The sequence below is a fragment of the Thermobia domestica genome, chromosome 9 (genome assembly GCF_964235325.1).
Source record: "Thermobia domestica chromosome 9, izTheDome1.hap1.1, whole genome shotgun sequence".
Classification (NCBI taxonomy): Eukaryota; Metazoa; Arthropoda; class Insecta; order Zygentoma; family Lepismatidae; genus Thermobia; species Thermobia domestica.
Window position 1 is genome coordinate 169,730,719 of NC_137462.1, and position 52,343 is coordinate 169,783,061.

Here is a 52,343-nt window from a genome sequence, read left to right on the forward strand (position 1 = left end):
TCTTTTCCTATTTCAACTTTCTAAGACTTTGTATCCGAAGAAAACGCCCATTTAAACAGCATGGGAATTTCTTCATCCCCCTTTAGACACCTAAAAAATTAAAAATATTCACTTTTGGCAATTTTTCTGTGGGTTAGTCCTGGAAGGCTAGAATCATGCCAAATTTCATCATTCTAATCTGCAGGAAGTACATAAACATTTTCGGGTGTACAAGACGTCCCATATAAATAACATGGGAAAGATTTTTCAGTTCCCACAAAACCACTCTACGATTGGAAATTTTTATTTCTGATGATCACTTAGGTAAGGCTAACGAAAACGCACAAGCATACCGAAGTTTTTTTTTTTCAATTCTAAGTACCTAAAATATGAGATTCTAGGTCCAAAAAAGGCCCATTTAAATAACATGGGAAAGATTTTTCAGTTCCCTATAAAACCACTCAAGTTCGATTTTTTTTTTTTTTTTTTTTTTTTTTTTTTTTTTTTTTTTTTTTTACTGATTTACTTAGGTAGTGCTAACGAAAACGTACAAGCATACCGAATTTCAAGTTTTTATTCCAAGTACCTAAAACATGAGATTACAGGTAAAAAAAAAAAATAAATAAAAAATAAAAATAAAATTTAAAAAAAAAATAAATATAAAATAAACATGGGGAAATTCTTCATCCTCTCTTTGGACCCCGTAAAAATTAAAAATATTCACTTTTGGTAATTTTCCGGTCGGTTGGTTCCGGAAAGCTATAATCATGCCAAATTTAATCATTTTAGCCCTACTGGAAGTGCTCAATAATTTATGTCAGCTCATGTAGTTTTATATATAGTTAGGATTATACTGAATATCTATGTAATAACACAAAAAAAAATTATTTCATAAAAAAGTATTTTTATTATCGAACAAGTAATGGATTCATAATCAATAATTAATGATTAATACTGCTGCTACAGCTTAAATACAGGAAAAATATAATAGAACTACTAATTTACAGGTATCATTCTGCAGAGAAAATACATCGAATGGTGTTTAGAACACACTTTGTACTTCAAACACTGTCCAGGTAACGCAGCATCCGACTTTATACAAAACAATGAAAACGGAGCAGTTACTCTCAACACAGAGAAGACATTCAGTACATAGCAATATTTATTGGTTTAAAAATTTACGTAAAAAAATAAAAAAGCAGGATCAAAATACCTGTGATTATCATCTGATACCAAAGCATTTAATAAAAAATATTAATGTTTCATCAATGTTTGCTTTGATTTTCATGGAATGATAATACAAGAAACTCTACACTAGTACTCACATTATCCTAAAATTAAGTACAATAATATATGTGTATATTAAGATCAATAAATAAAAGAAAAATACTCAAACAGCAACAAATTCATTTGTTGCTTCTCCAATTATCATATTAATAAATACAGCTACTGACACCAAACAATTTCCAATGAACAATAATTGTGTTCATAAAACTGTCAATCTTCGAACCCACTTTTGGCTATCACTCAGCCATCTTCAACTGCCAATATAGTATAACAGAACAATTTTTGTTTCCAAACGACAACAACAATTTCCAAACATAACAGCTTCATTTCAGCTCAGGAACGCATATAATACGGCACATTGTAGCATCATTGGTATGCCATCAACAAGAAACAATGAAATCACATGGTAAGAACCTCATTACTGAAGATGTTAACTTTGAATGAATAATCAAAAACAAACATGAAAATCGTTTACTAGGAAACGTTATTACGAAATTTGCTTAATTCAGTTAAGAACTTTTATTTAGGTAGATTAAACATCTGCGTGAAAACAGATTTCTCAAAAATGAACGATTTTACAGTTATGCGAGTGGCTTCATAAGAACAATAACACAAAATGGACTCTGTACTTTGTTGTTTAGCAAATTACGATAAATATTTCCTTACTCAGTCAAAAAACATGTTTTGAAGTGTCCAGATACGTCATTTTTAAATGTATGACATATGGTACTTGCAAGATGAATTCCGAACTGAGTCACGTTCTTAGCTCAAAGAATTGAAAACTTTCAATTTGGAGGAGAGAGATTTTTCAGTTCAATATATCATTTTATTTTAAGCATATGATATTTTAAAAACAACGGCATTTGAGGATAATAAGGAAGACGACGTAATCACTGAAACATTAAGTGCATAAATAAATACTAATGCTAAGACTGCTAAGAAATAATGTTTTCATTATTTTACTCTAAAGTATATTCCATTTCATTATTGCTATTTAACTTTTTCGTTGTCATAACTTATGCGCTTAGCAAACATTCTGTTTCCATTACACACATCTATCAAAATATTTATTTTTTTTTACATAAAAATTTTGTGTTAAATATTGTGATAACATGTAGTTATCAGACGTACTTTATTTTTAAGCTGAATTAAATTCATATAAATGTTAATAGAAATTGAAATATGACACGTGTGAAGACAAATCTACTTTTATAAAAAGAAATGCCAAAAGATGTCCACAGTTTTGCATAGAATTAAGCAATGTACTGAATAATACCCTGCCAGTTTTGTCCTACCTAAAGACCTATTTTTCAACATTTGTCAGAGTATCAACATACTCAATCTGTATCCAATGCTAAGTTTGAGAACTTTATTCAGACAACACTCACATTTAACAGAAGCAAAGTACCAGGTACTTCTCACAAGAACAATGAACTGAAATATATATTTAAAAGAAAAAAATGTAGTTCTAAATCACAAAAATAAGTGATAAAAATCAATTACGAAACAATGCTAAAGACACAAGATACAATGGAATGAAAGAAAACAGACTCACAACCAGGGTCTTAAAATGAGAATTTCCTTTCATAACAGGATTTATACCCTCCACATTATGAAAAGAATATAAAATAAGGAAATTATTCTCCTCTGCAGTGTTTTATATAAACACACTTTCACTTTATAGCAATTGTCATGGGTATATTTTCTTCAAACGGAAAATTGAATGTCTTTGCGTTGCGTTGAAATAAGAGTAACATTATCGTAACTGTAAATGATGAAAATTCTCCACTAAATGACGTCATAACTTCTTTTTCATAGAGATCAACTGTTTTAGACATGGGACAATGTCCTCACTGTCCGCCTTGCAGCTTTCCAACCTATAACGAAAACAAAGAGTTACTTTCTTTTTCTTTCAGAACAAATAAGCACATCAAGAGATACAAATCTATTTTGTATTAATATGGAGTTTTATACCTGCAAATATAAGGTTATATCAAATAAGAAAAATATAGTCACTGTACTGGCGGAACTCAAGCTTCTTGCGCGGAATCGAAATTTTCAATATTTGGCGGCAGATGGTTATTTAGTCAGTTTTAGAAATAAACCAATAAAATAACGTCATGTTGTTAGTAGCTGAATTCAAAGAATCTGCCCTACAAGGAGAACGTAATTCTTAGTCCCAGTCAATTGCCAAGTTAACAAAGCCGCCGTAGGTGGTTTTCTCGAGTTAATGTTTCATAGTTGTTCAACATAGTTTCAATTTTAAAACTATTTTGAGCTACGAATACTTGGAAATGTCAAAATCTATTTTGATTCTCTTCTCGAATTACGGTTTTCGGTTTTGTGAACAGAACGGACATGTCGAAATGTATTATTTCGGTTCCCTTCCTCAAGTATACCGAATTAGGGGTTTGCGATTTTGTAAACAGAATCGATGTGCCGAAATGTATTATCCTTCTCTTCCCAAAGCACACTCAGGTAAAACGTTCATTTAAGTTCAGGGACCAGAATTCAAACATTCTCGGTTCTGCTATCATTAACAACCCTAATAATGGTGTTTGGTACCAATATGCTAACCACGATCAACCAGTTGGGCTGTTGCGCCTGGGTGTCTTTTAGTTAAAGCGGCATACTACTATTTGACATTAGAAAGAAAAAAAGAATATCAGAAACTGGGAAACCTGCATTATAATAAAACTACAAATCGTTTTCAGGTCTTATTTTTTTTTTAAAAAATAAAAGAAATTTTAAATACAATTGATGCGCAAATAACATTTTTAACCTCTTTCTTTTCTTTCTTTCTTCGAACTTGTGTGTTACTAATTTCAATTTGCCGAAAGCTTTCAATACTCACCAGTGCCTTGCTAGGATTTTTTCTTTTTCTTTAGGATAGGTAACATGCTACACTAATAATTTTACCAGATAATATTTGCAGGAGTAACGCTTTCTCTTGCAACTTTTAATTCTTGATTTCTCCCACCATGTGAACCAGTACATCACTCGGCGAGAAACTACGGAACTACTAAAGGACATGTTCTCACAAACGTAGAAAATTTAAATTCTTCGAACTGAAATGAAGATATAAAACAGAAAATAAATAAATAAAAATAACATTCTTTCGATTTGAACATGAATATGTGAAAATCTGAACTTACTTTTCTTCAATTTCACTCAGTTCATCTTGGTTCCAAGTTCCTTTCTTCAGTGCTACCATACAATGAGAAGCCAACGCTTTAAAACACTGTCTGCGAGCTGCATTATGAGGTGGGTTGTCCCACAATGGAGTACCTCGAACATACGCCCACGCCAAGAACACATAGTCAATTACAGACACCCACTGCTGGCTTTCAACCAATTGCTTTCCTTGGTCGATTACACATTTCTGTAAACAAATAAGACAGAAAAAGTTTTTTTTTTTTTTAATTCATTTCCTAAAATCTTAGTCTCTACATCCAGAAAGTAATGATGAATAATTTGCTATAGACTAACTTGTCATTATTTCTGTATAACTTGCAATTTCACATTAAGATATGCATTATTATTAATTACTCGAGGCCCTGTTTATTTTGAATTCCATTGGAGAGTAGCAACGTAATCTCTAGCTCGTAACTACATATCTTGACTGGTAAAAAAGGTATTATACTGTACGTATTCACTAGCAACTGAAAAAGCCATATTAACACTGAGATGAGCATGTAATTTACATGTTCAAGGGAATTCCCAACCCGACCTTATGATCAAGGATTAATGACCTGGAAGATAGATCATCAATCCGAAGCCGAAGTTTAATTACTTTTAACGTTTGTTGTCAGCATACGTACACAAACAATGAATTTCGTTTCACAGTGTGAAACTACGGCGGACTTCCAAACTATGAGAATTGAATACTGAAACTCGAAGTAGTACATCTCTGGTTGCAATAGAGGGTTAGGTCAAAGAGAATCTGTTTCTCGGACATTGAATCCATATCAAAAAGCCATTACTCACTATCTCTTATTGTTTTTGCTCTACAGAGATTAGTACTGAAAGTGGTAGATGTCCATCAATTCCGGTTACAATAGAAAAATAAAAATCAGGGAAAAACTCTGAATCCATACCAAACACTGTTTGCTACTATCTATTTCAGTTTTGCCACTATTGCGACTAGTGTTGAAACTGTGAATCCAAGATTTCCACCAGCTCTGGTTCGAATACAGCGACAAAAGTCTAGACAAAACTCAGTCTTGTATCAAAAAGACGTTTATTGTTATCTCCTACCATTCTTTCTCTATGGAAATCAATATTGAAACCGGAAGTAGTAATAAATTTCTAGCACTTTCCGTTTTATTGGAAATGGAAATGGAATCCATTCTCGGAACCAAACATCGATTTCTAAAAGCCGCTCGCTATCTATTGCCACTTAACTTCTAGACGAATAATGAAGCTGAAAACTGAAAATGGCTGACTTCTACCATTTCCGGTTTGAATCAAGGTTAACGGAAGGAATGGACCCTCTTCTAACGACGCTGAATAGATTCCAAGAACTGCTTCTCAATATCTTAATGCTGTTGCTGATATTTGTTAACAGACAGATGGGCATAGCTGATCTAAAAGATTTCGGATACGCATACATAGCATAATTTGGAAATCTAATATTGGAGTCTGATCTGAGGACTGTACCTATTGATTCTCTGCATACCCAAAAATTTTACCCAATGGCAGCACAAACGGCACCTTCACAGGTACCCCTGTGTTTCTTAAATAACGGCATTGTTCTGGATTCAATTCCTGCCGGGAGAACAGAATTTACGGTGTTGAGCGGACTATACACTAGAAAGTATTTTTGTTTCGACAAATTCTTGCATTGGACCACTAGCAGACAGCTCCAAGCTCATGTAGTTGCCATTGATGGAAGACATGAAAGCGTGAATACCTTATCTTCCGAGTGGCTAAGATTTGAGTTTACCAATAATAAGAGACTCCAATTGCACTATCTGCCTACACGAATAGTCATGAAATTTTCCAGTAAGAAGTAAGGACACTGAAAACCAGTAAAAACAAGTGGTCAATATAGGAAGCTTTCATTGTACTTTATTTATTTATTTTTTAAAGGCTGTTAGAAAAAATACGTCAGAGTTTAGACAAAGGCAGCACAATATGCACTTCTCCCCTCAAATCCCCATAAAAATAAGTAAATCTGATGATAACATCAATATTCATCATAATTTCAATGCAAAATATAGTCATTTAAAATGAGAACCCAATGCTCCACCACACTAGCCCAGATAACTAATGTACATGACAAGATTTAGAACAGTCAGGTCTAACGTATTGCAGTCGATAAATCATAAAAGTTTTGCGAGTAGCAGCTCTCCGTTTGGTTTACTTCTTAAGATATTAAGTTAGGTTAAGAAATAGATTTCTGGGTTTTCGGCATTTATGACCATGTTAGCCTATCACGTATGAGGGGATGGCGTTCCTCGGCGAACACATTGCCCGGGAACTTAGATAGGAAAAATGGAAATGACCTGGGGCCATTATGTGAGGTACTATCCGGCATTTGCTTGGTGTGAATGAGGAAAACCCATGGAAACCTCACTCAAGGTGTTGGCCTGAATCTTTTACACTTTTTCGACTGAGTCTGTCAACCAGAAATCGAACCCGGGACCACTAGCACCAAAGGCGAGAGCGTTAGCGACTACGGAACGCAGGGCAACTCTTAAGATACTTTAATATTCACATATGAGGCACATGTCAAAGAAGAGGGTTGATATTTTTAAAACATAAGAAAATGTTACATTGATATACTGTCATTGATATACATGCACATACCTTGGCTGTTGTCACCATGAACCTCCAGACATTTCTGGTAGCGTGGCACATGCACCCGCATACCTTCTGTGTAAAAATTTGCCGTCTGAGAGTGCAGCCAATCCAGAACTGATGTTTTGAGCACTTCACTGTCGTTGAAACGCTTCGATGCAAGCCACTTTTTCAGGCAAGAAAAGAAATCACTGAGCCAAAGTCGAGGTAAGGGAGAATCTCTGAATTGTTGCAACAGTATGAGCAGCTGTGTGGATGACCGTGGTCATGGATTAGGAAAATTCCGGGCCGTAGCATTTCTCTCCGCCGATTTTGGATGGAACGTCGTAAGTTATTTAGTGCTTGGCGATACAATCTGCTGTAATTGTTTGTCTCGGTTCCAAAGATTCTACAAGAATCAGACTCTTTAGGTCCCAACACAATGTTGCCATGATTTTGTGAACTGATTGTATTTGTTTGAATTTCTTTGCTCTAGGAGAACCAGAGTGCGGCCACTGCATTGACTGCTGCTTCGACTTCTCAGTCGCGTACGATAGGCTTTCATCCCCAGTCACTATGTGAGAAAAGAGGCCATCCCCATCCTTCCCCCAGTGGGTCAAAAAATCACATGCACCTGTCCTCCTTTGCTTCGTTAGTGTCTACCAGCATTTCTGGCACCCATCTTGCACAAAGTTTGTGATCATCCAGCTTTTCAGTCATAATTCAATGGCCTCTTTTTGCAGACACTTCTGTAAACACTATGATGAGTTCAGTTCTTGTGAACCGACAATTGGATCGCACTTCTTAGTTAACGCGTTCCACCAGATCGACCACCTAAACACTATGAACATTTGAACTCCCTCCCCGAAACACTTTGCACCGTTGCCTGAGCTTCCCTTCACTCATTACTGTCGGTTCGTAACGGCACACCATTCCCGGTATGTCAGCTGTATTCTGTCCTTTGGCGTTCAAAAATCGTATGACAGATCTCACTTCACATTTGACGGGATTTTGTATTACGGCAGTAATTTCACCTTACGACTACTCGCATGTACGCAACTGTACTGGGACGATTCTATCTCTATTTCAACCACAGAATGCTAAACTTAATGTGTTGCCAACCAAGCTTTAAAAAAAAGCGCCTCGTATAATGCACAAGCAGTCATACATGCTACCATGCCAATTTCAACGAATGATATCTAGTTATACTATCCGTGGAGCAAACTTTTAATTTGATTCAAAGCTGTTGCGTTCTAAGACGTAATGTTTAGCTTCGGAGCCTCAAGGAGTGCAGAAGATTTATTGCCCAGCAGTGACTCAACACCCTTGATTTAGAACTAATATGAAACTGAATTACGTAACTGATTTTATTGTGCCTATGTATTTATCCAGGCGAATTCAAGAGTCGCTCCTGCATCCTTCGTCAGTACCACGATGAACATCAAAATCCCAACTATATTTCATATTGTGACTTGTGCTATAACACAGTGGACGATATGTAAGTTCTTGGATGTGTTCATCGTTTATTTAAGAACTGGTGAAAGGAGATAAAATGGCTCTTGAAAAAAAAAAAAAAATAGTTTGGATAAATACATGGGCCGCAATAGGTCATAAGAATTATGACAAAGGCTTTCTCTATTACATTTTAATATGAAACACGACTTACTATGTTTCACGGGCAGGCGAATATATTAGTCTCTTTCGCATGTGGTGGTATACATTTAAACAAATAATTACAGAATTTGACTGATGTAATGATACTGTTATAATGAAGCTTAACACTTATGTGAGTAGAATCAAAAAGACTAAAGAATAAAATAAGTAATTATATAGAAACAAGCTGATTCATTCTATAAAAAGACGACTGCGTAGAAATCATTTACTTTTTCTTAAAGGAAGATTTACTCATTTTACTTATTTGAAAACAATAAAACTCATACGAAAAATATACATTTTTTGAAATCCTCTCGAAGTCTTTTTATTTAACATCACATCAAAATGTTTTCACTGAAACCTAATTTTTTGCATTAACAAAATAAGTATTAATGTCCGCTGTACGGAATATTACCACTATATGCATCTTCATTTTTGAAATAAAATTCTGTCCAGCCGCTTAAGTTGGCATATATTCGCTTAAATTCTGCATCACTTCTGAGATTATAACTAATCTATTGACACCACATTAATCAAATTCTACAGTCTTTTAGGTTTACATGGGAATTAATAAACATACATATACACATAGTGAAAAAATATAAATAAATTAACATTACAGAGAGGTAGCTCAGATGGTAGAGTTAATATTCGATATCTACACCTACATTCAAATTAATTTTTGAAACTCATAAATTCTTATTAGAGAAACAATCGTTTGGACGAATAAGATATAATGCTATTAAAACTTAAAGCACAGTATAGTTCATCTTGAAGATTGATCTAACTACGACTTTAAACTAATAACTCACTATATTAATAAATGGAAGAAACAACAGATTTTTAACACATTAATTCATCTATAGGTGCGAATTCAATGATGAACAGTAACAAACGCACGACTAGACGTGTATCAATGATCACGCACTAGTTTGGGATACTTAAATTATCTTCTTTATTGATACACAAAAAGTGAATGAATTGAATGACGTGTGGATATGAGTCTGGAAACTTACAGCCTACTAAGATGGTTTTCAGCGTGTTGATCCGTCTATGTTTTCTTTTGAATTCCTCTGTCCAGTTTGATATGTATCCTATATGATCCCCAACGACCAGAACATATTTTTGTCTGCTGATGAATTTGATGTAACACTCACAGATTTGCTAAGAATGATAACATCTCTCCGACTCATCAGTAGTTACATAAGCCTAGATGTCACTAACTCTGTTAGCATAACCAAGATTATATACCTGTCTACATATTGTCGACGCTAACATAAAATTCCAAATCTCTCGTATATCCTAATTTCAACTCCAAATTATTCTGTGTCGTGTTCCACTCACGGTCTTCAGCTAACCTCCTCATCTTCATGTACGATTTTTCTATTGATACTGTCCATTAATTGCAGCCTCCTCCATCCCCTCCCTCTCTTTCCTGCCACCATTCCCTCTACTCTAAAAGAATTTATAAAAATCAATTTCACTTTCGGTGTTCCTTTAGGATTGGTCACAATATAGATATACAAGTGACACGTAATGTGTGTGTCATGTTCTTTACTGCAGTCGAATAATAAACTTGAAAAAACGCGTTCTCGAAAAAACTACTTTTAAACATGTTCATGAGAATTTCAAAATGTTCTCATATTCAAAGAATAACAGACCCAAGTTCGAGTTTTGGTGGGTGCTCACGTAGCTCGAATCCCATGTTAAGCTGTTACATACCCATGATACTGGAAGGACGCTAAACTCCAAATCAACTACTAATCAAATTAATACTACCACTTTCTCTACTTAATTTTCTAGAATTTAAAGTATCCTGAAACAGTAAAGCGTTTAGATATTTACTGTTAATTTGCACTCGTCAGATCATAGTAAGTCATGTCTATTGCGTACATCTCGTCTCGGTGCCATATTTCACCAATTACGCAGGTGGCCAACCTACAGAGGAGACCACGTCACCATGTTTCACTGTATTACATTTCCACTATTATCAGAGAATACATTCGAACTCAGTGTACCGTTTTCAGCTTCGTAATTTTTATTATTTTTTAATTCTTTTTTACCTTAAATGCCAATACGTGAGTCGCAGCTCTGCTATACGCTGGAGAATCCGTTTTAGAAGTCAGTCTTGAATTTGGCAATGATTTGAAGATGTTCTTTTTCAAGTAGTTCAGTCTTTCCTCGAAGGGTCGGAGATCGGGAGCTGGAAGAGATTCCATAATTTCCTACGCCAAAAAGAAAAAAACAAAATCATTAGAAAAAGTTTAATTCCTTAAAATGTCAAACAAACAGAACTAATTACAATATCATTTTCGAAGCACATTGAAATTTATGAATTTTGTGCGAATAATTATTTGATACATTCTCCACACTGGTTTTTATATGGTTTTCTTCTAACTCAGTCGTTCCCAACCAGTGTGTCGCGCAGTTCCATAGGGTGTCACAAAATTTTAAAACTTAATAATCATGAAGCATTTAATAAGTTACAATTTTGAGAGATTGTACTAGTCAACGCCTCCAGTGGCAGCAACAAAATTCAATACTACGTAGAGTCACTATTTTATAGAAACTTATTGTCTTACACTATTATAATGTATATTATTATGAATTAAACTTTTTACCAAGTGGGGTGAAAGCACACCCCACTTGATAAACCATGTTACTTTTGCAATATGCATTGTTTTCCTCAACGACCACTAGGTGATAGCTCATTTTAGATTGCTTTTCATAGTTAATTTTTCCTGTACAATATTCATGCACAAATATGGAAATATAGTGATAAATGATTATTATACCTTTCGTCTCTGCCTTGTGCTCTATTTAGCAGGTAAATGAGTCTTAGGTATTAAACGAACGTTACTTCTCTCGAATGTTAGTGATAATGACTTTTTAGTATTTTCGGATGCATAGCGAAGTTTCGCATTACTCTGAAGATGTGTAAGGTGATATTTTGTGATATTGTTATCTTGTTCGGCTAGGGCACAGTAGAACCATGTACAAATTGCTCTCGCTCCAGAGACAGAAAGGATTGAAGAAAATGTGACGTTTGTGGCAGTTTTATTTGCAAAGATCACTCCACCAAGAAGATTGTATGCGAAGACTGTTAGTGTTTGCAATGATAGAAATATTCTTACATGTTTTTTTTTTTTTTTTTTTTATTTAATATATAATAGATAAGTAATTTTGTAACAATATTGGAATCTTATTTGCTTGCAGAGAAATATTAACATACTGTATTTTACACAACTATACTGTATTTGTGAAAAGATATACGAATATATTACATTATTTCGTATGTCGAAACTAAAAATGAAATGAAATCTTTGAGTTTTACGTCCCACGGTTATGCCGGTTAGGCTAAAGGAGACGGTGATGATGAGAGATGAGTGAAATGGTGGAATGAAGAAAGTGGGAGGAAACGGGAGAACCCCGAGAAAACCCACGAGCACGGCGTTTGTCCACCACAAAGTTCACTTGGCGGGGGCTGGGATCGAACCCGGGATGTCGAAACTAAATATGCAATAAAAGTCTCATTTCAACATTTATGTATTATAATAATTAAATGTGTTTATTAAAAACAGTGATTTGTGTGGGGTGCATTTGCAATCCAGTCGGTAAATAACGTAAAACCTGTTAAGTTGGTTAAAAAAAAAAAAAAAGTTAAAAATCCAACAAGTGTGTTGTGATCGTTTAGTAAAGTATGTCGCCAGCACCCCCTCCCCCCCCCAAAAAAAATGTTCTAACTGTTCAGTAGTCACAGCCATCATGTTAATCACTGGCGCTGCAATTGTAATACACATATTTAACTGATTCCTCCAAGAGCAGTGGGTTCGCTTGTTTACTTGGCGCCCTTCGTGTCCGTTCGTTGGTCCTACGTGCATTCAGTCTGACCCTTTCAGTGATTTAGATGTAGCATTCAATTCTCAAATCTTCAAAACAATACTACTATTAACTAGTGATGCTGAGCATTATTAAAGCGAGCGATCCTCCGTCTTGCTAATTCTAACCCTAATATTCAGGAAAATATGTTATAAAAAATTAGGGAGTACGAGCCATCTTATTATTGGTCAGTTTCAACTGCAAGCAATTGAGACGATTGGAAATTCTCAGAAAAGATTAGACCGTATTCGACGAAATATCTTGCAATAGTCATCATATAATGTTTATTTACATCTTAGACAGGGGAAACGGGGATCAACTGGAAATTACACGAAAACTACAATGAACACATGACCATATTTACTAATAAAACTCCGATTGGCCAAAGTAGTATATATATATATATATATATATATATATATATATATATATATATATATATATATATATAATGCTTTTGTCAGTTTTATTAGTAATCTTGAATTTCCCAAAGCTACAATGAATAATTTACAAATTGAATCACCATATTGTATGAATAACAAATATTTACAAAACTTATCACCCGGGATGGAAGGGGGGAAGAGGTTCACTCTCTCGTTGTCGACTATTTTTAAATTCAAGCAGTGAGAATGATTGGGAAGTCTAAAAAGTATACACCGTATTACATGATAATTTAATATTTTTACAACATAGCGTATATATATATATCTTGGATCATACTTTTTAATCGGAGGGGAAAGAGTAATCCATACCTCATCCATAATTTACCGCTCATTCTTAACTGATTTTAATCCTAAATACTGAGAATTACGGAAAAGAGTCAAAGAAAAAAATATATATATATATCATATTGTATCAAAACCGAATGAATTTTCGTGAAACTTTAAAATATCGAAGGGGGGTATACTACTATTTTATTCCTTACTGATTTAAGCACACCATGCAGAAAGAATAATTAGGAAACCTTACGAGAAATATTATACCCAAGTCGAACATCTTAACGAAAATTATTATGGAACATTTTATGTCGGGGCAAATAATCCAACCTACATGAGGAGACTGAATTTATCGTCCATTCTTGACTGATTTTATTCCCAAGCACTGAGCATTACAGAAAAAGAATTCCAAGAAAACTACATTATGTTGTATCAAAACCCAATGTATTTTAGAAAATTTATCGTGAAATTCTAAAAGAAATCTCGTGGGAGATAGGGTGGAAAAGCGTAATATGAGGGTAGACTCACTACTTTCTTCTTTACTGATTTTTATTTTCTGCAGAGGGGATGGTTGAGAAACCTCAAAGGAAATGTTCAACATATTACACCAAAATCGATCACTTTTTCACGAAAATTATCATGAAGAGGGGGTGGAGATGGGGGTGTGAATTTACCTTTCATTCTTGGCAGATTTTAACCCCAAGCTGTAGAAGTATTCCCAATGCCACAAAAAAGTTGTCATAATATTTTTAATTGAATAATGTTTACTTGCTGTATGTTCGAAAATAGTCTTGTATGTGCAAACTTTAAACATGGGGTTGATTTTACTCCCTTTAGCACCTTATACATGATGGATTGTAACGCCAAACAATAGGATTATTTTTGCATGCTGAAGAAAGGTACATTCCAAATTTCGTTACCATAGAGTAAATATACGTGGAACAGACACACACAAATGCCAATCGAGTGGAATGGTAGAAGCTTCGCTAACGCTCGCTTTAATAATAATAATAATGTTCTCACCAATCTGTATTTCTAGCAAGAATTGCACATACCCTTGCAGTGCAATATTAATTACCAGCTCTATTTTTAATAAACTATAGTTCGTAATAATTACTTCGCGTATGCATGTCCGGTATTTAACGCCTCTTTGTTACAGCATTCGTAATATTTGTAATTACGAATGTAGTTAATTTGTCAGTAGTTCGTATCCTTGCCACGCCCTCACTCTCTGGTGTCCATGGGTTCTCCCATTTCCTTCCACATTATCATTATACCAATTCTTTCATAATCATGAACTTCCATTATTCATTCGCCTCCTTCAGCCTAAAGGGCACGACCGTGAGACACTAATGTAAAGAGTTCTCTTAGTTTAATTTTTCGAATGTAACAGAGCTTCCTCATGGCTATATGATTAACATTCGACACGACAAATTATATTTCATTCCCGGGGAAGTTTATGCTGTTTGAATCAAACGTCCGAGTCTCAAATAGCCTTGGTGCTTTAAAGAGGCATTCAACTTCAAACCAACCACAACCACCCAATCGAAAGAAATAGCTACCAGAATTTAAAACAGCAGCACTTATACACTAAACTTTTAATACCATGGCGTAGTATCGTGTTTGAAAGCTTATTTAGGTTCTATAACAGGTATTTATGCAGTATTTTTAAAAAAAAATTTTTTTTTATTGGTTAAGTCAAGGATGGACCAAAGAACACCCCAAATGCGTTTTGGAACCGGATGGTCAACTTGGCAGCGCCAAGTGAGTGCGTGACTTTTTTCTTAAGGCAAATTTCAAAAATTTGTCACGCCTTTAGTTTTCAAAATATCACATTGAAACTTTGCACACGAACTGTATGCACCTTTGGGTATTTTTTTTCTTTTTTTTGATCCCTACGTGAACCGGGGGCCGGGACCGAAGGGCGCAAGTGTTCCGAAGGGGGTGATTTTTCAGAAAAAATTCCGTTTTTCCATATTTTTCCGGTTTAGGTGTATGATACTGACATGTGAGTGATACTGTTGGAAAGGGCTCGTTTACTGAAGAAAATGGTGTTTGAACCATGACTAGGTCAAATAGTAATGGCGCAATATATATATACAGGGTGTTTAATAAGTAATGGTCATAAATTAAACCGTCGATAGTACACGCCAAAACTAACAAAAAAGTCTTAGTAAACATGTGTCCGCAAACGCTTCGTAACAGAGATAGGGGCTGTCGAAAGTGTGCGGAAATAAACTTTGAAGACGAATATCTCAAAAAGTATGAATCGGACAGAGGGCGGTCCAATGAATGACTATCGAAGTCAGACCTGAGCTATGCAGAAATGCATGGTTGATAACTCTGCAATGCGCGCGCAAGGGATTCCCCAAAGAAACGGAGGGATTCCCGGAAAATTGTCCAAGGAAACGGGACTCGAGATGAACATCGAGGGCGAGTCTATCCACCAGTAATTCATAAGTCGTGGTACCAGGTCGAAAGCTCGATTACATACAAAATGGCTGACAATGTTTACGTGCCGTGGGGGTTGCATAACCAGCAGGAAATGAGAGAGGCAATCGAAGTGTGGTGATGTACGTTGTAAATGACTCCAGGAAGAATCCGACAACTAATGTATACGTACAAGTGTGGCAGCTTAGGTAAATCAAACGGTATGCAAGGCACTGATGAAGCATTATGTGCTAAGCAGTTAACGTAACGAATATCCGCAAACTGGACTGCAATGGGAAAAGCATGACAACATTCGAGTATGTGGGAGGCGAATCTGAAACATTACGCATGTTGAACGTGTAAGTGTATTACAACAAGCAAAAAATGATGGACATGTCGTGTTTGTCCATATCAACAAACAGAAATCGTCATGTTGGTAATGTGTACAGTATTAATTATAAGGTAAACAGTAAATACCCAGATGTGTAACCACAGAAGAGATGCATGAGAAGTTAACTTACCTCTATCATTAAAGTAAATATTGGAAGTGTCGTCCATTCATGCGAATGCATGCTCGTACCCGTTTTCGCAAAGATCCACATACTCGTGATAACATGTCGGCATCCTGTTGAATATGTCCACCCTTTCTCGAAAGCCTTGTGATGTTGCAACAGGGATAGAATAAATTTGCGATTTCACATGGCCTCAGAGAAAGAAATCTAAACGATTTAAGTCTGGGGAGCGCGGTGGCCAAGCAATAGGACCCTCACGTCCTATCCACTTTCGTCCGAATCGGGCATGTAAATATTCTCTCACACGATTAAAGAAACGTGCTGGTGCTCCATCATGCATAAACCACAGTCGCTGACGCTATCGGGAGGTATATCTTCGAGTAGAAGCGGCAAATCGTGCTGGAGAAATCGCAAATATGAGATCCCAGTTATTGCATTAGAAGGAAAGAATGTTCCTACGAGCTGATCACCTAAGAGTCCTACCGACACATTTAAGGAAAACCTACGCTGATGTCCTAGCTCCACTATTGCAAGTGGATTCTCAGGGTCCAGACATGAGAATTGGGAAAATTTACAATGCCATCCCGGGTGAATTGTGCTTCATCAGTTAATAGGACGTCATCAGTGAAATGAGGATTGCCAGTCATTTCTCTGCAAAGTCACTGACAAAACTGCATTCTCGACGGAAAGTCTGTGGGGGTCAGAGGTTGGACACGTTGCAGATGGTATGGGTACAACTGCTGTTCATGGAAAATGTGCTATACGAGAGCATTGGATACGCGTTCTGCAAGTCCCACACGTCTTGTGCTCGTTCCTGGGTTTTCGTCCACTGCCTGAAGCACGCGTTCTTCTAATTCAGGGGTACTTACTGTCCTTGGCTTTCCCGGCCTGGAACAATGTGTAAAGCTCCCATGTTCTCGTAGCCGCTGATGTATTCTGATGAATGTTCTTCGGCCTGTTTGCTGTGTCGTAGGGAAAGTCTCGTGATATAACCTCTACCGCATTCCCGTTTGCTTTGCCGTACATAAAGTGCATGTCGGCATACTCAATATTACTATACATTGTATCAATGGCAAGGTAAACAATAATTTAGCACTACACTAATAGCACTAATTAACACTGCACAATAGTATCCCCGTGGCTTTGCAACACTACTGAAACTATTGCACTGTTCCCCGCAATACGGTGAAGTAAGTACATCCACAACACTGCAAAGGCACGCGCATTTGACACCTCTTCAACACACAGAACTACTACATTCACTGTAGGCGAGAAAGACAAGTGAAGACAACGAACCTCTACACTCTGAATCATTCTCCCAAGCGACTACTTCGGTACGACGAAAGCATGTAGACTGTAGCAGAAACCTTCAGCCAACATAATAAACAAACGTGGAAAGTCAAGCGTGTTTCCAATTCACGTCTGTAATCGAAACAATGTAGTGTTCTTCCATTCCATATTTCCTGGCTTACCAGCTGATTGACAAGAACTGCGTGCAGTTTTTTTTCTTTACGTATACGTACAGGGGATGAACCAAATAATGAGCAACCTACAGGCGCTCGATTGATTGAGTTACTGTTGCTTTAAACGAGCTTCGGAGCTTCGAAGGACGGGACCTACGATTTGGAAAATCTGGGATCAGAACTACTGCATTCAGTGGGCACTTCAGCGGATTTGAACCCGCAACATCATGCACCCAAGGTGAGCTCAACGTCTGTTGTAACACCGATTCAATATTTACAGCTGGCTTGCATGTTCTACCAATGTTCCTTTCGGCCATTCCATTCATTTTCGCGCATCGTTTATTTTACCTTCGTATCGGTATAGTAAAGGACTACTCTGCACATGTGCATTCGTCTTAGGAATGTGCTTTGAAGTAGTTCACAAGATGCACCATCACCTTTCTTCGATTGCCTCTCTCATTTCCTGCTGGTTATGCAACCCCACACGGCACGTAAACATTGTCAGCCATTTTGTATGTAATCGAGCTTTCGACCTGGTACCACGACTTATGAATTACTGGTGGATAGACTCGCCCTCGATGTTCATCTCGAGTCCCGTTTCCTTGGACAATTTTCCGGGAATCCCTCCATTTCTTTGGGGAATCTCTTGCGCGCGCATTCCAGAGTTATCAACCATGCATTTCTGCATAGCGCATGTCTGACTTCGATAGTCATTCATTGGACCGCTCTCTGTCCGATTCATACTTTTTGAGATATTCGTCTTCAAAGTTTATTTTCGCACACTTTCGACAGCCCCTATCTCTGTTACGAAGCGTTTGGGGAAACATGTTTACTAAGACTTTTTTGTTAGTTTTGGCGTGTACTATCTACGGTTTAATTTATGACCATTACTTATTAAACACCCTGTATATATATATACCAGGTGTGTTAGTTGAAATTTGCCGGTTTTACCGTTAGATGTCTCTAGCAATATGTATACATTTCTATGATGCGGCATGTACGTCATTTGTTTCTGTAAACATTAACCTTCAAAAATACACAAGTCACATTCGGCCAACAGAATAGCGTCAGAGTAGTTTACCTCAGTGAATATGGTGAGTTTCGTTCCAAGTAAATCGCATTTGCGGCATGCATTGCTGTTCTTATTTCATCAAAAGAAAAAAGCAGCTGAAGCTCATCGGGTGCTGGTAGAAACCTACGGTGAACATGCTCCAGTGATTAGAACATGCGAGACATGGTTTCGTCAATTTAAAAGTGGAGATTTCGATTTGACAGACAAGGAACATCCCGGTGCAGCGAAAATGTTCAAAGACGAGGAATTGCAGGCGTTATTAGATGAAGACCCAACCCAATCGCAAGCAGCATTAGCACAAACACTAAATGTGACTCGAGGAGCAATTTCCCAACGTTTAAAAGCCATGGGAAAGATCCAGAAGTATGGAAAATGGGTGCCACACCAACTGACGGATAGATAAATGGAAAAGCGAAAAACCGTGTGTGAAATCCTGCTTCAACGGTTCGAAAGGAAATCATTTTTGCATCGAATTGTCACGGAGGACGAAAAATTGATTTATTTTGAGAACCCGAAGCGAAAAAAATCATGGCTTGCACCTGGTGAAGCCGGCCCATCGACGGCAAGGCCAAATCGCTTTGGCCGTAAGACAATGCTCTGTGTTTGGTGGGACCACTGTGGTGTGGTGTACTACGAGTTATTAAGACCTGGTGGAACAGTGAATACGGATCGCTACAGACAACAAATTATTAATTTGAATCATGTGTTGATCGAAAAACGACCGGAATGGGCCCGAAGACATGGCAAGGTTATCATGCAACATGACAACGTGCCGTCTCATACCGCTAAACTGGTGCAGGACACATTAAAAACACTTAATTGAGAAATATTACCGTACCCGCAGTACTCTCCAGACCTTGCCCCGTCGGACTATCACCTTTTCGCCTCGATGGGACACTCACTTGCAGAGCAGTGCTTCGCTAATTTTGAAGATATCGAAAAATGGCTCATCAAATGGTTTGGCTCGAAAGAGAAAAAGTTTTTTGGGGATGGTATCCATGATTTGCCTAAAAGATGGGCAAAGTGTGTAGAATCCAATGGTCATTATTTTGAGTAAAGAAATTGTGAGATTCCCTGAATATTAAGTGTTTTCTTTCTCGAAAAAACCGGCAAATTTCAACTAACACACCTGGTATATCTTTTCTGTGCGGATAGCGGATAATGTTTCCTACATTTTCTACCTAAAAAAATGCTGTGAATTTTCTGATAATGGTGGAAAGAGCACTAGAAGAGTTCGTTTTGAATTAAAAGTTTTAAAACCAGTTGAAAAATACTAAAATCAAAATACAAGTGTGTTTGAAGCTTGTGACTCAGTGACAGCAAAAGGACAAAAAATGACAGTTGTCCTTTTATTGCTGTTTTCAATATTTTTAGCAGTCGTTTTGTACGTGAATGACATCTCTGACCTAAACAGAAAGAAACGACAGGTCCCATCCCTACTCCTCAAGTACCGCTATTTGCTGTAAAAAAAGAAAAAATAATTGCCGCCAAAACCCCCCTGATAAAGCTGAAAATTTTCCGACCATTCGCCTTGAAGAGGAAGAAATGTCTTCAAATAAAGTTCTTCTACCCTGAGAGGTCAGGAACCAAAACCCTAATTTAAAACACCGCATCCCCTTCCATAAACTGAAGACTGGTCAGCAGAATTATCTTTGCCTTTTGTGACAAACTGGAGAAACGCGTAGGTCACCGAAATAGTAAACAAGTCACATCATACGCTCATCTTTCTCTCTCCACTCTCTCTTAAAAAAAAAAAAAAAAAAAAAAAAAAAAAAAAAAACCTTCACTGTTTCCTTTGAAGTACAGCAGATACTAAATGCACATTTGCGACCCCACAGATTTCTCTTTTCGGAGAGGTGCACGGACCTCAATGAACTTTCCGAGGGATTGGAGTTTTATAACAGCAATTGTTTCTCTCTTTCTTCTTGTGTGTATGTGTATATGTATGTATGTTCTGGGCCTCTGGAAAAGAAAGAAAGAACAACCAATGCGTTGTTTCTCCTACCCTAAATGTGTCCAACAATGAGTGGGGGGCTGCAAGGAAAAGCAGTAAATTCTAAACTATCCTCTATTGCCTCTTCCCGAAATTGACGGCATAGACTTCCTATTTGTATTCGAAGTTATTTTCACTTCTAGTTTCAGTAAAAGCGTAGCCGTGAAAGCTTAAGTGGATTTTGAGTTTAACGTCGCATTTAGCAGCAAGGCTATATGAGACTGGACCTACTGATTAAGGTGGAATCCGAAACACACGAGCTCCCGCCGGGAATTGAACCCGGGTATCCCACGCCAAAGGCGCGTACGCTAACCGCTTAGCCACGAAGGAGCTTGGTCGTGAAAGAATGCATTGTATTGCGTTGTTAGTTTCGTCACTTTTTTTAAAATTTAGTGCAATTACCGGTGCTAGTGTCAGTTCGGGATATTTGGATGTGTTTGCGGTCCTGTGATTAATTTTTATTTCTTAATAACGATGATTTCTATTTTGCCTTTGTGTTTAGAACAAATGCTCCCCTTTTTTTTTTATGAGTAATGATGAAGTTTAAAAACTTAGTGACGTGCTCTAAAATTAGTCGATTGAGGGGATGTTACCTACGTGGCATTATTTTGGTCCAATATCTGCATTTGAAGATCTTGGGTAAGTACATAAATCGTTCATTAATTTCTAATTTGTATCTGCACGGTTTATATTGCATTTTATTTATCGTAGTTGGTATTTGATCACGAGGAAACTGATATAATATATTGTTTCGTTTGATTCAGAAAACTACGTGTATTATAGAATATGTAAGTTGTATATATTTGCTACCTCATTATCTGCGGATGCGGGTGCGGATAGAGATGTTGCGGATGCGGTATTTTGTATCCGCGCAGACCTATATATATATATATATATATATATATATATATATGATGGTTTCCCTTCAGACTCAAAAAAATTTGGTGCACAACATTCGCAGTCAAACTCTAGAACTACGCATTTGTTTACCTGAGGTGCAGAAGCATGAAAGGACTAATATACTTTACAATGCGAAAAGATCAAACTAAATTAAGTTTTCTAACTAATCTGAAAATGATTTCAAGTCATATTTGCAAAATTATTATTGTTTAGTAAGATAGAATCTGATAATATTCTATACTTCAAGCTTCCTTTTATAATAATTGCATCTATTACTACGAGAAAAATACTTACAGATTCCAAACTTGGATTCTTGTCGATCATTTTCTGGATGACATCTATCAACTGTTCCTGACTCAAGCCTTTTAACGCCAAATTCAATGGACCATTAATTTGGCTTGACTTTTCTACTCGGTTCTTCTTGAAAGTTGGTGACGCCTAGAACGAATACATAAAATAATTATTATCAAAGCTATAATTTTACATAGGGAAGGACTTTCTTCTAACACTATCTTGATAAGTATGTAAAATTCGCAAGAGTTAAACAGCTTCAAATCTTTTGTCATCTTGCTCAAAACTACCTTTCATTTAAAGCTCTCTACCAATAGCTTTTAAATTGTTAATGCCTATGCACTTAACGTCGAACACACGTAATTGAATACACAACTCCATTTGCAGAGAACAGAAAATAATGTTAAAACAATAAAAATATTTATTTTCCGCAATAACCGTAATCTTAGTTCTACAAGACACTTATACATGATTATCCGATTACCAACCGTTAGCAAATATACGAATACAAATGCAAAAAACAGAAAATATATCAGTTTCTCCTACTTTTTAATACAATATTCATCTAAAAATAAATAAATAAATAAACTAAACAAATAATTTCCTTCAATTCTGAAGTCACAATAAGAAAGTGCGTTCCAAAATTACGTGTCATTCTCCCATATCTTTCAACACTTATTTTCCGAATGATATATTTCTATCAGTTTTTCAATTACCATTTAATTACTCACTGATATGATGAGATACATATCTACTAACAGTAAATAAAATTTATGAACTAACTTTTTACTACTGTTCTGTAGAATTCAAATTTGTTCTTTCAAAATCCACTCTTACTTTCACTCTTGATATTGCAGAAAGATGAACAACTGAAGACAAGACTGCGGTAGGTTATATCATAACCAGATTCCCCTTTTCTACTCATTCACAAACAATATCTCAAGTGTATATATATCACAACTCCCAACACTATATCGAATCCGGAAGTGGTTGAATTTACTAGTATTTCTGGTTTCAGATTTTCATAGAGCGAAAACTACGATATATCAGAAAGTGTTTGTTTACAATCGATTCAGCGTCTCAAAAATAGGTTCTATCTCCTCCTTTAACCCTCTATTCAATCCGAAAGTGGTAGAAATAAAAGTATTTTTGGTTCCAACCTATATCGCCATAGAACAAAAACAGTAAGTTATAGCGAGTAATGGCTTTTTAATATAGGTTCAGGTTCTATGTTTGATTTTATTCCTCCACTGCAACCAGTACTTATTGATGCACTACTTTAAGTTTAAAGTATTGAATTCGCAAAGTTTAGAAGTTTTAGTTTTACACTGTGAAACGATACTCACTTGTTTAAATTTTAACTGTAAATAATTATTACGATTTAAACTTCTCGTACTTGGAATACAATAAAAACTAGTACCAAGCAATAATCATATGCTAAGGATAGCTTTAATACCTTGGCAATCTGAAAACATTCATAAACGAGTAAACCTATTATAATTTTGATTATTATCTACAACCAACAAACCTAACAAAAAAGTGAAGTTCTTTCTAGTTAATAAGCAACTGGAAGCTCTATCTCAAGTTTAACGAAAACTCTTGGCAATAATCAGATTAGAAGCCAATTGAATCATTTATTTGTACTAGAACTATGAGCGTAACATGAAATTATTACTACAGAAGATATGTAAAGTCAACTTACTGCTCGCTGAATATTCAGTTTTTGTTATAAATACTGTTGTTACAGGAAAAAGTAAAACAAAAATGTTTAACTTGTGAAGTATAGCAAATTTCCGTGACTCTCTCACATTTTGAAGGATTTCCTACACTCTTTTTATTTTCCCTGACTTTTAAGGTCGGTGTGAACCCTGCTACAATACTAAAGAAAGAAGAAAACAGCATACCTTTTTGTTCTTCTCCGGTGTAGTGAGCATTTCTTTTGGATCATTTAAAAGCAGTCGCTTTCTTGGGGTGCTGCGAAGAACAATGGAACTTTTCTTGGGGCTTGGCTTCACGGGAGTACATTCTCTTCTATCAAAATCCCGGTCCCTGTAGTTGATATCTGGACTCCAAGTGACAGGAATCTTTCGGCGCCCTCGCTGCTGTATTATCATCTCGTCTGGTGATGGAGATGGTGTAAGATACGAGGACGGAATGTTGAAGCTTATGTCCCATAATCGTCCATTATTTGGTCCTAAAAGAAAGCACAGTACCTTTCTAAGATGAAAAAAAGAAAGAGTGACACCACACCTACTGACGAAGGCAACAGATTGCTGGAACAGTTTAGTGCAGAGCTGGCTAAACAGTCGATGACCGCTGAGTATCAGATAATCAGAAGACATTTTAGAAAATGAGAAACACGCGATATTATTTGAAAAGTTTTACACACAAATAGTTTAGTCCCGGGTTCGATTTCTGGTGAGATAGTATTGAAATCTGAACACATTTTGTTCATTCTGGACTCCATCTTTAACCGTATAGGTCCACGTCTCACATAGCTTCACAGCACACGCACAATTGCTTCTTATGACGACTTAACAGAAAGCAATTTGGAAAGTCATTATTCCACTTTGCGTAACTCCGACTTCCCTTCTAAAAGTAAATTAAGGTAAATGAAAAGTGCAGTGTCAGTGACAACTGCGCATAGATAGATCGCCGAAGGCTTTCATAGTCGGAGGTAGATCACTAGAGATGCAAGGGCTCGGAAAAAACAGGCTTAAAGAAAGAAAAAAACTTTTTTCTGCTTTGCTTTTTTGCTTGGGAAATTTTGGGCTTTTTTTAAATTGTGCTTTAATTTGATAAAGCAGACTGTTTCGCTTTTCTACAATATAAAAGCTCATTTAATTAGTGGTTGATGCAGATAATAATATAAAACCTCTAAAATAAACCACGAATTTCGAAGTTTTTTTTTTTTTTTTTTTTTAATTCTTAACATATTTACATTTTTCTCTTTTTTCTCTATGGCCTATGGAACCCGGAGGTTCACTGCCGCGTTCACAAAAGCTCTCCACTGACTTCTATCCTTAGCTAACTGCATCCAGTTTCTACTCTGTATTCCAATCTCTGCGAGATCCATCTTAATATTGTCCTCCCATCTGCGCCTAGGTCTTCCTAATGGTCGTTTTCCGATTGGTCTTCCAGTCAAGACTTTGAAAGCGTCTCTACTTTCTTCCATTCTAGCTACATGACCCGCCCATCTAAGCCTCCTAGACTTGACTACCCTAACAATGTTGGGTAAACCATATAAATTACATAGTTCCTCGTTATGAAGTTTCCGCCATTCCCCATTCCCGTTCCTCTTGGGTCCGAATATTCGTCTCAGGATCTTGTTCTCAAATACTTTCAGTCTATGTTCTTCCCTCAGAGTAAGTGACCATGTTTCGCAGCCATACAGAACTACAGGCATGATTATCGTTTTGTATATTTTAAGTTTCAAATTCCTCGACAGAATTCGCGACGACAAGAGATTTTGAACCGAATAGTACAACGAATTCCCTGCTTTTAGTCGACATTTAATTTCTCCGGGAATATGGTTTTAACTAGCAAAATTGTATGTAGTAGTGTCTTACTTCAAAATATCACACCCCCTCTTTTTGAAACAAAGTAAAACATAAGAGAAATACATTTATATGATACTCTTAAGGCTGCACATCAAGAGCTTCGTTTCAGCTGGTTCTCTACATTGTTGAAATTTTTCAGTTAAGTTTTAATTTTCATATACATTGTATGGATATTTCGAACAAATTTTTCATTCATTGATCACATGCGTAATAATCTGTTACTATCTATCAGGTGCTTCGGATCCGCAAAATCGGTGAATTTCCAAATTCTGTACTGCACTGACTCTTCCTTAAGCTTGTTCAGAATCGGGAAAGTACTGAATTTTCTGTTCATGAATAATATGCGTAATAGACTGTTCATCTGAGCGTTTGGATTCTTAGGCTCTAGAATATATAACCACCATCACGATTTACCCAGTTCTGAGGGTTTCTGAATTTTTAACAAGAGGAATTCAACATATCGTTATGAAAGTTTTTTTTTTTTTTAATTACAAAAAAGAAAAACTATGGAATACATTTAAGAAGAATGGAAAGAATCAGTCACTGTTCCAATTCACAAGAAAGGCGACAAAATTGATTGTAATAATTATCAACGCATTTCTCTTTAACATTTTATTAACAAGATTGATCCCATACGCAGATGAAATTACTGGAGATTATCAGTGTAGATTTTGGTGAAATCGATCAAATATCGACCAGATATTGACCATTCGATAAATGCTCGAAAAAAAAAAAAAAAAATGGGAATATATTATACAGTACATCAACTATTTATTAATTTTAGAAGGGTTATGACTCGAGTAGGAGGGAAACATTGTGAAAGGAAAAGCTTGATAAGGTTACTGTGCGCGTAAGGAAAGGTGGCTTCTGACAGTTGGGTAGAGCACGTGGAGTATTGGAGGCGGTGTTGCCAGAGGCTCTGCAACAAAGACAGCAGCTCTGGCGACAAGCTTAGTTTATCAAGTTGTCTCAACTACTGGCAACAGCGCGATCAGTGACCTTCGTTGCCTAGAAACAGCGTGTAAGAATGCTGCTGTGATTGGCGAACAATTCTTCACCTCGTTTTGTTAACAACATGTGCAGTTATCTGTCAGAGGCCACCTTTCAAAAACTCGATAATACTGTAGGGGGCACCGAATTCCACTTTGCCTCGGGCGCTAAAATCTCTTAAATTGTATGGAGACCATCGTACAAGGACTTGATCGACTCCAATCGTCTGACTTTCTTTTATGGCGAGCTCATCCCAGAACTTATTCGCATGAAGGAAGTTCTGGAAAAAGTGGAACTACGTTAATTAAAGTACTATAATAAGCTCGTGAAGGCATTGTTAAAGGGCATGGACAAAAGATTCTATAAATATTTAACCTTGGAGTCATCAGTACATGATGTTATCCTTGCTTCTCTCATTCGTTTTTTAAACTTACATGGGTTCCCAAGGAAAACAGATCTGTGAAAAGTGCATTTATGGAAAAGATTCGCCATGAACACTCAACTGACAAGATTGTACCATCAAATGAGACAGCAGATGATCTTAATGATGAACAATATTATTTGTTCGAATATGACACCAACGATAACGAGAAGAATATCTGTGCGTCCTCCAATGCTTCTCAGTTGCAATGTCTCCAATACCTTGAGGATTCAGATACTTCACTGTGTGTACTGGAGAAGTACACTCTTGTTCGTAAATCTTTATATATTTTGTAGTATCTATTGCCAGTGTATTAGTGTGACGTTACTAAAATATATCTAAACTACTATTCAAATATTTTGGCAACGTATAAAGTTAGTTATCGTCAGTGACTGAAATTCTTTCGATCTAAATTATAAATTTTATGATTACTTGGAACTGGAGCACTTCAGATATTTAATACCAAATTGGACTATATTATATCGAATTAAACTAGCTTAAAGAAATCATTCATGTTATTTCAACTTCGGTAACGTCAAATATTGTTTGTTTATTGCATATAGTCAGTGATTAAATGGGAGAAGGTTGATTGAAATGGTATGGCTGAGCGTGTCGACAGCGAGGTCTTTTGCACCCTTCTGTGGCACGTTGAAAATCAAGGAAAAAGAATAAAAGCACAATATCAAAAGAAAATGATAATTCAGAGAGTAGGCTATATCATAATAAAAACTCTCTTGTGACTATTGGGATCTTTTTTTAAATTTGTTTATTTCAATAACAACTACTTGTTCCGAAATAAGGGTTGTTTGGTTATTCTATACCATAAATTCTTATGTTAGTTTCTTTCTTTCTTTCTTTCTTGTTGACCGTCCACATCAGGGTGGATTGATTTAAATCAGTCTGATTTAAATCACTGGATTTTTAAAATAAAAATCGCTGATTTAAATCAAATTCCGAAATAAAATAATTTAAAGGGAAAAAAGTAAAATCCCGTTTCTATTCTGTTATTTCGGTTATGGGAGACTCAAATGTACAGTATGTACAGCATAGTATGAAAAGAAGTGCCATGCACTGGATGATTAGGGAAACTCCCGTTTTGAACGGGTAACAGAGCAATCCTGCTTTCTTCTCTTTGTAACAATGTGTTTGGGTTTTTAAATCGTCAACTATTCCAACGGAGAAATCACCATCGACATTTAAGACGAAAATTCTCTCGTGTGCGCGTTAGCTTGTTTGTTCCCAGATAATAGGGCGTATTTAGAGGGGTCCTATTCCCTCTCCGATTTTTTAAAAAGATTTATAACTTTAGGCGAAATTTATGTATTTCGTGCGTCAAGCTAGTTCCATTAAAAAAACGCCCCTGCCAAATATTAGTAACTTTTGTGAAAAAATTTTTCATTTTGATAAACGTTGCTATACTTTTTCCTTAATGCTTAACCTTTTAAATTACATTACCTATTTTTATACTATTAAAAATCAAATCATCATTATTCGATTAAAAAAGTACCAATAAACTTTTTACTTCGTTTTAGTTTCTATTTTTCAAGACTGGAGGCATTATAGAAAATGTTACATATGCTTTCACGCCTTTCTGCGTCGGGACATAGTGTGTGATGACATCATAAAGTTATTTTTTCTTATGCTTTTTTTTTTTTTTTTTTTGGCGGGCTTACATTTTGCATTTAAAAGACTGAAATTTTGCACACTCGTTCAGTGCACCTCTTAGCATTTTTCAGATGTTTTCAGATCTCTGCATGGAAACAGGGGGGTCCAGAAGGGAAAATGTAAAAAAGATATTTTTAACAAAATAGCTTTTTTCGCGATTCAGATGGAGACATATGAATGGTACCGTTTGAAAGGGTGTTCTATTCTAAAGAGAATGATGTACCAACCATGATCCTAGGATAAATAGGGATGTTTCAGGAAACTGTTACCTAAGATTCTGTTTTATAGGGAAGCTGGGGTATTTGGGGAATATTATTTTTCGCGGGCTTACTTTTGCACCTAGATTGAAATTTTACACATTTATTCAATGCACCCCTTAGTATTTTTCAGTGTTTCGGATCTCTACCTTAAAATAGGGAGTTGGTCCAGAGGGGTAAAAAGTTAAAAAGGATATTTTTAACAGAAAATCACTTTTTTGTAATTTTTCCGCCCCAGATACACGATGGAGGCATTTGAATGGTACGATTGAAAATCTCTTTTATTCTGAAGAGGAGAATGTACAAATCACGACCTTAGGATAAATAGGAATGTCTGAGGAAATTTTTATGTTACATGCGGGTTATCTGGGACATTGTGGGGATGTTGTTAGCTCATTGTTAAATATTTTCCCCGCTCTTACTATTCAAGATAGCTTGAAATTTTATATACACATTTATCACATCCCTTAGTATTTCACAGTTGATTTTGAGATATGTGCATTAACAACACAAGGGAGTCCAGAGGGGATCAAATTTAAAAAACAGAAAAATCCAATTTTCTCTCAAAATCTCCCGCTTCACGGACACGGTAGGGAAATGTGAATGTTACCGTTTCAAAGGCTGTTCTATTCTGAAGAGGATGAGGTATGAACCATGATCCTAGGATAAATAGGGGTGATGATGTAACTGCTTGACTGGAAGTCTGTAATTTACCTTTAAAAAAAGCCGTAATTTAAAAGGGTTAAGAAATATTGTTTGGGATTGATATAGGTTAACAATTGGGGATTAATTCAAAATTCAACCCTAATACTTTCACTTAAATGGCATAATTAGCATTTAATACTAATTCCTAATGCTTTTTCTTCAGTTCGCGACTTGTAATTTACGAGGAGAAAGATTTGATTTGAATCAAAAAAAAAAAAAAAAGATTTAAATTAAAAAAAATCAACAAAAATGATTTTTTTTTTTAAATCATGATTTTTTTCCACCCTGGTCCACATTTCCTCGTTGGGCCATTTATTTTCGAGGAACCATGTGCGGTGGCCAAAGTTTGTTTATGCAGACTTTCGTCTCCTATAATCAGTTTGAAAATCTCCTATCTTTATATTGAAATACCCTAATGGGATTTTCATATAGTATTGCGGGAGTTGGTCAAACACACACTACTTCTTCGTAAAAGTGTAAACCACCATCCTTACCTGCTGTTGATGCATGTATATTTTAAAAATAATATCGCATCACCGAACCTCAAGAGTAATAAAAAGTCTAACAAATTCAACACGTTTAACTGCTTACATTTGTTTGTGAACCAAAAACTACGTTCCTAGTTGGTGACTTATTTCCCTCCCCACAAAAAAGTAATATTTCTGGTTTTACTATGATAGAGCATAATGTCGATGTATTACGTATCACATGTTTCCAATACGACGCAACAGATGTAACCAAATGATAAATACGATGTGTTCCATTTGGATGTTGTTGTTTCCATACGACACACAATCATTCTCGTTAGATAATCGGACTAATTACACGTGATAATATTTTTACACAATTATAAAATAATATCTTGGTCCGTTCCATACTACAGCCTTTGAGAGGATGTACCAGTATATTGTGTTGTATAACAGGTACTATGCCGGTATCATTATGCTATTGCTGAGGAAACTTAAGATCAACTTTCATACCTCTTGGTAAGCTCATTACGAAACAAGGCAGAATAAAATTCAGAACGTTCGCTTAAGAGGTTTCTATTACAAACATCCTAAATAAAACTAACACATCGGTTAGTCAATTAGTTAACAAATAAAAATTATCATTAAAAAAGGATACACCATGTGCTTTACACCATCTGCGAAACGATTATAAGACTAACCTTCTATATCAAAATCACAAAATTTCATTTACCTGGCGTATCCACGCGCACATTCTCAACCACTACAAAGGTATCTGGCCTGGTTGGAAGCTCTGCTAAGGCACTTCGAGTAGCTCTTCTTATGACAGGAGTGTTTGGGTCATCATTCGTTGGCGTAGCCATTGTTGATGCCACACACACTGATCAAAACTAAAAGAACGTAAGTAACACAAAGAATTAGTAAGAATGTTGACAAAAAAATGCACAATATTACAGATCCATTATTTCATACACAACTTGCACACGCATATCGAAATAAAATCTTTGAACTTTTCTGTTGCATCGATGCTTAACCTTATACATTTCCTTCACCTATTTTCCTGTCGGGATCTCCAGTTTTCAGCTTAATTCTACACGTAAGAGTGTCTTCTACATCATCTTTTTTATTTTGAAATTAAAATTTATGCTACAGATTTATGAAAACACTTGAGAAATATTGATAACCACCACTACATTTACAAGAAAAATGTGCTTCTCATTTAAATTGTGCGTGCAGAATTAAGCCGAAGTCTGAAGATGTCTGCAGGAAAATAGGTGGATGAAATGTATAAGGTTCCAAGAATCATCGCACGACAAATAGGTAAATAAATAAATAAATAAATAAATATTTCATTAGAAATAAATGTAGTTATTTTAGAATCCATAAATTACTTAGATCAAACTTGAAAAGTAATTCTCATATGTTAGACGTTTCTGTTAAAACTCTAAAGTACCTAGAATATGAAGAGTGGCTTACTTTGTGCCTTCATGATTATTACTTTAATGGAATATTTCTCTCCTCTCTGGGAACGTCATCAGTGCCATTGTTACTACGATGTCACCGGATCTCTACTTTTACATCTTCTATTGTAATTTTTGTTTACAATGTGTCTAAGCGGCTGTATCTCAATTTTTGGTTTGTTGTAAACACCTGTCCCACTGGCAATTTAACACTTTGCCAACTTTGTGAATGAATTTTAGGACTTACGCCTTGGTGGTTAAACATTCAATTTGGTTTGTGTAGTTTGTCAATGAAACTTTATCTGAAAGCTATTTCTACACTTATTGTCTGCATTTGTTATGAAGCAGCTCTTATTGTTGCATGTGATCTAAGACTTCTCTGGCAAAGAAACAGAAGACAGAAATTATCCTAATCCGAACACATTGTAGAGGATTACAAGACACCACATAGTACGGTCGCGTACGTGATAGCCAAATTGCGAGGAAAGAAATATTCCATTAAAGTGATAAACGTGGAGCCACACAGTAAGCTACTTTTCTTATAAATGTGTCCTGAAATGAAATGAAATCTTTGAGTTTTACGTCCCACGGTTATGCCGGTTAGGCTAAAGGAGACGGTGATGATGAGTAATGAATGAAATGGTGAAATGAAGAAAGTGAAAGGAAACGGGAGAACCCCGAGAAAACCCACGCACACGGTGTTTGTCCACCACAAAGTTCACTTGTCGGGGGCTGGGATCGAACCTAGGACCCTAAGCACCAGAGGTGAACGCTCTACCACTGAGCCACCGCGGCCCAAATATGTGTCCTGTAACTTCTGTAAGTAGGTACTGCATTGTAAGATGTCTAGATCTCGGAATTTTATTAAATTAGAGACATGAAATTTAGTATACAGGGTGTTAATGAACTATACTGACAAATTGTAGGAGGTGATCCCTCACATCAAAATAAGAGAAAAAGTACATATGGACCTGTGGCGAAAAGTACATAGTATCAAAGATAGGGCTGTCGAAAACAACGAAAAAGCCATATTTCCAGAGCCCTACTTCAAATTCCAGAAGCTTTGGATGGTGGTCCTTATCAGCGTAAGGGAAGTCACGTGTACACAATGTAAAAGTGTATATTTCATCAATTTTCTATAGGTATGTAGGGTATTCCCCACAGGATGTAATTCTCAGATATGCTCTTAATAGAGTTTTCAGATATAGCCTGATTTCAAGAAGGGTCCAAAGTAGGCAGGAGGTATGCCTTAACAACAATGGACACCCAACTCTTCGGAAGGAAGTCGGAAGTGTTAGGAACAGACAACTCCACGTATTTTCGTATTCGGAATAACGTGTGCTGTCATGTATTTCGTCACGGTATATTTCACGTTTTCTTCACTAATAAGCGTGAAAGAAAACATCGCAGCATGCGTTTTCCCAAGTACGAGGGACCGTGCTGCTGACGATCCTTAACACTTCCGACATCCCGCCAAAGGATTCCGTGTTCATTGCTGACAAGGCTTATTATTTGCCTACTTTGGACCAATCATAAAGTCAGAGCATATCTCAAAATATGGTTGACGGCATGTCTGGGAATTTCACCCTGCAGAGAATACTCTATACACCCACTGAACATTAATGAAATATGCATTTTTGGATTGTATATGCGTGACTTCTTTTACGCTGATAAGGACCACTATCCATAGTTTCTGGAATTAGAACTAGGTTCTCTTGAGATTTAGCTGTTTTGCGATTTTGGACAGCCCTAGCTCTGAAACTATGCAATTTTCCCCACAGGTCGATATGAACTTCTCCTCTTATTTTGATGTAAGGAATCCCCTCTTATAATTTGTCGGTATAGTTCATTAACACACTGTATAAACTTTTCATTTAAAATAATTAAACACGCGTTTCCGAGTTTTTCAATGCTTGACATGGAATGGATGAAAAAGGCGTGGTGGTGGTTCACTAAGATGCCGATACGAGGTGATAGAATTTTCTGATAGACTTCGAGTCTAGTGTCGTGTGTTCATCACGTGAAGGAGTGTAGTCTGGTTAAAAATGTTGGACTGTGAACCAAATGGGTACTTAGCCTGCTTGAATTCATAAAATAATATTACATTAGAATGTAATCAAAGAGCGAATCATATGGAAAAAGTAAATAAAACATGTGCGTCATCTGGCCTAATATAAATACAGGTGTTCTTACATTAAAAAGAAAACAGTAAAATTTCAACAGGATTGGTTTACCTCTTCCGATTTTTACGTGAAAGAATCATTGAAATTAAGGTGGTTGTTAAATTTTGGCACGCCACATTTTGGAAAATTTACACGTAGAATTCAGTACTCTACACGACATATTTATAAAGAACAAATTTCTGCAGGCGACAAAATTACCAGTAAATACAAAGTATTACAGCTGTATTTTACGTTTACAAGTGTAAGGTTACTAGTGTAAAATTTTTAAAAATGCCTTACGACGGATAAAATAATGTATACAAAAGATGACTATATTGGACACTATTTTCCACAGGCAGTATATTTTTACACGGTGTACGGAAGCTATATGTCATGTTTACAAGTGGAACATTACTAGTATGAAACAATGAAAAGTGCTATTGAAACTCGTATCATTGCCCAAACCTACTTGTTTTCAATACCCTTGATTATGCGCGTATACCCATTGTCGCTGACGCGCCCGCCGCATCTGGGATCACCAGTACGCCTGCCATGAATTGATTAGATAAGATTTTTCTTGTAACACCTAGCACAGATTGTGTTTTTTGCACTGTAATTTTTATACTATACGTCTGGACGCCATATTTATACGAAAATAATAAAAGAATTGTAATTTTTCAACAATTAATTCCGGTAACTCCCTTGAAGTTCACCTTCACTAAATAGGGTAAGGTCATGTTGCCAAGAGCAAATCTTTTGAACAACAATAAGAAGGAAATTAGTGAAGGAACTATAATTTTTCAACAATTATTTTGACTGGTGTGCCAATACTTGATCTCCATGGAAATTAACTTCATAACGAATGAGTTCTTGTGTCTAGAAATTCAATTTTAAAAAATGGCTAAAATCAATCCTGTAGTATGCAAATAATGAAAGGCAAAAATGATTTAACACCAGATGCCCGTGAATGGCCTTAACGATACTGTATTTATTAAAGTTTCCCTTCCTTGTCAATATTAGCCACCGGTTTTCTCCCCTCTCTAAGGGAAAAGACGCGGGGAGAAAGGGACTTTCTTTTTATTGTATACCATAGTTATCAGGAATGAATTATACTTAATAATAATAAAGTAGTAAATTTGGATCACTAACATATCATGTTCTATTGCTGGCTTATTTATTTGGCCTTATGTACCACGGGGGGCCCATCGGGGACAGGCCCAACCAAATGATTTCATGGCCTCCCCAAATGACCAGCTTTTAAAACATCATCGTAAGATTTACCTCGCTACAGTCATTTAAAAATAACGAGGTTTACATATAATTAATAATTTAAGGTAAAATAGTATGAAAAAATACTATTTTACTATTCCAATCGAGAAATAGTATGGTATCTCTTCATTATACCGATCGGAAAATAGTATGGTATACTCAGTTCACTATCCTCTTATACAGTTTCAGAAACTCAAAGGCATGGTCCCTTTCCCCCAAAAACCGCAAAACAGCACTCAAATAACGTCAGTGGACAACTCTCCCGGTGGCAAAACCGATCAATCAATGCTTGTACGACGTTGCCTTATGTCTTTTCAAATTGTCAAGAAAGAGATGGTCAGTGACTATTTTTCCTTCTTCCGTTTTTTCGGTCATTTTTAAAAAAAGCAAATCACAACATACTTTCCCAACATACTTTCCCGTAACTCAGATAAAATAAACAATTTCCTGGAAAACTAGAGCAATGTAACACAATAAGCATAAACGTCTCCCTTGAACACTTATTAAATACTATAGCAATAGAATATAAGCGTTATATAAATAGTAACTATTGACTGCAGCAAAACCTAAGGAACGTACTGTAATTGATGCACTCTCCAATTTTGATAAACACTGAAGCCTATTGTGTAACACAGTTCGAATACTATTACCAATATAATAAGAAATACGTCTGATATAGTGGTGTTCACGAGTCGACATGAGAAATAGGGTTTCCTTATCTAAATTTTGTAACTCACATCTCGTCTCTTCTAGAATATTTTTTTTCTCTAGTTTCGATTATCAAAAAAGATGTTCTCCTCTCGTTTCATTTTGTAAATTCACATACAAAATTTATGATCTGATTTTTTAGATTTTCAAACTATGCTATGCATAAGTGTCTGAAGTTTTACAGAACGGGTTTGTTCGTCCGTTCGTCTGTCAGTTATCACAGCCAAAACAATAGGAGATATAGATATGCAGATTTTGCAATCGATTCAGTACTCCAGAAACAGGCACTGTCTTCTCCATTAACCCTCTATTCAAACCAAAAGTAATTAAAAATAATCATTTCGGGTTTCAATATTTATCGCCATAGAACAAAAATAGTAATAGACAGCGAGGAATATTTTTCTGCAATCGATTCATGGTCTCAGGAGTATTATATATATAATATTGAGAAGCACTTCTTTTGCAATCTATTCAGCGTCCCAAGAATAGATTCTATACCTTCCCTTAATCCTCTATTCAAACTAGAAATGATCCAAATTAACGATTTTTGATTTCAATATTTCGACAAAGAACAAAATCAGTAAGGAATAGCGAGAAATGTTTTATATATATGGACTCAGGAACAGGTTCCTCCTTTGATGTTATTCCTCTATTACATCCAGTAGTTGTAGATGTAGCCTACTACTTCGAAGTTTTAAGTATTGCATTCGGATGGTTTGGAAATATTACATAGTTTCAACTGTGAAACAACATTCACTTGTCTTAATTTCATCTAGAAGTTACCCGAATTCTTAAGCGTAACGAGAGGTTCATGAAGGGAATGATATAACACTCAAACCATATTTATCATTGGAGTATATGGCGTAAGACTTGCGTATCTTTCGTATCTTTATAAAAATGATAAATGTTCTACACTGTGTTCGTACAATCATTCTATCAACTTATGATTTTATGTTATGATTCATGTACTAATAAAACAAAGTTTGAGAACTAAGACTGGGATAAACTAGAGTTTCCCGCCAGACTCGTGAAATTTGTCGTCTCGTCTCAATTCTAGTCTCGAAAATGAGACTAGAATGGTAATTTTTCTAATCTCGTCTCGAATTTAAAAGATATTTCTCATCTCGGGAGTAACACTAGTCTAACACTATATATCCTAACAATAAATTACGTTTAATTAGCCGTGTAGGAAGGACGTAGAATTAAAACAACACTAAGAAAAATTCTAGGAACTAGTGAACAAAATATAAAATGAAAAAGTTCCAGTAGTATTTGGCTGAAATATAAATTAGAAATGGACATCTGCGTTTATTCATGTTATTGTGCTTTTGTTATAATTATGAAGGTTTATTTCCTGGTCTGCACAATTCCAATCGCTTGTTTCTTAAAAGTCATTACGGATTCACTAGTTAATAAAAGAATCATATGTGCTCACTTAAACCTACTTAGGGAATCTGTAGGACAAACGTAATACTTAAATATAGATAATAATAATCATTATTATCAATCGCTAACCACTTCTCTAGCAGTTTTGCAACAGTTTCATCGTATACAAAACTCTTAGGTATTATGTTTTAATGTAGTTAAAAAAAAAAAAAAAGAAAAGAAAGAAAATAACCTCTAGAAATAACACAAAAGGGAAAATGTGGCAACGACAGATCTGTCATCCTCACTGACTTCCCTTCGACCAGCCATAAATAAGCCCCCATACTGAGCTTCGTGACATCCTATACCACCCGCGGTGTGTCGGCATCGGACAGCAACTGTATACCAGGATTGATGGATTGATTGGTTTTGAGTTTAACGTCCCTTTTCAGCAGCGAGGCTATATGAGACGTGGACCTACTGATTAAAGTGGAATCCGAACCACATGAGCTCCCGCCGGGAATCGAACCCGGAACTGTATACCAGGAAGCGGACGTACTATATATTTTTTTTCTGTGACAGCAGTTTACACAATTTACTACGATTTATATTTGACACTTTGAAGAAAAACGTGTTACAACGTACTATAATTATAAAGGTTACCAAGAAAGTTCTATCGCTTTTTCACCTACCACCTTATAACATCAATATGTCACCTAAGATGTACCTGGAAGATCAAAAATTGTCCCCATCAGCACTACGACCTTCTGCCAACTTTCTGGAAGCCCATGGATTCCATCGCCGTAAAACTTGGTGGGCCGAGAAGCGAAGATGATATCAAGTGCATTTTGCGCCTCTACTAGGGATTTGAACTGGCGTCCTCTAAGCCGATTGTCCAAGGAATGGAACAGGTGATAATCGGACGGTGCAATGTCCGGGGAGTATGGCGGTTGCAATAGTGTTTCCCATCCAAAGTACAGAATGTTTTCCCAGGTCATCCTAGCCACGTGGGGCTTACCGTTTTCCTGTAACAGGAAGACCCCTTTGCGATTCAGAAGTGCTGGCTCCAGAGTCTTTGAGTTCTTTCTTGAACACGGCTCAACTGCTGACAGTACACAGTTACATTGATGCTCTGACCAGCTGGTGGCAGTTCCTGATGTACGATGCCGCGAGCAGTCCACCAAAACAGGACGTTCTTCTGGTGCAATGCTGGTTTCGGCTGTTTTGTACCAGTTCATGGGATGCTACCCAATGATGATGGGGCCTTGGAGCTTCGTACTGGACCCACGTCTTATCACATGTCAACAGAACAACCTGTCCAGAAATGGCTCCTTCAGACGAGACAGCAAAGAAACACAGGTGTCTGGTCGTGTTGTCTTCTGGCCCGGAGTCAAATCATGTGGGACCCATCGACCCAAATTGTAGTGTTTCCCCAGTTGATGGAGGTGCTGCCGAATGATTTCTCCACTCACATTGAATTGTAGTCCAGTTTCTGACACGTCTGGTCACTGTTCGCCTCAATTGCTGCCTGGAGATCTTCATTTTGTACATATATTGGTCTTTCGGCACGTGGTGCGCTTTTGAGTGTTTCGTCACCGTCCTTATTTTTTTTTAAACTATCGCTGCACTGTTCACATAGTCACGACACCCTCACCAAAGGCCTGGCACATTTTCCGTCCCGCTACGTCGGCGTTTGACCCCAGTTTGAACTCGTACAGCATACACGCCCTTATGACGCTCTGTGGAGGTTCTATGTTCACTCTGCTCTTACGCAACTTCACGGTGTAACTGAACTGCCACAATCAGGTAGTATGTTGGATATGCCCAAACCAATAACTGGCCTTCGCCTTATCTCCATTCGCATTCAACTCACGGTGTAAGGGCCAATTGAACACAGACCTCATATAATATCATATTTTAGGTACTTGGAATTGGAATAAAAACTTGAAATTCGGTATGCTTGTAAGTTTTCGTTAGCGTTATCTAAGTAAATCACCAAAAACTAAAATTTCAACCTTTAGAGTGGCTTTATAGGGAACTGAAATATCTTTCCCATGATATTTATATGGGACACCTTCTACACCCCAAAATGTTTAAGCACTTCCGGCAAGATTAGAACAATGAAATTTGGCATGATTGTAGCCTTCCGGTACTAATCCACAAAAAAAATTGCCAAAACTGAAAATTGTTAGTTTTTAAGGGGTCTAAAAGGGGATGAAGAAATTCGCATGTTATTTAAATGGGTGTTTTCTTGGGGTACAAAATTTTATCTTTCAGATAGTTGAAATACGAAAATAAACTTGAAATTCAGTAGAATTGTGGGTTTAAGAGGTGCGAGGCTGTACGCCGAGTAAAAGCAGGGGTCAGGGGGCGAACCCCAGCTGGAGCAAATTCATTAAATGCAAATGTAAGAAATTCACTCTTGATGCAAAGGCTGATACAGAAGAAACGCGAGGCCGTAAGCCGAGCAAACGCGGGGATCTGGGGGCGGAGCACCCAGCTAGCCAAAGGCTAGTTGAGCTATAAAATTGAATTCATGTAGAGGGAAGTTAGACGGCATGAAATTATAATTTTCGAATTAGCTTTCTATTTCAAGTTGGCAAGCAAAAACTTACAGTGTTTCCCCCCCCCCCCTCTGAGTGTGTATGTATGTGTGTGTGCGTGAGTGGTAAAGTGCAGGGAACATAAATCGAGTTCGTAGAGTACAAATATCCCATCCCATTGTTTAAAATGTAAGGAGAAAGGGAAAAGAAACCCTTGTGAATTTATCAGTTTTTTCAAAAAACAGAAAATTCTACTATTTCTTTACATATACGCCTGCCTATGAAATGAAATAACTACATAAAAGTTCCAGTTCCTTATCAAGATTATTTTTGTAAAACAAAATAAGAAGAAACGCTTTGATCTTATTGTGATTAAAGCTATGAGAAAACATCGTCTTATGCGTATTAAATTAACGAAATATCAAAGGTGAATTTTGAGAGAAGAATACATTAAAGTTTTGAAACATTTTTCCAGAAATGAAGAATCGTTACATGTTCACTTCCTGAAACTTCTTTCAAACAATATTTATTACAAATAAATTTTACGACTAAACAACGATGTAGGAATAAGTGGAATGTTTTTATGAATCGGAAAATTTTCGGTTTCGAAATTTTCCGGAAAATTTACATCACTAGGTGTGGGTATATCCAACATACTACCTGGTTGTAGCAGTTCAGTTACACCGTGTGCGTAAGGAAGAGTGAACATGAGACCTCCAGAGCGTCATAAGGGCGTGTATGCTATACGAGTTCAAATTGGTGTCAAACGGCGCTGCAGCGGGGCTGGGTGACGAAACACTACAAGGGAACACATGTACAAAAAGGAAGACCTTCAGAGCAATTGAGGCGAACAGTGGCTAGACATGTGAGGAACTGGGACTACAATTCAGTGTGAGTGGAGAAACAATTCGGCACCTCCATCAATTGGGGAAACACTACAAGTTGGGTCGATGGGTCCAACATAATTTGACTCCGGGCCAGACGATAACGCGAGCAGACACCTGTGTTTCACACCTGTATACTGTCAGCAGTTAGGACGTGTTCAAGAAAAACTCAAAACTCTGATTAAAACGCACCGTTTGTCGCCATAAAAAAATGCCGATAAATAATCATGTATTAATATATTTTTTTTTTATCTCCACAGAAACAAACGACTATATTTGGCAACAGTTACTTCAAATGACTAGTACCAGATTGAATGAAATAGTCTTGGCCGTGATAGCAATCATCAAACGCTTTCCACTCAATCAAATCAACAGAGCATGGCTAACGTAGCCAAAAGTTCTTTTAAAAAACATGCTCAAAATTTTAAATTTACGATTTTAAAGTCCAAATTGTTTTCAAGCGCAACGGTTATTTATCCAAATTTATAAATAAGCATTCCAGGAACTTGCGGTAGTGACACTCCGAACAAGAAACCTCAGCGTATCTTACATGCTATAATATTAAGGGAACAAAATTCTTATATGTACATATATTATTATATCTGGCCTATATTATTCTTCATTTAAATGGAAATAAAACGTATCTCTGAAAATCTATAGCTTTTGATGTTTATTATTTTCAGATGTTATGATGCAGCTCGCAACATAATGAAATTAATCGGCAAATTTATTACAAAATTATGGATAATTTATACCCAGGTCGAAGATTACAAGATTGCATTAAACAGATTTTTTATGAGTCATGTTAACATAGTTTATATAAATTTCCTGTTATGTAGCCAGTCTGTTCAATAAAACACCTTTCCTGTCTTCAGTGCATGCTTATTCATTTATTTATACATCATCTGTCGGAATCTATACCTGGCTTTCTGCATTCAGTTAGATTTCTGAATCGAACAATAAGAAGCATCCCTTGCTAATTGATAACAACAACGTAAAGCGCGTTTCACATTGCTTTCTTTATGAATCATAAAGATTTTAAAATAGTGAGCTCGATAACACAGAAATGCCTATTTTTATCTAGGAACAATTAATTCATATTTGCTCTAACATAAACATTATTATTATTATTTTTATATATTTTTTCTTTCTAAGCAGCAATATATATTCACATTTACTTTCAAGCATTACATTTTTTTTTATTATTTATCAATTTTAGTTATGATTACACAACAATAATACAGTTAATAATAAATAACGTACCTAACCTAGATAACTTAACCTATCTAACTTAACTTATTCTTTTGCTACAAAACAAATAAACTCGGATCTATCACTTATACATACAATAATGAAGTCCTGCTCTTTGTATTGGCTTTTTATACCTTTATCACAGCTAATACCGGTCCTTAGAAAACAATTATTGATTGCATAACCAGTGCATAGATCACAGGCATCATACATACATACATAGCATAAAAGGGCAAATAAGAAAAGGCGATATTACTTCGCTCACTGCTACGACTCGATTCCCTATTGATTATTGATTACTTTTAATACTCAACTTTTTCTTTGCCTGAATTCTCGATCAATGGAAACCACTCTATTGAGAACGAGCTGCAAATGTGAAATATCAATTTGACCTACAATGATCCAGTAAGTATCGCTATCCTACTTCAACAGTTTCGTTATGTAATCGCTTGTGTGCCATTCTAATTACTTTTCTAGCTGGTATATATATATATATATACAATTTTGAACATGTCCCCCTTATAGTCTGATCAGATATGTGCAACCGCGAATTTACCTTAAATAGCCATAGTAATAATACATATTCCCATCAAACTTGTAGAAGAAAACATCCGATGCATAAATTCTTGTATAGAAGTACCAAAACAGCCCCCCCCCCCCCCCTCCTTTAAAACTATTAGCAAGATGGCGATCTTCATTACTTTTCGCTACTGGACTTTTTTCACAATTTTAATTACGTTACCTTCTAAGTCCACCTGGCCCTTAAATATAACCAAACATTGTTCGATGTCCAAACTTCCTTTTCAAACAAGTTTTATAGTCCAAATTTTTACATTTGATATCAATCGTCCAAATTTCCGTGCCCAGACTATACGATGAACTTTTTTATTCACTATCTTCTTTCATACTGCGCTTACGCCATCTATTGACATAAACAATATAATTATGATAATACGAAATCTTATGGAGTATAAATAAATTCGTTGAATTGAAGCTATAGACCAGCGTTTCCCAACCGGTGTGCCGCGAGGAAATGAAAACAAAAATAATTAATTATATAGCAACCAAATTACAAGACAGGAAAAATGTGTATTTGTATTTCACATTACTATGAACCTCTACAATGGAAAAAAATACTGTAATTGTAATATATATATATATATATATATATATATATATACATTATTACTACACAGATTATATTTCGAAAACAGAATTTGATTAATATTTTAAAATGGTGACTTATATTAACCATGTTAATAAATTATAAGTTTCGCAATGTGTTACTTGTCTGTACATGTTTAATGTTAAAAAAAAAGTATTTACTATCATTGTTATGACCATTATTGCTTCTTTATTGTTACAGTTTATTTCCTAACTTGAAATTTTAAAATCTCATTCTACCCTTTCGACAAAGCAAACACTCATACAAATTACCTCAATCTGTTTTAAAAGTACAATAAATTTGTTTGTTCGTTCGTAATTTAGTGATCTTCCTTAGTGGAAGGTTGGATACAATCTTCAAAAAGAAAGTGTATTTTTAAAAGCCTGAGTCCTATATTTCATTGGAATTGTTTTGTATTTTTGAATTAGAATGAAAAATAAGTATAATGATTTACGATGGGGGAAAACCAGTGATCAAGCTTTCTTCTCTGTGAGAATGAGGTCAGTAATCACAGAAAAAAATATACGACTGTATTTTCTATTTACTACTACTAATAATAATAATATCTATGAGTGTGCCGCAAGTTGAAAAAGGTTGGGAAATGCTGCTATAGACTATGTTAAGAATTAATTTTCGACATCGTATCCTATTTTTTTTTTTTTTTTTTTTAAACTCGAGTAACATGCTACTGATAAATATATTCCTATATTATCTCATCATCCATCACAATCAAACATATATATATATACCGAAATCGTACAATCCCTTAGCTAGATTTATATATTACCTACTTCTATTGTGATTTAGCGCAGGTCAACATTAATGGGACACAAGTAAACAACTTTTACTTAGCACAGGTCAAGATTACACTCTCAAATAAATAACATTAAATGCAGATCAACATTATGCACATAACGGGAAGGCTCTGTGGTCCCCCATGTAGGTTAGTAGCTGAGTTGGTTTCTTTCTGTACTAAAATTTATACATTTAATTTACACACTATTGCCGAGCGAGCGTTAGCGAGTGAAGGCGGGTTAGAGCCCCGCAGGGCACGTCTTTATTACCGCTCAATGGGAAGGGGGGCCAGTAATCTAGAACCTTGCCCACATAACAAATAAGCAACTTATACTAAATGCAGGTTAACATTAAACGCGCAAAGATAAACGAACTTTTATACCTAACAATAGACATTTCCAAATGATACGATTTGCTTTTAACCAAAAGCAGATCGTAACATGGTGCCAGCACTCCTGTCACAGGACAACGCTAAGCCCCACGTAGCTAGTATGACCCGGAAAAAAATTGGATGGGAAACACTATTGCATTCGCCACACTTCTCGGACACTGCACCGTCCGATTATCACCTGTTTCATTCTTTGGACAAGCACCCTACAGGACGCTATTTCAAATCCCTAGTAGAGGTACAAAATGCACGATACCTTCTTCGCTTCACGGCACGTAATCCATGGCCTCCCAGAACGTTGGCAGAAGATCGTCGATGCTGATGGGGACTATTTTTGATCTTCCAGGTACGTCTGAGATGATGAATGTTCGAAGATGGTGGGTGAGAAAGAAATATAACTTGGTTACCTTTATTGATAGGTTCTGTGTACAAGGGCTTAAATTGAAATAGTTACTATGCACAAAGGTATAATGTTCGGTCCGGGGTAGTAGTTAACATGATAAAAACTACCTGGAATACAATTTATGGTGAAAAAGCAAAAAAGTAAATAAATAAATAAAAACAATAAAATAATAATGCTAAAAAACAATGTTTTTAGTTTTTCGGAAAGAGACCAAAATTTTCCGGTTTTTTGAGGCCTCAAAAACACTAACTACAACATTTTATATATATATATATATATATATATATATATATATATATATATATATATATATACATTGCAGCTGGCCCCCCTTCAAAAACGACAAGCCCCTCCTATATAAACCTGCTGGCTACACCCTTGCTATGCACCTTCGTATAGTCCAATTATTATTTTTTTTTATCAAATTACGAAATTTTAGGATCAGCCTTGAAAAAAAAAAGTAACCAATGCTGATCCTAAAATTTCGTTATTTTTTTCCGTAAATATTATATCTTTCCTGTATTCACCGGAATTTAAGCTGTCAAGTCCAGATCCTTGAAAAAGGCATCATTAGGATGAGTAATGAACAACTATACTGCAAATATTTTTGAAGGGACTGAACTAAACTTGAAACCTGTATGAGTCTTAAATATACCAAAGCCAACATTAACAAAACTTATAATTTTACGGATAAAAAGCCAAGCTATGCTAAATAGGTGAAAGCAGACAATGATTCAGACCGGGCAGGAAGTAACAACCCAATAAACATTGAGATTTTAAATATATGTTACGAAACTTTCCTACTCTAAACCGGGCTAGTTAACTTATTTCTTCCTCTTACGATGACAGAATGGGGGATAGTATAACGACTACCATCAGCTTAAAAGGAATGAAATTTTCAAATTTCCGAGCGAGACAGATTAAAACAACTCATCAAACATAATTGGGAAAAGTTCGTACTTTGAGCATAGAGGTAACAAAATTCTATAATTTATTATATAAAACAATAATCCTTACAGAGATGCCCCTTCTAAACTCTTCTAAGGAAAGGAAAAGGAAACCATCACTATGATATAGGACGATAAAACTAATACCATCGTACAACAGAATAAAAACAATTACTACGATGAATCTTCTAACATATGAGGATAAAATATGGACTGCTGACTATTCCTGCAGGATAAGAATAGGTCGGGTAGTCTAAAACAGGGTGTAACTGACTTAGATATTTCCAGTAGCGTTGAACTGAAATTGAAATAATGTGAATGCCACATGCGACTGTACGCTGTAATATGTTTAAAAATTGCAGTCTTGCTCAATATTCTAACAGAAAGAATGCATAGAAACTGCAAAAATGAAATTAAGTTTTACATCCCACGGTTATGCCGGATAGGCTAATGAGAAATGAATAAAATGGTGGATTGAAAGTGGGAGGAAACGGGAAAACCCCAAGCAAACCCACGCACACGGTGTTTGTCCACCATAAAGCTCACTTGGCGCCAGCTGGAATCGAACCAGGAATCACATGCACCAGAGGTGAACGCTCTACCACTGAGCCATCGCGGTCCCTTGCATAGAGACTAGTTGGTTAATATAATAATAACGAAAGAGTATTTGCTGGACATACGTTTTTTTCTCCTGTTCCCACATACCTTTCACAGCCAACTTCCTCACCTGTTTGAGCATATTACATATACTCAAATTTCTTGTTTTACATTTGGTACAGAACGCACTTAAGTCGAAGACCAATTAATTACAAATACAAAGGTTTAATGTTCATACTAAACTACATTAAAGGTTCTCAGAGAAAAATCTGATATTTCTCTATTACATAATATAGTTTTCAATGCAGGTACAAAATCTTAAGACTATTTTAAGTATCAGTAGATATCCTGAATAACCAGTAATGCCTTAAAAGCATGTATTATATTAGCGATTTTACACTATTGCTAGGTGCGATTGCACATTGACATCGGGAGTGCTGGAGCCTAAGCGCGCGAGATGGTCCAGGGTTTCAGCTTGACTTATGCAACCGATATTATTCACAGTCTCGTTATATTGCTGCTGCTGCAAATATACTATAGTTGTGAGATGATACTTCCCTTAAAAAGTAGTATTTCCTCTTGACTTTGAGTACATTCTAAATCCGCAAATGTAAACTATCTTACATCTTTTAAGACTATATTTTAATCGAATAATGTAAGCTCGATTCTTTTGCTGAGCTCTCCTCAATATCAAACTGTTCACACCTCCTACCTCTTGTATTTGTCATTATTCCTCTATTCCATGCAGTGAACTTTAAATTCTACCACAAATTCGGGACGAACACAATGTAAATTGTTCCGTGGTCGATTGCGCAACACGAGCAACATAAAATTGGAAAACCTGAACCTGAAATATGACACCAATTAGTCACCAAATTCCATTATGAATTCTACATACGTGTCTTAAGGTAACGACGCAATTCATCTTACTCAAAACCCAACGTAAAGTATTTAACTCCAGCGTGCATAAACCACTCAATGCAACATTTTATGGTTTGGTATTCTAAATTTTAATGTTCCGCAAAGTAAAAACTACGCCATACATACTTTTGACATCAGGATCAACTAGTGGTAGAAACGAGACTCAAGAACATTGAACGTTTAGTGGTTTAATCACATCCACGATTACTTTCGTACGATTATCACTTGCGCAAGCAAATAAATTTTCTTCGTTATTGTTTTAATTTACATCTGTATCTACAGGAAACCCATTAACTTCATTAATCTGCATTCTGAAATTTATATTGCTTACTTACTCTGCAACATTCAAATACACAGCAAAAATGGCAAGAAATTCGCGGGAGACGCTGCTGCCATAAAGCGATTGGCTATGATATTTGATTTCGATTGTTCAATCGAAACCAAATTTTCACCTCGAGTCCTAAGTTAACCCCTACACAAATATCTTTACCTCAGACAACAGAACGCATACTACCCGTATTATTAGATTTTGTGTCTGTGGGCCTATTCCACACTAGTCTTTGCAAATTTTGTTATTCGTAACGCAATGCAAAAATGTAATAACCAATTGTAACTGCTATACCAACTGACGCAAGTTAAAACATATTGCGAAGCGTGCCCACAGAGGACGGAATGCGGCCCTTTGTGTTGTTTTTTTTTTTTTTTTTTTTTTAGAAAATATAATGATTTCTAAAATGCAGAAAGATAAAAGGCCAGCAGTAAAATGGAAATTTTAAGGGTAAAATCTCCTATTCATAATTGAAGAGTAATATCTAAGAAACTCATTAATGCAAGTGGCAAATCTGTAACTATAATAATAAGCCAGAAACACCATAGACAATGTAAACATGGCTGTCATAAATATGTATCCATACGAGCAGCAGCGATCTATTACTTAATGCGTAAATATAACGTCCAGAGGTTTACATTTGATGATAACCTTTTCACATGAGCTAATTACCATCCACCCAGTATCCATTAGTCCGTCTTTCACCATGTCAGATTTCAAGGAAACTACAAGCGACTATTGGACAGGAGTAGAGTTTGGTGTTTTGGGGGTCAGAACCGTATCATTGAGCTGGTATATATTCTAGCTAAGTTTTAGACGGCAATGTAAGGTAAAGGGCGAAAAGCTGGAGTTCTCCGAAGACCAACACTAATGGAAATACATGGGGTTTTGGGAGGTTCGCTAGTCGATGCGACTGGGGTCTGAATTTCTGGACTTTAGTCGGAAACAAGATATGTTTGGGTGGAAACATCGGACGTCTGGGTTGTCACAGAGTTACAAGAAGTAGCGGCAACACTAGCAAAAGGCACAGAAAGTGAGAAAGGGCTTATTTCTTTTAAGCACCAGCACCAGCGGCAGAAATCTTCTCAATAACCATTAACTCTCGAATATGTTCCTCACACTGAAAGACTGGACAGTCCCGAGACCAGAGTGCTCGCCCTTGCAGTTGACACTAAAGGGCTTGGTCACTACACACAATTCCGCACCATGACTATCCTCGCCACAATTCGTAAAAAGAGCAGGACTCGCGTTACACGACGTGTTGGTGTGCCCGAAGTGTTGATATTTGAAACAGCACAGGAGACTGGGTATATAGAGACAGATCTTAAATCGATAATAATCCGCCTTTACATAGTCCGAAAGTATAGGCAAGCTGAAAGTAGGGCATAGTGAATGAGTAATAACGACTTCACCTGACTTTTTATTTTTGGGACTAGCTACCTACTTCACTGGCCCAATGGTAGTAAATTTAAGAAGCTTCACTGTTTGCATCTCGTCCACGTTTCCAGCAATAAAGTACCATTCCGTAATCCTTTATAACTATAACTTGTCCGTCGTTATAAGTAGTAACTTCATTAGTGAGGAAAGGAGAGTAGGATAAGTAAAACTTGTAAACAGACCTACTGTTTTAGTTTGGTGTACATTTTTCTAAAATTTAGATTTGACGAGACATGCGGCCCTTTGTAGTGGAGAAACCTGATGTAGTCCCATTTGAAAAATAAAACTTTGTTGGGTATGGAACACTGTTAACCTTGTGGTATCAGAGAATATGCCAAATTATGTCCCTCTGTCGATATTTGCATGGTGCAAAATTTAAGTGCTTTCTGTCGATTAGTTTAAAAGTTGGGCATATTATGATAAATGGTCCATCCTATATGCATTAGACCCAAGCAAGTGGAGCAGTGCTTCAGTAGGCATTTTGTTTTCTCAGGCACAGGCTATATGTGTATTCCAATTTCTTTTCTTTCAAAAACGTTCAGATGAAGAGCGACTTTTGTTTTGTCACTACGCACGAAACTCGTATTATGTGAATGGACAGTAAAACAAATGCAACAGAATAGGCCGCGTAGTTAATCACGCTTTATTTTAGTATTTATTTTTCTAAAGGGTAATACATTGCTTTAGATTTGTATTATGAAGGATGATCAGGCATCTAACTTGCAACATAAAAAATGCGTGTTTTTAGAGAAACGAGTGAATTGCGCTTTATTTAACCAGGTTGGTTCGACGTTGCCAGGTCTACAGGTTCATCTGTAGATTTACAGACTTTGTATGGTGATTTAGAAAATAAGAGTTTATCAAGGATGTTATAAATAGAGGATCTGCCCATATGTATCGTCATCCTATTAAATCAATGAAGCCAAATGAAGCCAAAAAACGACCGAGCATCGGCACGTCTGATTGGCTATTCTCATTTCCGCCTCGTCTGATTGGCTACTTTCGTTCCTGCCATGATTGTTGGCTCAAAACATGGCTTTCCTATTGGGCGGAGTGGGCAGAGTAGGGGTGAGGAAACTGTGACGCATTGCTTCAAGATTTTGTTGTAAGGGCAGATCCTCTATTTTATAAGATTCTTGGAGTTTATGATATGTGGTATTATTCCGATCTGCGTCAACATAACGCAATTACAATACTCGACATAGCAGTTATAATTGGTATTTGCATGTTATGTTGACGCAGAGATGATGTTATTCTGTTTATAGACGGTCAAAGAAAGCTTGAACAAGACTTGTTCAAGACCATTCAAACCTATTGATGAAAAAGGCGTCAGCACTGACGTAATTTCTGTCTTGAATTCAATAGTTTCGTTCAAGAGATTTCGTTTCAATCCTTTTGTACAAACAGAGATGTTAACATAACGTTGCGCTCCGCAATTTTTAAAAAACGTTATACAGAATGTGGGTCATGATCTACAAATTTGTTATTATTAAATACTTCGTTTTATAGCATATTAAATTTTCAATCGACTCTCTTCGCAGCAATGTTAAAATTTAGTAATTATTAATTTAACATGAGAGTTATGTATCACAATATGCGACTAAAGAAATCCAAATATCATATTATTACTAGTAATGTGAGTATGCTCCAACAGAAGATAAGGATAACGATATAAAAGATAAGACGGAAGTAGAGACATCCTAGGAGGCTGACAACCACTTTGACTATGTTCATGAAGAACGTTTTGAATCCAGTTTGGGTAAATATAAATTCTTGGAAGTCATGGCTAATACCGGTAAATTTGGGAGTGGTAGCAACATTATTTACAGATTTTACTTTGTTGCTCAAAATCGTTAAAGACTCGACAGATATTGTTGTCAAGCTGTCCGATGTTTATTTTGGAACAAATGTGCTATAACTAATGTTGAAAAATGTATTTATCATTAGTTTGAGTAATAAATTTATACATTAATTAAAAAGTTTTTACGAAGAAGTGCAACGGATATTTGACCAACCCCGCGATACCATAGGAAAATTCTATTAGAGGATTTCAGTGCGAAGCTAGGAGAGGAAATTTTCAAACCGATTATAGAGAACGAAAGTCTGCATAAGGAAAGTAATGACAACGGTGTTAGACTCATGAACTTTGCAACATCCAAAAACCTAATCGTGAAAACTACAAAATTCCCACATCGCGACGTTCATAAACACTTGGACATCATCAGACGGGAAAACACATAATCAAATTGATTACGTTTTAGTAAATGCTAGTAGTAGGCAATCTAGCATAATTGATGTCCGGTCGTTTAGAGGGGCTGATTGTGACACTGATCACTACCTGGTAGCAGAGATAATACGAGAGAGATTGTCGTTCAATAAACGTAAGATTCAATGTCCGAAAACGGAGAGATTTAATTTAAAGAAATTAGAAGAGAGCCAGGTAAGAGAGAAATACCAGATTGAAGTTTCGAATATATTCTCGGTTTTAGAAGATTCGGAGGGCACTAGTGTTGAGGATACTTGGATTGAAATTAGATATAGCATTAAAATTTCAGCAAATGAAAAATTGGCACACGCGAAAATACGTAGGAGCAAGCCATGGTTCGACCAGGAATGCATTAAACCAAAAGAGAAGAGAAAACAGGCAAAATTATGCTGGCTACAAAATCCGAATGAAATAACTACACAAAATTTCGCAGACATCAGACGGAAAACTTCCAAAACTTTTAGAACAAAGAAACGCGATTTTTTGAAAGCTAAAATTAAGGAACTTGCAGATAGGGGTCTAATAGTAAAAATAAAAACATCCGGGACATGTATAAGGGGATAAACGAATTTAAGAAAGGCTATCAACCTCGTGCTTATATATTAAAGAAAGCTGACGGAACAGTAATCACTATTACGGATAGCATCTTAAATAGGTGGAAAGATTTCTTTGACGATTTGCTGAACACGCAGCCAAAAACTAAGGTGAGTGGAGAAAAGGAGATACACATCACAGAACCGTATATTCCAGAACCCAACCGAATAGAAGTAGAAACCGCTATAAAGAAATTAAAGAAACACAAATCTCCGGGAGTAGACGAATTTCCGGCTGAGTTAATTTTAGCTGGAGGCGAAATATTGTGGAACAAGATACACAAACTCATTCTCCTTTTCTCGAACAAGGAAGAATTGCCACAAGAGTGGAAAGAATCAATCATTGTTCCAATTCACAAGAAAGACGACAAAACTGACTGTAATAATTATCGAAGCATTTCTCTTGTGTCAACATCCTATAAAATCCTCTCAAACATTCTATTACCAAGATTGACCCATACGCAGATGAAATTATTGGAAATTATCAGTGCGGATTTAGACGAAATCGATCGACTATCGACCAAATATTTACCATTCGACAAGTACTAGGAAAAGAGTGGGAATACAATACCCCGGTACATCAACTATTTATTGATTTTAGATAGGTCTACGACTCGGTTAGGAGAGAAACATCATACACCGTTCTTACAGAACTTGGAATACCGAGAAAGCTAATTAGATTAATCAAGATATGTTTAAATGAATCCCAAAGTAAAGTCCGGGTAGGGAAAGTTTTGTCCACGAGCTTTCACGTCGAAAAAAGCTTGAAACAAGATGCGTTGTCGCCATTATTATTCAACTTTGTTCTGGAATACGCTATAAAGAAAATCAAAGATAGCA

At 36.2% G+C, this 52,343-nt stretch overlaps 1 protein-coding gene across 4 annotated transcripts; it reads right to left on the minus strand.

The window, feature by feature from the left end:
* Positions 1-863: 863 nt before the first annotated feature.
* On the minus strand, positions 864-47,370 carry LOC145695194 (uncharacterized). 4 transcript variants are annotated; one of them, XM_081772169.1, is made up of 7 exons: positions 47,215-47,370; positions 30,755-30,911; positions 23,861-24,150; positions 21,960-22,103; positions 10,764-10,925; positions 4,422-4,648; positions 864-3,143 (listed from the first exon to the last, which is right to left on the minus strand). In XM_081772169.1, exons 2-7 carry the CDS (start codon positions 30,882-30,884, stop codon positions 3,065-3,067), a joined length of 1,032 nt encoding a protein of 343 aa, XP_081628295.1. In that variant the 5' UTR covers positions 30,885-30,911; positions 47,215-47,370; the 3' UTR covers positions 864-3,064. The 4 variants fall into 4 exon arrangements, with proteins under 4 accessions (XP_081628295.1, XP_081628296.1, XP_081628298.1 ...); XM_081772170.1 differs by lacking the exon at positions 47,215-47,370 and adding an exon at positions 47,006-47,159; XM_081772172.1 differs by lacking the exon at positions 47,215-47,370 and adding an exon at positions 46,857-46,966.
* Positions 47,371-52,343: the final 4,973 nt, after the last annotated feature.

What these genes read in the sequence shown, in the direction of transcription:
- LOC145695194 (XM_081772169.1), bottom strand. Translation starts at nt 30,884, where the DNA reads ATGGCTACGCCAACGAATGATGACCCAAACACTCCTGTCATAAGAAGA. An exon ending in CACCGGAGAAGAACAAAAAG is followed by an intron (nt 22,104 to 23,860) that starts GTATGCTGTTTT and finishes TATTCGTTCTAG; the next exon opens with GCGTCACCAACTTTCAAGAA. An exon ending in CTCACGTATTGGCATTTAAG is followed by an intron (nt 4,649 to 10,763) that starts GTAAAAAAGAAT and finishes ATTTGTTTACAG; the next exon opens with AAATGTGTAATCGACCAAGG.